General features: G+C 36.8%; 1 protein-coding gene across 2 annotated transcripts; it reads right to left on the bottom strand.

The window, feature by feature from the left end:
- Nucleotides 1-18,372: 18,372 nt before the first annotated feature.
- LOC127805046 (beta-galactosidase 6) lies at nt 18,373-51,740 on the bottom strand. Of its 2 annotated transcripts, none has more exons than XM_052342220.1 (17): nt 51,516-51,740; nt 49,564-49,787; nt 49,402-49,468; nt 48,391-48,483; nt 47,664-47,807; nt 47,154-47,248; nt 46,268-46,373; nt 46,041-46,125; nt 45,851-45,969; nt 45,593-45,757; nt 41,624-41,805; nt 41,445-41,536; nt 26,036-26,151; nt 25,322-25,429; nt 25,101-25,208; nt 18,871-19,019; nt 18,373-18,778 (listed from the first exon to the last, which is right to left on the bottom strand). In XM_052342220.1, exons 1-17 carry the CDS (start codon nt 51,732-51,734, stop codon nt 18,565-18,567), a joined length of 2,286 nt encoding a protein of 761 aa, XP_052198180.1. In that variant the 5' UTR covers nt 51,735-51,740; the 3' UTR covers nt 18,373-18,564. The 2 variants fall into 2 exon arrangements, with proteins under 2 accessions (XP_052198180.1, XP_052198181.1); XM_052342221.1 differs by having other exon boundaries at nt 49,579-49,787.
- Between the last annotated feature and the right edge of the window lie 20,349 nt (nt 51,741-72,089).

The following is a 72,089-nucleotide window of genomic DNA, read 5'->3' as shown; positions in this document are numbered from 1 at the left end:
TTCTGAGTAGAAGTCTTATTACTCTACACTTCCCGGCTTATCACAGTGGAGATAGATCGCATCCTCCTTGCCCTTTCAGGTTTTTGTCTTCTGGACTCTTCCAGATTGCGCTATGGAAGAACTCTTCTTCCTTTTTGGCTTTCTTACTCTTGGGCTTACCCCTGTGCGCCTTGGGCCCTTCAACTAAGAGAACACTTCCCTTGGCCTATAATTAATTTTAGGCTTGGTCTCCCTAAGTATGGACAACCACTCTCCAAGAGTCTTTTCCATAGCCGTTAGGGAGGGATTGTAGCGCCAAATCTAGGGTAAGTTTCGGCATCCATATCCAAGTTCAGCTCTAGCAACCTATTGATAAAACGTATCATCTCCATGATATGCTTCTCAATAGATGATCCTTGAGCCTAGCCATGATCTCATAGGCATCATAACTCTTATGATGCGACCTATGTTTTGGGGTCATGACGGCCAAGATAATACATCAAGCGATGATCATATCACCCTTGTGCATCGTTCAGGCCTAATGTGCTACTATTTCCTTAACTGGTGGCTTTGTAAGAAGATAGCTCTCTATCGCATAAAGAATCTTATCATACATGAGGACTATCCTCAAGATGATCTCCCAGTCATAGAAATTAGTTCGTTGAAGGTATTATTGCCCTCGAGTATCGATCTTATCGACATGTTTCCAGACATTCTGGATCAACAACTGAATAGAGATATTATTATAATCATATTGAATTATGAAATTATAAATTGCAAGAAGTAACATTTTATGATTGCTCCCATTATTTTCTACGAGTTTACCACCCTCAAGACATAACTCGGGAAATCCCGTTGGAAGATTTCCTAGTAGGCTAGGATCCCATCTCCCCTCGCACAACCTTGAGTGACTCAACAAATTGTGCTAGGATTGATTAGGTAGGTACTTGCACCAATTGCATCTCCATGCAACTCCTAGATTCATTGGGTTGACAACTCCTTGTCAAGCACATCTTATGTGACTCCCAATCTTTGCCTCTATACTCAGTAAGGCCTTGAGTGACTCAACAAACCCCACCTTTCTAGTTAAGTCGGACTCATCATTCAGGGACATCTCATGGCCCATGAAGCATAGGAATCATAGGTGACACATGACCTTGAGTGACTCAACAAATCAAGTACCATCTAGAAACCTAATGCTTCATAATGATGGAAGGCAAGTTGGCTTAATATTAATGAGGGATTTATTATTTATTTATTTAGGTCTCATCACATGCAATTAATCAAATTAATAATGCATAATAAACGACTCAAACCGGTGTATGGTATGGATAACTACGGCTAGCCCCCTCGAGCCATAGAAGGGAAGCTAACGGGTCAAACCTAGGTGAAGAATCACATCTTGCTTCTCAAGCACATTCTCCAAGCCTTCGTTGGTCTTCGAATCTTGTCTTCAATTTAGCTCCATCTCTTGCTCTTCATACAAACTACAACTATAACTACTTTATTCTATTCTACATATATTACATAGAATCAGAAATCCCGAGTTACATTCGGGGAGAGTGAGATGAGAAGAGAATGTACATCAGAGTATAAGAGAGGTAGGACACGCAGGCCCTATTTCAAAAACCAAATTTACAAGCATTCATTCCCAACATAAAATAAATGGTTGACTCGATCCATACCATACACCCATGCAATCAGTCACATTGATTCATTTAGATTATGTTAATTAATTATCGCATCTATTTCAATCTTAATGAAACGCTTTCAATAAATTGAAAATTTATATAATTTTGGAAAAACAAACTTGTTTTAATTGTGTTGGGCTTGGGCTCCATCCATTAGTCTAACTAACAAGGCTCAACAAGTCTTGGATCAATCAATGCATGTCAAACATACACTAGTAGCTCAATAATAAATAACCTAATTAACAGCTCTGGCCCAATTTTAATCACGGCCCATAAGTGTCATACACTCATGGATCAGATGAAAATAATAAAAAATAGCCAAACAATTTAGCTGGGCCTCACCCAAGGGAATGGAGCGCACTGGGCCACCGAAGGGTCTGCCCAGGTGCTTCATGGGGACGGTCAAACCAAAGCCCAAGGGAGCGGGAGGGGCCGGGAGGCGGCTGGCAGCCCAAAAAGGCCAAGGGTGCGCAGTTGGGCCGCGCTTGGCGTTCATGGGGCGCGCGGCAGTGCCTCGTGCGGGCAGCAGGGGCCGCGCGGGTCGGCCACGCCCGCGTGCGGGTCGAACCCGCGGGCTACCCGCGAGTCACGGGTCTCGCCTGCGCCCGGCCGAGCAATGCGCGCGCGCGGCCGCGGTTGGGGCCGCCTGTGCGCTCGCGGCCGCGCCCTAGCGCGCAGGGCCGGGCCTGACCGGGCCCTACGCGTGCCCAGGCCTTGCCCAGCGCGCGCGGGCCCCGCTTGGCCGCGTCTTTCAACGCCCCGGTGCATCCGTATGCACCCTGAACTCTGTTTTGCCCTTTTTTCGTGTCATACACGATCTTTTGCCCTTCACCCAAAAATGTTTTGCAATCCAAAAATACAAACGCAACAATTAATTAATTATTTCACAAATAACAACATAACCGAATTCGCACGTAAGGAATTGAAATATTTCGACGATGGCTCTGATACCATTGAAAGTAAAGCAAGATCACTACGGGGTAAACAACGTAGTTCAAAATTTTGAACTTACCCCGATCCCGGCGATTGGATCAACGTCGAAATTAAATCATTCACAAACAAATAAATAAATCTAACCTTTAGATTATCGAGTCGTTCGCGGATTCGAGCTGTCCAAGCGTCCAGCCTCTAACTCGTGATACACGGCACACCTTCGTTGGCAAGGAGAGCGGAATAGGAGTGCTAGCACCTTCTCCTTTGCGCGGCTTGAGTATGGACGGTAAAAGAACGCCCACGTTTCAAATCGATACCAAAAAGAAACGGGAAGAGTGAACGGCAATACGTTTTTCTACTCTTGAAAAACGACACCAAAAATCAGTTCAATTTTGGGCAACCCATAAAGAGATATTTATAAGGAAATATCCTAGGGTTTCTAAAACCCTAATGGATTGGGCTCGCCCATTAATTCTAATTTAATTAGAATCTTAAGTGGGCTTATTCTAATCCAACTAGAAATATAATTAAATGGCCCAATCCTTTTATAGGTTAAATAAAATATTATGGCCCAAATCTAATTCAAGCCCAAATATATTTTATTTAATATTTGGCCCAAATCTAATTTGGTCCAAATATAATATTTAATATTTGGCCCAAATCTAATTTAGTCCAAATATAATATTTATTTTAATATTTCTAGTTGGACTAGAATAAGCCCACTTAATATTCTAATTAAATTAGAATTATTGGGTTAAGCCCAATCCATTACGGTTTTAGAAACCCTAGGATATTTCACTATAAGTATCCCTTTATGGGTTTTTGAAACGACCCGCTCCCACTTACGGGCGCCACCGGTAAATAATCGACCGGATTACTCACCCGACAACCACAACTAAAGGGTTGGACTGTGTTTCAACAGGAAACGCCCTAGGTGGGAACTAGGCTTCGTCCTTCCCTTCGCTCCACTCAGGAATCGGTCCCAACTCAAATAAGAAAAATCCAGCGGACTAAGATCCGAAACCCGAGTGAGCTTCACCTCTCTTCAGCTCACCCCATAGCAAGCCAGAGGTGACCCAGGCATAAAGCTAGCATATAAACACTTCGCTGAGTATTGGGAATTTATGAGATCATACCTTGCTGATCTTGACTCGGGCCGAAACTTGGCTTCACCGACTATGCCACATTCAACAAGCAATCTCACAATCATCTATCACACTATGATGATTACACAATTAAATACATTTAAGCTCAATAACACAGACATTTGCTCACAAGGGTATACATACACTGCGCCCCTTGGCTACATACAAGCAATATTAAAAAAACATAACTCGGGCAACTCAGCTAGTTGCCACAACGGCCTCCCGGCGCCATCCCTGCTTGCATCCAGACTTGCATCATCTACACATGAGGTAAAACCTCATGAGTCATAAAGACTCAGTAAGGTTGCAATGCATGTAAATATGAATATAATCATGTTTATGTATGCCAATGCATGCAAATGAGGCTAGGCTCACACATCCTCACAACCCTCCGAGGTTTGAGGCATCAACCTATCAGCCCCCACCACTAGTCCTCCTTATGGCCATAGGTCCACTAGTTCTTGCATCACACAAGATATAACCACTACATGCCAGTGCAACATAAAAACATTATCAAACATATTTACCGACTTGCAAAGCCACCTCCACATAGGGCTATCCCCTTACCTAGCTCGACGCCTCATCTCTGCCTCGGCCCGAATTCCAGCCCGAACCTCAAGTTCCTCTAGGATCACCGCCTCCCCAGTCAAACCTAGATGCAAAACACACAAAACCTCAACTCCATTAACATCCGGCATTCAATTAATGCCCTCAACTACTCTGAACATCCCCAAAATCATCCATTAACAAAATTTCAAATACCCCAACACAGGGTTTAATCCAACCAATACTACACAATTCATTAACTCATTTAATGAAAATAACTAGGGAAGAATTAACTCAATATACCTCAATTAATTCTTGAGAAGGCATAGGGAAAACGCTCACCCGACGTTGCTTCTTTGGCTGCAAATCTTGCGCCCAAATCTCATTCTCGGCCTCCAACACGCTTCTCGGGCCCCAAATTAATTTCCAGAACTTTCCCCAATCTTTCTGGAATTTTTCGGGATTTTTCCCTATTTTCCAGAATTTCCTTTATTTTTCTTTTTCTTTTTCTTTTATTTTTTTTCCTCCCCTGCTCATCTTCTTCCCCACGCCTTCTTCTCCTTCGTGCATGGCAACCTGCCATCGATGCCCAGCCTACCTGCCGCCGCCGCTGCTCGCGGCCACAGGCTAGCCACCACCTCCGCCGAAATCTGCAGCCCCCCCCGGAACCAGCTTCCTCGCGCCTCAGATGCTGCCACCGTGAGCAGCCATGGCGGCCTCCCACACGAGTTGCAGCTCCTGCGATAGCCATGGTCGATCGGCCTTCTTCCAAAGCCTCGCGTTCCACCGCCTCTGCCACTGACGTCTGCCTTGCATCCACCGCCATCAGCCGCCATCGCCGCTGCCAGCATCTACGCGCGCCACCACCTGTTCGCGGCCAGCCATTGCTGCAACCAGCGGCCATTAACGGCCCTTGAAGCTTCCGCCGACACCGACCCCCGCCTCTGCTGGTGCTCACACGGCCACCACTGGTCATTTTTGCCTCAGCCTCCATCGAAGCCCAGCTCGCTACGGCTGCCTTGCCGCTGCTGGTCATCTTCCTCGACCATGGTGGCTGTTGCCATGGCCGATCAGCTTTGCTGCGCTTAGCCCACATCTCCCTCTATCTCTCGATCTCTCTCGGCTTGGCTCCCTCTTTGTCGCGAGCTCTCTCTCCATGTTTTCTCTGATCTCACTCTCCTCGCCATTTCAAATGGCAGAGAACTCACGAAGCTTCAAGGAAGCCTCCTCGCCTATATATATATATATAAACTAATTACATATATAATCCTCTAATTTTCCCATAATTTCACTTAGGAAATTTGGATAATTGCATTTGAGGATTTCTATAATAACACTTGGGCCCTCTCAAGGCTTAAATTAATTATAATTAAGCCACTCCCAACTCAATTTCTTTGAAAATTAATATTCAAGTTTTACTCAGAAATACCGACTTCGTCCTTGTGCCTGCACTGGACTTTTATTCGACCCGAAAACACCTAAGGGTTACCTTACTCAGAAACCGAACCACCCCTAGGGTCCCCTCAGCTTCCAGGAGGTCCCCTCCGACTATTCGGTATTGGCACCCACTCGGGTTTCTACAGAATTAATTCCGAAAATTATTCTCGGTCGGACCGCTGCTAGCGTCACTATCCTCATCTCAAGACGCTCAACAATCCCTTGCCATCTTCCCTGGACATCCAAGTCCCGAGGCACTTCCAGCCGTCAATTCGGTAATTTTATTAATAAATTACTCGAAATTGACTTTTGGCCTTCCCGGACCACCCGAGGCCCTGCCGAAATAGTCAAAACTCATTTATTTACAATACTATGTAATACCGGGTATTACAGTTTTCCAAAATCGTAGTGTTTTTGGTGTCGTTTTTCAAGAGTTGAAAAACGTATTACCGTTCACTCTTCCCGTTTCTTTTGGCATCGATTTGAAACGTGGGTGTTCTTTTACCGTCCATACACAAGTCGCGAAAAGGAGAAGGAGCTAGCACTCCTATTTCGCTCTCCTTGCCAACAGACACGTGCCGCGTATCATGAGTTAGAGGCCGGATGCTTGGACGGCTCGAATCCGCGAACGGCTCAATAATCTAAAGGTTAGATTTATTTATTTGTTTGTGAATGATTTAATTTCGACGTTGATCCAATCGTTGAGATCGGGGTAAGTTCAAAATTTTGAACTACGTTGTTTACCCCGTCGTGATCTTGCTTTACTTTCAGGGACCATGCCCACATCCTTTTTTATAGAGTTATTGGAGGCGATGAGAAAGGTGATGAAACTTTGAGTTGGGAAGCGAGCCAATAATGGAGCTCATTAATCTTATTTATTTTTTACAAAACTCATTTTTACAAGAAAGCAGAAAAGCTTAGAGGACTACTCCTTCTGCTGCCCGAGCTCCTCACCCTCATAGCTCAAGGAGTTGGGGGGACAAGTGATGGGGGGATATTTTACTAAGGCAAAAATTACTATACTACCCTCGGAGACTACCAGCTTGGTGCCGCCAAGTGCCGGTCTCAAGAAGCGCCACGTGTCATTTGGATTTTCATCCCATATTTGATTTTGAACGAGATTGACTCAGTCAACCGAGATTCTCTCCAACGTCCCGTTCAGAGGCTATCCTATCTCTTCAGAGTATGCTTTATGCCATCTTTAAATAGAGGTCAACTTCTACAGGTATGGATCATCTGACTACTGTGTGACTTTCCATTTCGGGTATTCTTCTTCTACTGACTTGAGCGTCGAAGTTCTCCCAGGGGATTAAAGGCCTCGCCCTTGCTGGTACTTACTTCGAGGTAGACCTCAGTGATCGGTCCAGTATCATCAACACCCGTCGACAAAAAGCTTAAAAATGTCACCAAAAAATTCAAAAACTATAATATTCTGTAAAAGTTCATATGATTAATGTATATAGCATTCGAAATGATGCCGTTTTTTACAATCCACCCGGGTTAGGTATTTTATCAAACATATGGTGTGCTTGTGAAACTAAAACATAAGGGCAAAATCGAAAGGAGGAAATCTAGACGTAGAGATGATTATAAAGAGGAAAGCGGTAAGCACAAACCGATTGATGTACGTTGAGTTGGATGAGGAGGATTTCGAACTAACCAGAGGAAATTGATGGGCTTCCCAACCTTAATATCCGTTGAGCCAGAGATTGTGATATGAAAGGAGGAAGCATTCCAGCATGAAGCAGGCGGTAACCCTTTGTCCAAAGAGACCCGACAAGTTATTTCGTTCTTTGATCAATTTTTTGGAGTGTTTCGCTGTTGACTTCTCACGAAAGTTCGATTCTCGGAGGGGCCATCGTCGTAGTTTGGATTTCGAACCGCAGGCAAGAAGTTGAAAGGTTTCTGTCCGTTATTGTCGATTGCTTCGATCTTCCACCACTGTCACTACTTGTTGCGGCCACTATTCGGGCTTCTGTAGTTGTCACTTGGATTCCTCCGTCGTCGCCGTCATTCAGGCTTCCGCTGCTACCGCATCGTTCTCACTATTACCACTACGATCGGTCAGACAATCTTGCGCAATTGTCGCCCGTCACTCATTCTATTCCATTAATTGTCATCGTCGTTGTCGGTTTTACCATCGTTGCCACTTTGACAGTCTTGGTTGTCGGCGACCGTCGTCTCTCGTGACAGGTGTTGGGGGTTCTGGATTTTTCCTCTTTTTCCATTGAAGCTTCCTCCAGAAACTTCTAACTTTAGCATAAAGCGTTTTAATCCATCAAGCTTCCGTTAGAAATTCTTGTTACCATAGATCTATCTATATATATATATATATATATATGAATATAATATAACACAATGCCTCTGCTTTCTTTTTCAATTATTGTTTTTACATAAAATAATAATTGTAAAACAATGACAAGTGCAGAAATATTAAACTACTAAGCGTACCGTCAATAATATTATCACATATGTGTAATGTAATTTCCTCTCTCAATTAATTTAATTAAATTTCTTGTGGCTTGAGATTTTATGAGTGCAGTTGAGATTTTGGTAGTAAAAAATTAAATTTGGTGACAAAAAATTTAACTCTTTTTAAATTGACAAAAATTAAATTGAAAATTTAACTTTTTAGATAAAATCAAAATAGCAAAGGCAAAATAAAATTTTTTATGGAAAGAGATGATGGAGGGAATTTTTTTAATGGAAATTATAAATGATCAAAAATTAAATATTATTTTATTAATTTTCACGATATCTAATTAATATTGGCTCTAAAAACCAATATTTTATGACAAAATATTGTAACAAAAGTGAAATTTCTTATGTTTTTTATTTTTAAATAAGAAACTTAATATTTTGTGTTAAATCAAAATAGTAAAGGTGGAATAAATTTTTTAATAAAAGGGAAAGGTGTAATAAAATTCTTCAATTAAATTACTTAAACCTACAATTCTATGATAAATAAATCATTTTAGATATTGAATTAAATTATTATTATTTTTTTCCAAAATATTAGATCGTTACAATAGTAACAATGGAAAAAACAAAAAACTTGTTGAGATTAAGAGTTAATCAAAGATGAAAAAGAAAAAAAAACGACAACTACTCCATGTTTCTAATTTTAGGAAAATAGAAGCAAAAAAATAGATAAATCAAAATGAAGTTTGGAGAAGTTACGAGAAATCAAAATGAACGGAAGCAAAATGAAATTTAGTGCTGACTTTTTAATTGTCACGAAAATTACTTTTGGTGACAACTACTTTTCTTTACCAAAAATAATAATATCATCACTAAAAATACACGTGCCATGTGGCGGGAAAAATTTCAAGGCCCAAAATTAAAGTGCTAATTTTGGGTGATGACCTTATATTGTCCTCACCAAAAGTTTACTTTTGGCGACGACCCAAAAATCTCATCACCAAAAGTGATCTTTGGTGAGGAAATTTTCCTCATCACAAAAAATTCTGTCATGAAATATCATTTTTCTTGTAGTGATTATATAAATTATATATATATGTGTGTGTGTGTGAGTGTGTGCGTGGTGGGCAATAATTCTACAATAAATATAATATATATATATATATATATATAAGAGTGGTTGCCAAGGTGCTTCACGGCCAAGTGACAGCTATAATATATAATATACATATATATGCATGGAGCTCAAGAATGGATAAGTATAAATGGGTAAGGGGGACGCAATGAGGAGAAGTGAGGGAAGAGAAGAGAAGAATGAGGATGAGGAGAGAGAAGGAGAGGGAGAAAAAGAAAAGGAAGGGAAAAAAGAGAAAAATAATAGAAAGTTTTTGAAAAATTCTATAAATTTATTTGAAGCTCGAGGAACGTGTTGGGGCTCAGGGTTGAGCACGAGAGTCAAAGTTGAGCACGAATTTTGAGGCATTCTGAATCGCGTTCAAGGTGAGTGTTATTACTTAAAAACTTGGTTTATTGTGAGTAGTTCTACTAAAAAACTGTTTTGTTGCATGTGAAAATTTCTACTTTAAACTTGGTTTATTGTGAGCGGTTCTACTGAAAAATTGATTTTGTTGCATATAAATGCTTTAACCTGTGAATGATTGTTTTCATGTGGATGGTTCATCCAAAGTGGTTATTTACATGTGCATTTAATTTTATACTTTAAATTATATGCATGAAAATGTTGGTTTTAAATGATGCATCAAATCATGTTTCATGGTATTGGCATGTTTATGTGTTAATGTCCATGTGGGAAGTCAACCTATGTTGTTGCACTCAAGTGATAGCACTAGGGAAGCGTGCCAAGGAATAAGGCCTACTTGTGGCGGGGGTCGAGAGTGGACACCATCGCAGATTCCTTTGAGCGATAGCATTATTTCCGAGGTGGACATGGATTCCTGGAGTTAATGTTGATCCTTTTGTGGCCAGGGTTAGTGTTGACATTGTTTGGAATGCTTTTGAGTGGTAGCGTAATGCCTGGCATGATAGTAGGGTGATACCCGGTTTCATGCGTTGAGGTTGTCCCTCTTAAGTAGGATTGTGTTATGTTAATGTGTCAATGTGGTTATGTTGCCTTCAGAGAGATTGCTTTTTTCCTGGGGTACGGGTTAAGCGCTATGTGAGATTTTGTTAGACAGGGATAGGTTGGGATATGTCAGTTTGTTTCATGGTCTTGCATATATTGATGAAAATATTTTTGTACTCTCACTTAGATCATTCAACATTTAAGTTGAACTATGTCCCTGGAATATTCAAACGTTCTAGGTGAAAGTAGTAGCGCTAAGGGAAATGAGGTTATCGAGATGTAGTTGTTGATTACATTGGAGACATTTAACATATATTTTGGATTATGTTTGAGGTGTTTAGTTGTGTTACTGAGGAATTAATCTCTATGTTTTTTGTTTTGAAGATGTCATGTCAAATAATGGTACGGTTTCTATATTATGAATAAAGGAATTACGGTTATGTATAATTTGAGATTTCGATATTTCTTCCACTGATGTGATGATACTACCTGCCTTAGTTTATTGATTATTAAGTTTGATATGTTGAGAAGGTTTAACGAGATAGTCGGGGAATGATTTATGTTGAGTGTATGTTGAAAAAAAATATATTCTCGAAATCCCGAGTTAACACATGCTTGAGAGAAAACGAGGTGTTACAATCATTGTCTCGAATGGCCGCATCTCTACGCACCAAAAACAACAAATCATTAGTATGATCATTAAAATATCTAAGTAGCAAGCAAAAAGAAAAGGAGCAAGGTGAGCACCCTTAGGGTTTAACTCCCCTACGCACTCTTTCTCCTCCTCCTACCGCATTCTCGTTCCTCACCATATCCATCTTTTCATCATTTTCTTCTTGTTCTTCTTCTTCTTCTTCTTCTTCTTCTTCTTCTTCTTCTTTGTGTTCGGACGAAAAGGATAACGAGAACGGAACCTTCTATGACTCATTTGATCCTGTGGATCGGCTTCATTATCCCCTCAAACAACCATCCACCCAGCTAGAATAAAGCGTCCGCTGACTGTTAAGTTAGCCAAGGCCATTAGACCCCATTGGACTAGTTTATTAATCTCTTCCTGGTGTTCCTTCACCAGTGAATTCACGTTTGGCCACTTATGCCTTGCGCTCCTTATTTCCTCAGTATGCCAAAATCGTGATGACCTCCAATAGCCTTGGTGTGACCAAACTACAAACCACCTGGTCTCAAAATTATCCAACTTCTAAGGTCAGCCCCTAAATAGCCTAACCTTGATGGGCATTTTATGGAGCGTCACAAACTCCTTCTCTCCCCTCGTGGTCAGGACATGGTAAAAGCAGTGCAATAGGGAGGTAGCAGGTTTTACCCTACACTCCTTGCACAGGATAAAAAATCCCGCCATAATAGCCCCGCCATTTGGGTGTAGCTAGGCCTAGTTGGGCTAACACCAACATCTTCTCCTCTAAAAATTGCATCCCAAAAGGGCGCAGTGGAAGCTTGAGCCTCGCTCTTAAGCTATCCAAATGAATTGCTATCCCGCCTTCCTCAACAGTGGCCATAAGTTCAATCGCCTTAGGACTTCTCAATTTCCAGGATCATGGAATGCAGAAAGGCCACGCAAAACCATCAACTATCTTGCCTTTTAGGACAGAGGGTTGCATTCGTGGAGAAATTGTAATTTCAGTAGGAGGTTAGGAATAAGCCATTGGGGTTTTTACCTTAAAGTGTTTGATTTTCGAAAGAAAGTAGTCTTCGAGAAAGAAAGTCTTCCTAAGACTAAGAGGCTTCAGGGCCAGAAACAGCATATGTCTCTGGGAGAATCGGAAGACTCTTCAAGTGCTCCGGATGACTTGCTCTTTGGGAGAAAGGAGTAAGGTTGCTGAGAGTCCCCCAAAGACTTTCCCCTAGTGACTCATATGCTGCATCCATTTGGGTCATCCCATATCCTAATCTTTGAGTATTGGGTACCAACATTTTACTCTTCCATTTACCTTGCAACCAAAGGTAAGAGTAGAGAGCTATTGTCATGGGATGCCCTAAGAAAATCCAAAAATCTCAAAATTGCAGAAGTATTTTGCATAAACCCTGATTACCCCTGAGAGTCTCTCGGACAAGATTCCCCTGGAGCCTCCGGAGAGTCTCCGGGGCAGTCAAGCCTCATCATGTTTAGCCTAAAAACTCACATAGAGTCTTTCGAGCCCAACTCACGGTGGCTTCGAAGAGTCTCTAGACCCATCCAGAGGATACTCATCATGGCACTTTTACCCCCGAAAATACCTCTAGGACCTCCGGTGTAATACCCAGTATTTAATATTAAGAGTGTTTTCAAAATTACGGGGTTAAAATGAAAATTACTATAGTTTTGGGCCAATGTGCAACATCCAAAACATGAACGAAAGGTGAGAGTCTATGTCAGAGCAAGTCAAAGGAAGGTAAAATTGCCCAAATAAGTAGTATTTGACAAAACCAAGAGATTCGCGAAGGTTTGAGGTTGAAAACACGCGATTAGAGGCATTTGGGCAAAAGTCCAGATTGTGTAAACTGCCCGAGAGAGGTCAAATCGATGAGTTTTCCTGAAATTCTTAAAGGAAATGAATAGCTTGAAACTTTTGGGCAGTAGTGGAATGGTAAGAAAGTCTAAGGGTATCAAGGATAGGGTGGAAATGTAATTGAAAAATACTTGGGGGCTAAAGTGCAAGAAATGAAAAATTGGTGGTGTGAAACCGACTGCCGCATGTGGCCGCCGGCCAACCGCTCTGTGGCGTCGGGAAGCTCGCCTGGAGGCTCGGGGATAGCCTTTAGGTGATGATGGAGCAAGTGGGGGTCTCATTGGCTAGAAATGGCTGCGAAGTGACTGGTTTTAATGGCGGAGGTGACCAGCATTTTGACTAGATTCTTTAAGGTGATTTTCTCCTAATTTAGGGCTAGTTAATTGTTTTGGAAGCTAGATTTAGGGCTTAAGGGATAAGATCAACTGAGATTTAGTGGGAAATTGGGTCGAAAATGGGTATAAAAGGGGGTTGATGGTTTCAAAAACAAATTGGCTAAAATTGCTATCATTTTTTTCTTGAATCGAGCCTTGGGGGTAAGGGGCTTTTGTTTTTTGAGTTGTGGGAAGCATTTCTGAAAAGTTTGGAGGAGTTTCGTGTGCGTTTCACAAGGTTTTAGCTAGTTGGCCGAAAAATCGAAGGCCGTTGGATTGCGACATGCAACTGCCATTTAAGGCATTTTTCAGTGATTGTTTCGGCCATTTGAAGGTACCATCAAAGTCACCTCATCTAGAGCTTTAAGTCCCTGCCATCATTTTGGCCATCGAAACCAACCGTCGTAGGAGAAGACAGTCAGAGAAGACAAGCGTTGGTGTGATTCCGGTCTTACCCTTATTTGCAAGTGCGTTGGTGTGTGTGTAATGGGTTCAGGTGAGCAATTTTACCCTCCCGAGCTTAGATTACATGTGATTGAACCAGTTCTAGTGAACGGTTATACCCTCCAGAACTCGGGATGTTATGCATAGGCGTTTTACTTATGTATTTGTGGCATTGTATGCATTTTGAACGTGTGGTATATTGCATCAACTGTTTTTCTTGTAAAAGAGTTGGTGCATAGCGTGTGATTTTTCATATCATCGGGGTATTGATTTTTGTGTCGTTGTTATGTCCGTGGGGGATAGGATGTGGTCTTCTTGAGAATGGGGCAAGGTTAATCCCAATGATCAGGTGACACGGTAAGGCATTCAGAGATTAAGTATGTCGCGGTAAGCTCAACCCCAAAGATGTGTGGAATGGATTTTTCATGGGAGGTTGAGTATGTCAGGGAGATTTCTCAAGTTAGACATGTTTCATGTCGTCGTTGTCTGTATATGCTATGCTCGTGTGTGTTTCATGCATTCAATAAACTGTATCATGCTATCACTTAGGTGTTTTATCATCTAATCTAGTTTATGCCCCTGGAACATTCAACGTTCCAGCCAGGGATTGCTACGAAGGCGAGGATGTAACTAATTGAGGGTTAATGGTGTTCTGTATGATTTTGAGGTGATAGTATTTGTTATGATATATGTATGAACGGATGTATGATAATATTATTATCATTTGGTAGCTTTTTACTACGTATTTTGTTGTGGGAATACTATGTAAGAACCTCGTGGTAGGCCATGGTATTTTGATGTAATGTATTCGTTGCGTTATACTATGTCTCATTTAGTTTAAGATTATTGATCTTGTTAGTTAAACGGGCAATACTAGATTTTTGGGATCTTATGTGCATGTGAAGATTGTTTTTGAAATCATTGAAGGTGCCAACCATCGTATGTGTTGGGCATGTTAAAGCATATGATGATTGTTCTTGAAGCACCAAGCGTGACAAACTTGGAAAAAAAAAAAGATTCCCGGGGATTCCCTTATAGTGACGCGTTCGTGTAAGTCGGGGTGTTACATCCAGCCTCACTTGGTGCATCTTTCCCAGAAAGTAGGGAGACTCTTTTCTGTTAATCCCACCAAGTGTCTATAAATAGTCACATATTTCATGGAAAACATATCTTTATGGTTGTATCTCTTTGATCGAACCTCCTTGAGACCATAGTCTGAAAGACTTAAGATTCTGGATCCCATACAACACATCGGTAGCCTACTCCCTCGAAGACCCATATTAGACATACCACATACATTCGCATTTGTATACATCTACATCCCATTCTCAGACATCAGAGTCTGACTTAGGTATCAGAGGGCTTGCGTGGGGAAGATCCCCACGTGCCTTCTAATTTGTCTCTGTTTTATAGATATCATCGAAACTAGTTCCTTAAAGACCCTCAAGCCTTTTCCACGAAGACCCTCTGGGGGCAATATCCCCCAAAGAATTCGAAGACCTTCCGGGGACCCCAAAGCCTTAGTCCTCCCAGGCCACAGATTAGGCCTCAGTCTCTATTGACCCTTAAACGGCATCTCGGACCTCACGATTTTCCCTAGGGACTTTGCTTTGACTATTCTTAAGATAAATAAATTTAATTGTTATAGTTTGGCGACAACATTGTTGTTTTGCCATCGATAATGAAAAAATTTATGTATTTGAAATTTAAAAATTAAATATATTTCATATCTTTGAAAGTTGAAAAGTAAAAATTCCATTAAGGCCAAAAGATAATGTTATTCTCAATGTCAATTCATACAAAATCCTTTGTGGCATAATTCTTCATCTTGGAAAACAATGTTATTTCATTAAAGAAAAGTTATTTTGAAATTAAACAAATTTTAATGAAGTGTGTCAAAATTCTTTTAAAATCTTACACACTCTTTTAAAATATAAGGCATAACTATCAACCATGTTAAAATAACTATCGACCATTTCATGCCTTAGAAAATGGGTTGTGAATCAAGTAAAAAAAAAAAACTCTTGACAATTTTGCAAAAAGTGTCAACCATTTTTAAGCTTAAACCAAAAACTTCATGATTACTAATTGGTGAAATTCTTTAATAATAAAGATAAACTAAGATTTGTGTGGTGTTGATTTTGAAAACAAGTAACATATGGCCCTTGAGAAAGGGAAGTCCATAACATGCACTTCATATTGCATATGTTATTTGTAAAACATAGTTAGCTTAAGAGGGGTGAATTGAGCTTTCACCCTTTTAAAAGAAAATTAACTTAAAATTGAAAGTAAAAATAAATTGTAAGATAACAACACACTAGGATTTGTAATGGTTTAGTTATACCTACTTTACTACCTTATCTCTTCACCGAGGATTTAGTCAACTAACTTTACTTTAGGTAGCTTTTAAAATAGATTCAGATACAAATCTTTACAACTAATAGCTTTTAAACAAAATCAGCCACAACCAATGTCTTTTACAAGGATCAGACTTAATCTTTACAATCTCACAAGAGAATTTGAATGAAAAATACAAGAGAAGGTATAAAATAATACAAGATTATACACTTTTCTTGATTTACAAAGAGATAGACGAATAGAAAAAGATGAGCTTAATCTCTTTTCTCTTTTGATGGATGTAAAGCAGTGAAGCACTCTTGAAGGCTTAGGATTCTCAAGATGTTCTTTTTGTTTTCAAATTCTTAGCTTCTTGTTCTTCTTTAAACTTTTAGCTCCTTATATAGTGTTATGGTCTTTAATGCTTCTGCTGAAGATGTCTTGAACAAATGAATGTTCTTTGTGTCTTAACTGCTATTTTTTTTGTCTCTAGAACATCTCACAAAACAGTTAGGACATCAAATTTCATATACAAAATTTTCTAAAAAATATCTATCAGCATTTAATGTTCTGAAAAGTATAGACTGGTTGCATTTAATGCTCTATAACAGTTATAAATTTTAAAATTTGTCAAACATTACTTGATTACAAAATTTCGTTTAATCAACTAAGTTGTATACTTAATCGAGTATAGAAGTTTTGTACTTGACTATTTTTTTGACTTACTCTATTACAAATTGTTTTCAATCGATTGAAAAGCTTTATTTACTCCAATATAACTAAGCTTTTACTCGATTACAATTTCAAGTACTTGATTACATCAAGGTACCTGATGTTCGACATATTTCTGAAAGTTATGTACTCGATTACAAAAGAGGTTTACTTGTGTACACTTCGATAATTACTTAATTACAATTTTTAGGTACTCGATTAATTTTACTTTGCGATAAACTTGTATTATCTACTTGAGTATAAAAGCATATTTAGTTGAGTATCACTAAACTTTTACTTGAATATACTATAGCTTGTAATTGATTATTTTTTTAAATAGTTTTAGCTTACTCGATTACAAATAAGTTTCACTCGATTAAAATGATATGCTTTATTTGATTTATAAGGCTTCTTTAAAGTGATCATTAATCGAGTATATAATATTTTTACTTAAATAAAAGATTTAATTTAGAAAGTTGCTTGATTACATAAAACTTTAAACTAAATTACAAGAACAAATTTTCTAACTTAATATGATTAATCGATACATTACTCAAGTAACATGGATTTGTACTCAATTAAAAAACCTGATTTACTCAATTGATTTATAGTTGTTGTTGATTTATGTTTTCTCTAGTACATTATTTTGATCATCATCATTAACAAATATTATCCTATTTTCTCATCAATTCAAAACTTAGCAAATTACTCAACACTATTTTCAACCATGTATAGTAAGGTAAGTGATGGATTATGTCTTCACTATATGAGTTCTACTCATACCAATACCTTTCTATGACCTTTGACTATGTCATGAATCCATGATTTGATTCTTCCTACTTTAACATGTTGCTAAAAGGTCATGATTGATGCGATCATATAAGACATGACTAGAAAAGTAGTTGATTTGTTATGCAATGACATTAGGGCAAAGGGAAGACATTTTGACATCACATTATAATAACGACACCCATTATAGGCAGTCTCACATCATTCCCTATGGTCTTGATATGACTGTGGGTTCAGTATTGATTATGTTAATGGCTAAAGACTTAGAGCACAGTTTCAAGTTACACACTCACAAGGGACGTGATTGGATGTGTTTGGGGTGCATGAGACATTATTCGTTGATGCCTTCACATTGATAGTGTGAAGCTCTTATCTATGAATATGCTTTACAGTCGCATAGTATATTTCACCAGTGTGATGAACATCTATTGGTGTATGGATTGAGACCATTTATGTCCATGCGTGCAAGTGGGAGATATTAGAGATATATGGTTACACCCACATGACTTAATTATTTATTGATGGTAATTATCTTGTATTTGTACAAGATAAATAGATAACAAATAAATCACTTAATCATCTCTTTTATCTGAGATAATTGAGAGATGTGATTCATCCTTTTCAATTGAAGATATGATTTATCTCCTCACTTATCTAAGATAAATTATAGATATGATTTATCTCCTCCTATCAAAGATATGATTTATCTACCCACTTAAATAAGATAAGTGAGAGTCATTTATCTATATCACTAGTTACCTATAAATAGGCACATCCTACCACAGGTTTGTATACAATTCAATATACAAGTCCCTTTCTCCTTATACGATCCAAGAACCAGCCTATGTGAGGTTTACACCATGAGTGCTAGTGGTTGTTCTGCTAATAACTACCCACCATGGGCGTCAAAAATTGGTTATTTGAAATGCCCAGAAGCTCATAGTAGAAGCCTGATCCTGAAGTAACAATGTATGTAAATAGTATATCTTTCCGTTGCATATAACTAATATTATTTTAAAGATTCATTAATGTATAGTATGACAGCGTAGCATACATAATTGATAGGGCTCTAAATCAGACACATTTGAAGAGTATAATTGTTTATTTAATTTGCTGGAATTAGAGGAGTAAGTGTGCATGTGTGTGTGTTTGTTATATATGCTCTCAAAGTCAAAGTTCCATTAGTAGCATCAGGTTTTGGCGATGATGGTCCATTTCTTCTTGTACAGGAACAGGAACAGGAACAGAAACAGGACCAGCAATAGGAGGATCCACAGAGATAGTGTTCAAGGAAATGCCAAGAGGGTCCCCTCCAATTTCTTCAAACAAAACCAATAGGTTTCCACCTCCAGATGGTTTCAAGAAAGATCTAGGAACATGGTACCTAATATGTATAAACAGAGTATAAGATATAAAACAATATGCAGGCAAACAAAAGTTAAATATATAAATTAATGAAACAATTAAACAACATACAGTGTCTGTGAAGGGGCTCCCTTGGAGGTATGAAATGAGACCCAATAACGACCAATGCTCTGCCCATTCACCCAAGCTTCACCTTTGCCCATGCTGCTTAGGTTCAAAGCCAATGGTAGCTCATCTCCTACTACTACATCAAATATAGCCTGAGATAGCCAACAAACAAAAATTAAACAAATGGTGGGAGATGATATTGTGGTAAGATTTGAACATCAAATTCTTTCAAGAAAAATATTATTAGTTTAAATATATCAGACCAATTGCTCAAAAGGAATAGGATATTATTGAGGATGTTTCTCACAAAATCAAGGCATGATGAGTAGAGTGAAAATGCACTCAAAAAGTTCAGATAGAATGGTTAAAATGGAGAAGTACTTCCCATGTTTTATTTTATGTGACTCTAGAATTCCTTATAAACTTAAAAAGGGAACTTTATAATATAATTATAAGACTTACCTTTATTGTATCACACAATATTTTTTTCTCTTTTGATAAATAAACAATTTTATTAAGCCAAAACATACAACTTGTAGGTTGCAAGAAGGGCCATCATCTAGACCTAAAACATTCCAAAATGGCTATGCAAGCATGAAATGGAACCACCAAAAACTACACAAGCATGCACCCTCACCAAAACAAAAGCCCTTTCAAACAAGATGCCAAAGCTCATAAATAACAAAATTGTTTTGTAAAATATAACACATAATGTTAGATCGTTAAAAACTAATTAACACATGAAATTATAAGTTTAAGTAAGATGAGTATGCCATAATAGATATATGCTTATAACTTCACAAAATAATGTATCAATACTAGGTCATTTCTTAGGCTTCTAGATGTTGACATAAGTTAATGATCCTACTTTGTCAGTTTGGTATCCTTGGGAATCTAAATCTTAGCCCAAACATAATCCTCCCAAGATGCTCCAAGTCTTCGATATCTAACTATCTCCAACATTAAATTTCGTTGCTCTAGTTATTGGTTTCCTAACCTTATCATGAACCATCCCATTAGTCATTTGCTATTTGGTCCTCAGTATTAGACCTGCTACTGTGAGCATCATACCCCTAGTATTATCTGTAAGAAATAAAGATCGAAAACAAATTACAGTCAAACCATCAACCACACAAATAAACACAAAATTTTAACGTAGAAAACCCAACTTAAGAAAAATCACGGGTAGAAAGAACAAAATATCATTGTAATGATATTGCTGATACAATAATGATATAGCTGCAATAATTCGAAGGTATTGAGTACCTATTTATAGGTGTATCACTCATCTATAGATGTATACAAAAAAAGATTTAAACAAATCCATATTATAATCAGAACATAAGCCACGAAGAAGATAAGTTTTGATGAGTCTCGAAGAAGATAAATCTTCAATTGTAGATGTATTCCAATCACAATCAAATTTGAATTCTGGTCACAATTATCACATTATCCTACACTAGGTCCCTCATTTTGTCTTTGTTAGCTACAATGGTTACACCACTATCACTTACGTAGTTCCTCTTTTAGTTATTCCTTTAACCTTAACTTTACTTATAGACACCTCGAGTCACAAGATCCCTTAATTCTTCCATTACAGAGTTTATCAATCATTTTACTATTGACTACATTCTTTTAGTTCATCATTATTGCTTAAGAGATCAAGGGTTTGTTTTTTCAAACTATCTCCAAGTTATAACCATAAAAATCAAAGTTAAACATGCATTTCAATCACATGTGACAATTTTAAAACCTTGAATCCTAACAACCTCTTAGAGTTGTTAAAACTTCAAACACAAGGGACTTTCATGTTTACCATGTGTTGTTACCATTCATAGTTTCCACATAATCTTAGTTAACATGATTAGTTTCTAGGAATCAACGTCATCCTTACATGCTTAATAAACCTCTTGAGTTCTCCATTGAAGCCTTCCCACAACTTTGGTTTAGTAGGCTTGGGTGTTTCCTATTGTTTGTTCAAACCTTCCTCCTAATTCTTCTTATTCTTCCAGTCTAACTCAACTCAATCACTACTCAACATTCAACAAACTTCTTTTTCTTAGGCTCCTTGGCTAATGGGTTTTGTTAGCAAACGTAAAATCCCTCATAATCTTCTAAGGATATTGAGTTTGCTTGTATCTTATACGACACAAACCTCTATGGTTTCTCTTTTTTTCCAACTATGTAAACCTCTAATAAGTTTTCTTTGATATCAACTGCAACACCTCACTCTTCTGCCGCCTTATTTTTTTACAAATTCAAGATTTTTTTAAAAAGAATTAAATTCACAAACAAATTTCCATGAATCCTTAACAATAGTTAAGGAGACTAATCAAAGTTTTGGACAGAATGTAGTCTAGATCAAACCTAATTGAGATGTAAATAAAAAATCAAAGCATCAAATAAAATCAAGTCATTACATCTCTTGTATAGAGTTCAGACAAATAAGAAAACTAACATTATAGTGGAAACTATTGTAAATAAGGAAATGTAAAAAAAAAAAATTGTCCTCTAATCCGTCATCTTCCCTTTCTTCTTTGAAATGCTTGGATTAGTTGGAAGATATGAATATATCAAAATAAAGTGATGAGCCACTTAGTGACACTCCCAAAATAGTTTTCATGCATATGATAGAGTACATGTATGCATAACTTCTTATACCCATTTTGACAAATAAGATTATAATCAACGTTTATTATTTATCAATTAAATCTGTCTCATTTGGTTCAAAGTGAAAAACCAATAACCTATTGATAACAATGTACCCCCTTGTTTATCCACTAATTCATAAGACGATGATATGGTCATATATGTATGAATTATATTAAAAGCAAGTTTTAATGAAATAATCATAAACTTTACTTCAAAATGCATAAACTTTGAAGGATATAGTGTAATTTATGCAAAATTGACAGTCATATATATGACAAATATTAGGGCATTGGTGTAATTTGAACAAATTCGAAGGTATATGCATTATGAAAGAACATATAGGGTCTATGTATTGTTACCTAGAATTTTAGGAATAGGAGTGACACTTGGAATGTTTAAAAGTTTTAAGAATTGCACTTAGCTCCCCCATCCATCTCCTTATTCTTTGCTAACACAATCCAATGGCTGAAATTTGTATAAAAAATGCCGAGTTACTCCCTTACATTCCATCTGTACGACCCATCAAATGATTCAACTAGGCTGATTGATCAAAATATGAGTCCAAATTGGCTTGGTTGAATTGTTCATTGTGATATGAACAATTTTTTCCAATTCTTCTCATCTCAATTACTTTTAATCCTAATAACCAATAATGCAATCTGAAAGTATCATCATGTTCTTTGTCATGCCTTCTTCAGGGACCATTTTTTGATTCATTTTATTCGAACCCATTCATATTTTATTTGCATTCAAAATAAGCTACCTTATCAACCCATTATGTGTTTCACCAACTTCAAGGTTAAATAACTTTTAATCCACTCGATGATTTCCCCCAAAATTAGGTCCTATGGTTTCATTTTAATCCTGTCTATGAACCCTAATAGTGGGCTCAACCCAATTTAATCCAGTTTGGTTGAATTGTGCACTCAAAGTTATCTCCCTAACTTAATGAAATTAGCCTAACTTCACAAATTACACTTAGGCACACGTTCTTGGTAAATTCATGTTTTAAGTCTTTTGGATTCTCTTCGAGACCCAATAATTCTCCAAATTATTGTTGTGCCACATTGACTTATTTTTAATTTCATTAATTTAGTATCTATAACTTCTTAAAAAAAATCTCAAATATTACATTTTGTCACTATCACTCGATAATAAAACTAGGAGTCTTTATCGTGGACCCCATTGGTGCCATTAAAGAAGTCTCTTGCTACTACCCAAACTTTTCTTGTCTCCTTGCATCATTGTTGGGTTGTCGCTCCTCTTACTACCTTGACTAGATTTGACCACCCTTACTTGATTGTAGCCAATGACTAAATAGTGTTGGATTAGTCATCTGGTAATGTGTAAAATTTTAAAAATTTTATATCAAAGTAGCACAACGGATTTCTACACAAATCATATGCAATTTGGGTATTTAAGCAACGCAGTATTACATCATATGCAATACAATGAAAGTGAACCTAAAAGCTTGATGTTAGGTGGGTGTAGAAATTGTTTCTACACTGAGACCGTATCCTCTTCAAGCTATGGAAGGCCTAGTTCGTCCACACTTGGCAAGCCTTCTGGAATCAACTCGCGATCCTCGTCCCATGCTAGCCATAAGACGCTGCATCACTCGTACCCATCAGACTCTCCTAGGCTATATAAAATCTTCCAGCTCAACGATTAAGCTACTAGCAATAACACAACAAACAAGGAGCGTAAGCAAAGAAGAAGAATAGCACGGCCAAGAGGAAGAAGCCTAAGATATGTAATCACAATTCTTCATCCTCAAACTCCTAATTTTTGCCTTAAATTGGGTCTACCAGCTGCCTCTACGTGTCTCCCCAAAATCAGCCATAATGATGAGATGTGTTAGCCATTAAACCAAGCAAAGGCGACAAAAACGGTCGACTGTTTCAGTCGAGTTGTTGATTATTTTCAAACTCTTTGAAAAAATGGTCAATCGTCTCCTTAAATTGTTGACCGTTTCTCCCAACATAGGGAGTACCGGTCAATCGTTTATAGAAGCAGTCGACAGTTTCGACCTACATCCTACATGGTCCCAAATATAGCTACAACCAGTCTATTAACATTTAACGAACCTCGTCGCTAACTGTTAATGACAACATTTAGACCCATCATTAACCATTAATGATGTTAAGAATACAACAGGTGCATAGTTCTGATATCAGACGCCATGCTTTATAATGTGTGACTTTCTAGGTTCACTGCTTAATAGCGATCAGATAACGTCAAACCCCTTTGATGCCGGTCGAACACTTCGACTCGTCTCAAGAATCTCTCCATTTTTTCAAGACGTTCTGATGGTTTTGGGTAGTGCTTAGCAACGACCTAGAACAATATGAGGCAATGAAGTCCAACTTCAAATGAGCCTACTACAGTTGACAATTATCGCGTAATACAATTCTTTTATCACCTAACGTCCTGACCGAGAGAGAATCATGGTATAATAAACTCACAAACTCAGTAACTATTGTTGCAAAAAATACAACAATTGAGATTTGTGATGCAGGAACATTGGAATGGCAGAGTGAGGGGAACAGCTAGCAGGTGTCTGCTTGTGGAAATGTACGTTGGGTGCATATTCAGTAGGGAATCAGTTTGTTTGGGGATATTTTCTCGTGTATTCGGGGCATAACTGTGCTCATAAGAACAAGTTAGAAGGCACGCGGGGATTCCTCACCCCGCATATGCCCTCCAATGCTTAAATCAGTATGTGAAGGAAAATAGTTATCCAGGGGAACTTGTGGAGGTTCTGTCAGGTGTGAAATAAATGAAGTATGCCATTAATGAATATAAAAGATGTATCTTTCTCGACGAGAGAGGGGCTATTTATAGTGCTCTTTACCAAATATCGGGGATGAACATGCACGCGGTGAGCATGAGGACAGTGGTCTTTAGTCTAATTCGGATGGACTTAAGAGGAACCACCCCGAAAGACTAAGTGGCCTAGAAAGTCCTTTGGGAGAAGGTGAGCCTTACGGCGAGTTGCTAGAGCAGGTTCTTAGCCTTTAGGTGGCTGGCCTGAAAAGAATTCCGGGCTGTCGGAGGATGCCTCCAGGTATTGCTTATTATTCTGAATTTAACATGCAGCTTCCGAGAGGGATTATTCCTCATTAGAGATTGTAATACACTGCATAGTGCATGGGGTTTCCATATGCAGTCTAATTTAAAAGAGGAGAACTTGGGGCAAGCACACGGCTTAGCCGAGAGGGCCCACATGGGATGGCATGCACGTGGGATGTGATATGAGAGTGGGGAGGTGATTAATAGCTTTTTGGAAGTTCCGTGGTCTAAGTGTAACCTTTGAAGTATAGTTCATTTGGCGATTTCATGAGACCAAAAATTAAAATCAACCTTGGCTATATTTTAGTTTTCTATGAGCTTTTCAAGCCATCATAGAAATATAACCTTTGATATTTGAAAGAACATATTTCAAAACTCATCAATTTCCACTAAATTAATTAAATTGATGTTGTTTCTATTGGTTTTTAATTGATTAACTCCACACATTTCCTTAATAATGAGACTATTATTACTATAAATAGGGAGTGAAAGCATGACCACTTTTGTACCTTATACCAAGTGAGTGGCTGATTGGTAGAGATTGTGGCTTTAATCCAATCCACATTACTCAGGTTTTGTTCATTGTATATCTGCAGCTTCTCTCCCAACATCCCAACCTGTAACAATACATAATTAATTTGTGGGTAGTTGTGACTTCTCCTATATGATATATGTAGTAAATACATATATATATATATATATGGTTTAATAGACAACAATTCTTGATTACTTGATATCCACTGTCATGGTTGGTAAGATTGTAAGAAAACCCATCAGAGCATCGAATCTCCACATTTGTCAATCCAGCAAATCTACTCTCCAGATAAGCTCCTGAGTCCTGATTCATATAATTTTAAAACAAAAGGTTTTAATACATAATATATATTAAAAAAAGATAGTCAAATCCATATTTTTGTCCCAATACTTGCATGTTTTTCTCGTATGGTCACTCAGACTTTTATTGTTTCAATTACACTTTTGTACTTATATTTTTTAGTCAATTTAACGTCTATACTTTAACTCTTTTTTTTGTATGGAAATTCAAACTTTTTATTGTTTTGATTACATTTCTATACCTGCATTCTTGAGTCAATTTAACTTTGTACTTTAACGTGAAAAAAAAAAGAAGGTTAAATTGACTCATGTCACTTTAATTTTTTTTTTACACATCAATATATAGGGGTTAAATTGACTAAAAAATACAAGTATATGAATATAATTAAAATAATGAAAAGTTCGAGTTGTCACACAAAAAAAAAAAAATCAAAGTACAAGAGTTAAATTGACTCGAAAATGCAACTCCATTGGTATAGTTGAAACAATTTCGAGTGACCACATGAAAAAAATATGAAAATATAAGGGGTAAAAATATGGGATTGGCCAAAAAAGATTAGTACTTTATAAAACCAGTAAACAATAATCTGTATGCAAGGAGGTTAATTACCGGCAATCCAACCATTACACTGAGCACTGATATATTGTTATTTATGTCGTTATTCAGTAATATTGAGGAGTTCTCAAAAGTGAATCCCTTAACATCATGGCTTCCATGTGCGGATCCTGAAAATAGCAAGACATATATAGCATCGCTCAGTTATCAAGAACTGAAGTGACATGAGAACTGCTAGCAGTGAGAACATTATAGGAATTAAAAGGAAAGAGAAATTAATCTATGAATGAAGCATCACCTCCACATCTTGAGAGGCTAGCTAATTCTAGTAGTATTGGGACATAGATTTGATACAGGAAAGTAAGAGGCTCCATTTCTCTCTTTGAGTGAAGTTGCACCAACAGGCATGTGAATTGGGGTGAAGTATCAAAAGAGTGGTTTTGTTTAAGAAGGCTGTAAAAGCCTCGTGTATACATCTCAACATCATGAAATCCATTTCTGTTTAAGCTAAATGTCTTAAATAATCAAATATAGTGAAAGATCACTTGAAGAGATACAAAAATAAGGGGAGTGGAAGAGCTGGATCAAAGACAAAACAACAGGACTGCAAACTAGTTTTGATCATTAGGTTGTTTCTTTTCTGATTTTGTCTTAATAATATCTTGTAGTTGATTAGGTCTTATACTCTTCCTTAAACAGCACTGTTCCATGAAATAGAAAAGGCTATAAGCTAACCCCTAGCACCATGGTTAGCAAAGTCAAGCTCCCTCACATTAAGCATCATTATTCTATTATTTCCATATTTCACCATAATACACATTATCATCGTTTCTTATGACACAAAGGGAGTCTACCACCAATCACACATGCAACACACTAGCATATCCATATAATGATGATAACATATTCTGCACACATAAAAATGCACATGAAGATCATGTTAACATGATGTCAAAAAAATTCCATTCTTTTTCCCTTCCTACAGTGATAACCTCTCTATGGCTTCGAAAGCTTCTCTTACTATTTTTGTTTGTGCTAAAATAATGAGGTGAACCTTATTTATTGTTTCCAAAGCAAGTAAAGTTGCTGCTAGGTGGGTTGCTCTTTACCTGCCATATGTTATGATTGTGGTGGCAATTTCTTTGTAGACTTCTCAGTACTTGCTTCTGCTATGAATTGGAAATCTTATTTGTATATAGAACCTTCTACACAATGCTAGAGGATCCCATTATTTGTTATAGAATATTTTAATCTCTATTTAATTACTCTTATTCACTTCATCCATTAATCCCACTTTCATGAACCTTAACCAAAATTAATAAAATTTATATTTTTAGTGTAACACCCCACCCCATCCTAGGGTATCATAGGGAACATTAGTTCATCTACTTGGGGAGAACATCAGATTTGAAGTTGTAAAATAGGGGTAAGCAGGTATGACTCCATGATGTGGTTTTCTTACCCATCAGGCCAAGGAAAAACTTTAGTGGAAACATAAGAATCCTCCTAGCGAGTACTCCCTTCTCATGCACCTTTGAGGCGAAAGTGAATTTCCCATGCTTTACACCTTTAAATGATTTTAAGATTTCACCCTAAGCATGCACATCATAATATTTAGACCTGCTTATTAACCAAATCATTTACATCAAACTTAGTTTGCATCTGTATGTAGCTTGTGGTTTTAGCATTGCACACCCAAAAAGTAATTGCATAACCTAGAATTTCTTGCACAAATAAAAACTATCACCCCATTCATTGAAACTTGATAATGCTTATGATTTAACCTACCAGGTTAGTTAGAGACCACTTCATTGCCTTTTGAGGTTCCTGCATCATATTTTTACGAAAAATGGGCAAAAACTAGATATGAATACACTTGGCTTAGTAAGACATACCAAAGGTGCAAAGGTGTAGAGGATGTGCGATATGAACACACTGGTGACAAGAAAAATACATTTTCTCTCATAATTGCAAGACCAAGGTAACTTGGTCGATGCCTTACCTGAAATTAGCTGTTAGACTTTCCACCTTTCCTCAAACAGACATTCTAAACTACATTGAATTGAGGCTAGTTACCTTCGTTTAGTTGAGGACTTTTAGAGAAGCACATTCTTAGAGTTCCTATAACTAAGGTAAGCATATAGGCCAAGAAAACTAGATTGTCGTCTCATATGCCCATGGACCCATTTCAAACTGAATCTTTTTGCAAACAACATAATTGATGCATGTCAAAAACAATTTAATGCACATGCAATGCACCGCACCATTTAGTGTCCACCTTGGGTAATCCTTACCTATCTCCTCAATCTCTTGTAAACTCATGTTCCTTTGTTATCTTGGCGGTCTTGTGAAATAAAATATGACAAAGGCATAAATACTAAGGAACTAGATCTTAGGCTTCATTGTTTATCTCACCTACATAAATCTAGATCTTCATCAAAATATCCTAGGTCCCAAAATCATGTAGTATCAACATCAAAACCCATAATATATCTAATTAGCTCTCATACCTCCATCTCTCATAATTTTATTCAAAAACCTTAAATGATTCAAAATATTACAAGATTCTCAATCTTTTAACAATTCACCCTTTGACTTATCATACCTGAATTTGTCAAGAATTCACAACTTTCACATGCAATTACACCAAAAGCCCCAGGGTTTCCAGATAAACCATTTAAACCCATTTTTTTAACAAAATTACATCAAGTCTGTACAAAGAACCAAAAGTCTTTCTTTATTTCAGTTCCAACACCCAAGCTTTGGATTTATTACAATCAAACCCTTACATTTTGAATTAATTCATAAAAACCCAAAGCCAAATACAACAACTTGTCAAAGTTCTAAATTTCTCCCAATTTCATGCAAATTAACCACAAACAAACACATAATCATGACCTGGAGGCATCATTGAAGTTAGACTCAACTTCAAACAAGGAAAAAACCAAATAAAAACTAGAATTTAAACTTACCCAAGTTAGTCTCCTATTTTGCATGACCACTTTGGTTGATTATTAAACTTGCTCCAAAATTGGTTTCTTGTTTAATTTTCCTCTGTTGGAGAGATAAAAGAGAAACAATTCAAGCTTTACACGAGAAGATAAAGAAGAGAAGATGGTGGAGATAAAGATGTAAAGAGATAAAAAAGAATTCAAGATAAAAGGATAAGGATGTTCCTTAAAATCAAATAAGGAAATCCTAAAATTAACCTAATACTAATATGAAAATATGTTGTTGTAATCTAATCCTAAATTGTAGGAGTTTTATGTATATATTTACATCCCACTAATTAATGAAATCATGGAAGTTCATTCCTATCATTAGAACTTCCAACAAAGTTTAGTTTTTCATGGTATCAGAGCCATGTTCCGTGGCAAGATCTCCTATCGATTCTCCTCTTTCTACAGTTTGTAGACTCCTTTAAGCTCATGATATGGCTGAAACTCAAGCAACAAGTGAAGCTTAGACCAATTTACCTCCTCCAGCAAGGAATACTCAAGTTCCACCATCTCCAATCACCCTGGATAGCTATTCCCTCAAGATCACTTAGCATAAGTTGAATGGAAACAACATTAGAGAATGGTTCCAATCAGTTTTGTTGGTAATCCAGGGAAAAGGCAAGGTTGGTTACCTAACAGGGACAACCTCTAAGCCAAGCATAGATTCAACAAACTATGGTGTGTGGGAGGCTGAAAACTCTATTGTGATGACATGGCTGGTCAATTCTATGGAACCAAAGATTGAAAGGACTTATCTATTCTACAAGATAACTCAAGAGATTTAGGAAGCTATGCAAGAAATCTACTTTGACATGGAAAATATAGCTCAAAGTTTTCAGATTTGGTCTACAATTCAGACAACAAGACAAGGTAATAGTTCAGTTACTGAATATTACAATACTTTAACTAAGTTGTGGCAGGAGATGGATCTATTCCATGAGATTAAATGGAAAAGGAGAGTGTTTGATTTTTTGCATGGACTTAATACTGATCTTGATGAAGTAAAGAGGGTGGTTGCTTGGAACCAAACCCTTTCCATCAATAAGGGAAGTCTTTGTAGAAGTCAAGAGAGAAAAGAGCAAAAAAAGGGTGATGTTAAATCCTTCAGGGATGTCCAATTCTGATGCAAGTTCACAAACATCAATCTTGGTCTCCTCAAGCATAAAACTATCGAATCCACCCAAGGAAGAGCCCCAGAAAGACAAGCTATGGTGTGACCACTACAATAAGCCATATCACATAAAGGAAACTTGCTGGAAAATACATGGAAAACCAGCAAATTGAAAGTCTAAAAATTAGAAGAAAGGAAATCAAACAACCTACAGGGGAGAAGGGGAGACTAGAAAATCAACCAATATGATTTTATCTGCAAATCAATTGGAGATCTTACAGCAATTGTTAAGCCAAACCTAGGTGACCAAACCTAAGACAACAAAAGCCCCTAACCCAGTAATGTCTCTTGCTAAACAAGGTACACTTAGACATTCTCTAATCTTCTTTAAATTTCCTATAGATTCTTGGATAATCGACAAAGGTGCCTTATATCACATGACTAAATCCCTTGAGGTTCAGCCTATGAACCTTGTTCTCAAGGTCGAACCATCTCAATGGCTGATGGTACTATAGCCATGGCTCAAGGAAAAGGTACAGCTGTTGTGGCAGGTCTAAATCTGAAGTCAGTCCTATATGTTCCTAATTTAAAGTGCAATCTACTGTCTGTGAGTAAATTAACCAAAGAAGAGAAGTGTTTGGTGACATTTTTTCCTTCCTATTGTGAATTTCAGGACCTATTTTCGGGGAAGACAATTAGCAGTGTTGAGGAGAAAAGAGGCCTCTATTATATATCAAAGAGTGGACTACCCCTTGGATCTAGGTCACAAAGCCAATCCTCCTTGTCTACTATTTCAAATTTTGAACTTATGTTATGGCACCAGTGTTTAGGGCACCCTAGTTTTAGTTATCTCAAAGTTTTGTATCCCTATCTTTTTATTAATAAAAGAAGCCATTTGTTTCATTGTGAACAATGCATCCTTGCTAAACAAACCAAAAGTTCTTATCCATCTCATGAATACAAGCCTATAAAGCCATTTTATCTTATTCATAGTGACATTTGGGGACTAGCAAGGACTCCTAATTTGTCTAATACTCGATGGTTCATCACATTTATTGATGACCATACAAGGGTTAGTTGGGTGTTCCTAATGAAAGACAAATCTGAAGCCTATGCTGTGTTTAAATGGTTTTATCTAATGATAAACAATGTCTTTCAAACCTCAATCGATGTTTTTAGATTAGATAATGGCAGGGAATATTTTTCCAATGATTTCAGTCATTATCTAGCTAGACATGGCATTCTTCATCAAAGCTCATGCCTTCACAATCCCCGACAAAATAGGGTGGCAGAAAGAAAAAACTGTCACCTCCTTGAGACTACAAGGGCACTTATGTTCACAAGCTTGGTTCCTAATACATATTGGGGGGAAGCTGTTCTAACATTCTCCTACCTTATTAATCGCCTTCCCCTCAAAGTTCTTGGCTTCAGAACCCCTTTGAGTGTCCTCTTGATTTTTATCCCCATCATACAAGGGTGCTAAACTCTTTGTCACCTAAAGTGTTTGAATGCATTGTGTTTGTACATAAGTATCAACCTTCTCAATTTAAACTTGAACCTAAAGCTCTCAAATGAATATTTATTGGCTATTCTCCTATTTAACAAGGATACTGTTGTTGTCAAAAATACAACAATTGAGATTTGTGATACGGGAACACTGGAGTCGTGGCAAAGGTAGGTGAATAGCTGGCAGGTGTCTGCTTGTGGAAATGTATGCCGGGTGTATATTCAATAGGGAATCAGTTTGTCCGAGGGTATCTTCCCATGTGCTAGGGCATAATTGTGTTCACAGGAACAAGTTAGAAGGCACGCGGGGATTCCTTACCCCGCGTGTGCCCTCCGATATTTAAGTCAGTATGTGAAGGAAAATAATCATCCAGGGGAACTAGTGGATGTTCCATCGGGTGTGTAATAAATAAAGTATGCCATTAATGAATATAAAGATGTACCTTTCCCAATGAGAGAGGGGCCATTTATAGTGCTCTTTACCAAATATTGGGGATGAACATACACGTGGTGAGCGTGAGGATAGTGCTCTTTAGTCTAATTCGGATGGGCTTAAGACAAATCCCCTCGGAGGACTAAGTGGCCTAGAAAGTCCTTTGGGAGAAGGTGGGTCTTACGATGAGTTGCCGGAGCCAGCCTGAGAAGAATTCCGAGCTGTTGGAGGATGCCTCCAGGTGTTGTTTATTATTCTGAATTTAGCATGTCGCTTTTGAGAGGGATTATTCCTCATTAGAGATTGTAATACACTACATAGTGTATGGGGTTTTCACGTGTAACCTAATTTAAAAGAGAGCTTTAGGGCAAGCACGCAGCTTAGCTGAGAAGGCCCACCTAGGATGGCATGCATGCGGGATGTGATATGAGAGTGGGGAGGTGATTGATAGCTTTAGGGAAGTTTCGGAGTCTAAGTGTAATTCCAGAAACCCTGAGGCCATTTACTATAAAATTAACTTGTGCACATATATTAGTGAGGAGGCTTGCAAGTGGAGGGTCGCATGCTCGCGCGAGGGAGCTTAGGCAGCTGGAGGTGCAAGTTCGAGCTAGGCGGCAAGTAGCGCTGGGTTTAATTTTGCAGCGCTAACACATGGCCGCTTTTGGGGGCGCCACATGGACAAAGGGGGGGGTGGGGGGGGGGGGGGTGTGTGGCCATGCAGCATGCGCGGGAGGGAGTGCATGAGTCGCACGTGGGGCATGAGGGTGCAGAGAGAGCATGCAATTGTGGAGAGAACTTCCAGCGTGCCACATGTTGCCCGCGGGTGTGCTGTTGAGAGGAGACTACCGAGAGAAAATGTAGAAAGAGGCCAAGGCACTGCCATGTGTTGCTCGCGAGTTTGCTGCCAAGAGAAAATGCGGAAAGAGGCCAAGGAGCTACCACGTGTTGGTCGCGGGTTCGCTGCCAAGAAAAAGAGACTGTCAAGAGAAAATGCAGAGAAAGGCTAAGTGTTGCCATGTGTCGCTTGGGGGTTCATTGCTGAGAGAAAGAGACTGTCGAGAGAAATCAATAGTTGCTGAAAGGAATATGACTGTGTCGCAAGGATGTGAGTGCCAAGGCGCTGCCACGTGTCGCTTGCGGGTTCACTACCGAGAGAAATCAACAATTGCCAAAAGGAATATGAGTGTGACAAGAGAAATATTGCAACAAGATTGCCGAGAGAACCACTAGACTACTGAGAGGAACATTACGACAAGACTGTCGAGGGAACCATGCAATTGCCGAGAGGAATGTGCCTTGTTGCAAGGATGTGACTGCCGCAATAATGTGTTGTTGAGAGGCTTGTGCCTTGTAGCAAGGATGTGATTGCCGCAAGACATGCCTTGCCGAGAGACAATGTCGTCGAGAGATTGTGTGGGCCGAGAGAAAATCCTATTCTTTGGGAATCGTGCCAAAAGTCCACACTGTTCATTTTAGTGTGCTATTTATAGGAGAATATGCCACTTTTTCCCTTGGACAATTTTGCCCTCAAAACCATGATTATTCACATTATTAATTATTCTCTTGCTATTTATTCATGATTTATTCTTGGAAAAAAAAAATTCCCACTTGGATTCAATCATTAAAAATATGCCCACTTGCATTTATTTATTTAAAACATCCTTAGGTGGACGCTTGACAAATTTTATGGCACAATAGATACAAATGCTACCACCCTTCTACCCAAAAACTTACTGTATCTTGTGACGTATCCTTCCTTGAACATCAACCATTTTTTCACACCACCTCTCTGCAGGGCAAGTACCTAATGCAGAGGAACATTGGGATTCCACTTTGTCTCTACCTATGATCTCAACTTCAAAAACTCCACTTGTTACTGAATCAGTCCTTGAACCTCAACCTTTTACTCAAATTTCAATACCTACTTTGGTATATTCTAGAAGGCCAAGGCCCATGCCCCTCAGCCAAACCCATTGTCTAATCCAGAGATATGTCCAAAAACTAATGACAATAGCAATATGAAAAGGTTGGCAACTAACAACTCTGATGATCTTGATATTCTAATCAAACTAAAGAAAGGGGTGAGATCATCTACTAAACATCCTATTTCAAATTATGTGGGATATTCAAAGCTATCCCCACAATTCAAGGCCTTCACGACCAACATTGATGATATAGTAATCCTTAAAGGATATATATCATGCATTGCAAGATGAGAAATGGAAAGCAACAGTAATGGATGAGATGCATGCCCTAGAAGCTAATAAAATCTAGGATATTATCTATCTACCAGATGGGAAGAACATTATTGGCAGTAAATGGGTTTTCATAGTAAAGTACAACTCAAATGGAAACATTGATAGGTACAAGGCAAGATTAGTAGCCCAAGAGTTTACCCAAAGCCAAGGGCTTGATTATGAAGAAACTTTTGCTCCAGTGGCCAAGCTTAATTCTATCCGAATTTTACTCTCATTGGCTGTTAATCTGGATTGGAGGTTACATTAGTTGGACATCAAGAAGGCATTCCTAAATGGGGAGTTGGAAGAAGAAATATATATGAGGATACCCCCAGGTTTTTAGACAAAAAGTACAAGAGAAAAGGTATGCAAGTTAAAGAAGTCTTTATACGGCCTTAAGCAGTCCCCAAGGGCTTGGTTCAAGCAATTCAGTAACGCTCTTATTTAGCAAGGATACAAACAAGGGCATACAATCATATCATTTTTACAAAAATTGAAGCTGATGGCAGAAAGACAATCCTTATTGTCTACGTGGATGGCATTATCATCGTTGGGGATAGTGTTATGGAGATTGGAAACCTAAAAGGGCAACTAAGGGTTACATTTGAAATAAAAGATATAGGAGAATTAAAATACTTCTTGGGGATGGAAGTAGCAAGAAGCAAGGAAGGGATATTTATATCTCAAAGGAAGTATACACTTGATTTGCTAAAGAAACTGGTAAACTTGGTTGTAAACCTACTAGTACTCCCTTAGAGCCTAATTGGAAGAATAAAGAAGACAACAGAAGAGAGTACCAAGTAGATAAGGGAAGATATCAGCTGTTAGTGGGGAAGTTGATCTACCTATCACTCACATGACCTAACATTGCATATGTTGTAAGCATAGTGAGTCAGTTCATGCATTCTCCCACAAGAAGACATCTTGAGGTTGCTTATCATATTCTAGGGTACCTAAAAGGTACCCCGGAAAAAGGACTCTTGTTTAAAAAAAGTCAAGATAGAGGAATAAAAGCATTTGTAGATGCTGATTGGGCTGGTTCTGTTGAAGACAATAGATCTACATTCAGATTTTGTACAAAATTATGGGGGAATTTGGTAACTTGGACAAGTAAGAAGCAGTCAATGGTGGCAAGAAGCAGTGCAAAAGCAGAGTATAAGGCTATTGCACAAGGGCTATGTGAACTGATTTGGGTGGAAAAAATGATGGAAGACTTACACCTACCAGTATCCTCTCCAAAAATACGTACTTTATAGTGACATTAAGTTGGCAATTAGCATTGTAAATAATCCGGTTCAACATAATCGGATAAAAAACGTGAGAATTAACTGACACTTTGTCAAGCAAGAGATTGAGAGAGAAGGTATAAGTGTCACTTATATTCCTACTGAGTTTCAAGAAACATATATCCTTACTAAAGCTATGCAAAAGTAAGGATTTGAATCTATTAAAGGCAAGCTGGGAATGATGGATACCTATTCACCAGCTTGAGGGGGAATGTTGGAGAGATAAAAGAGAAACAATTCAAGCTTTACACGAGAAATAAACGAGAGAAGATGGTGGAGATAAAGATGTAAAGAGATAACAAAGAATTCAAGATAAAAAGATAATGATGTTCCTTAAAATCAGATAAGGAAATCCTGAAGTTAACCTAATCCCTAATCTAAAAATATGTTGTTGTAATATAATCCTAAATTGTAGGAGTTTTCTTAGGAGTTTTTGTGTATATTTTTACATCCCACTGATTAATGAAATCATGGAAGTTTATTCCTCTCATTAGAACTTCCAACAAAGTGTAGTTTTTCATCCTCAAATCAGCACATGCATGATCAATACTCGACCCTAGGAACCTTTTTCAACAAATCAAAGCTCATTGTGAAGTGGAGAAAGCCCTTGCCAAAGTTCTCTTCTATTCTGCATCAGAGCTTCATTCGATGAGACTTCTTCTTCCATCTTCTTCAGCATCCTTGCTCACAAGTGGTGAAGCCTTGGTGAAGATTTCTTTCTTCCTTTATGTTCTCGAATTTTCAAAAAGAATGATTGAGAAACAACCCCTCTGCGTATATATATATATATATAATTGTGGCTAAATCACACATTAGCCCTCCAATTTCCTTTATTCTCACTTTAATTTAAATGATCTCTCATGAACCCTAAGAATTCCACTTGAATCCCCTCTTGGTTTCCTTTATTTTACTTAAACCCAAAAGATTTCCAAAACTTTCTTAAATACCCTTATAGAATATTTCAAGATTTATTAATTTTCCATTTCAACCTTAAACTTTTAATCCTTATATTTCTTGGACCCTCAAGAATTCTTAGAATATTCTTAGGTCCACCTTTAGGGTCCACTCAAGCCCTTCAAAGTTTACCTTTTCCTCCTCAAACTAAAAAGGATCATGTAATACTCAAAATTTAACTTACCCTCAATCCTCCTTAAACTAAAAAAAAGCATATAATACGGGGTATTAGAATTAGAGTCCTTTAATCAAGACCTTATTATCTTTTTGTTTAACCCTTTGAAATTAAGTGCAACCTTAGCTACCTATCTGACTTTTTTCTCCTACTTGAACAATCAATCTAGAGAAAGCTTTCTCTCTAGCACAAGCCCTAGAAACCCTAGGTAATTTTGCTGTTAACTCTTCTCTAATCCCCTCTTGTTCGTCCTTATCGACCACCTCTGTTAGTGATAGGCCCTAACGCTAGATTTATATGACATATGTTGGTCAATATGATTTATTCTTGCAAATTAATAAAATGGTCATGTCTTCATTCATACATTTCCAGTTTTATATGAATAAGTTCTTAAATCTCTTGTTGAAGACCTCATTCTTAAGTTGTTAAGAATATTATAGCGATGTACTTTAATACAAGATTTATTAAAGTGTTCCTAGCCCTTAGATTTCTCAAATGGGGGCTTTGATTTATCAATTATGGATTAGCACATGGTTTATTACCTTTAATTACTATGAGATACGAATGATAAAGGATGGTAAGTCACATGCCATATTGCATGAGACACAAATAGTGAACATGTGGGTGGATGTTGGTTGAACATCTACTGAATGCGACGTGAATAACAAATTACATGGTTGAGAGGATTAATGATCTGTTATTAGCTGTGATTGTGTAATTGGTCCTTAGACTTGAGGTAACATAGTTGTCTTGTATGTTGGTGTTAGAGATTTACTGGTGTTATGGGGTGCCCTAGGAAAATCAAAGCCAAAAATCCTAAAATCCCTAAAAATATTCTGGGTAGGCCGAAGATGCGGATGACCCTAAAGAGTTTTCCGAGATAAGAGTCTCTCATAGCCTCCGGAGAGTCTCTAGGGAGGTCCAACCTTAGCATTTCCAAAGCCCAAGACTCATTCAGAGTCTCTTGGGCCCAAGCCATCCGATGGCTCCGAAGAGTCTTCGGACCCATCTGAAGGATACTCATTGGGGGACTTCAACCCTGAAGATACCTCCAAACCCTCTAGCCTCCTCTAATGTAGTTTCCTTGAAGAGTTGGGAGACTCATATCAGCATGCCACGTGTCATGTGGACCCCACCACCAAATATCTATAAATACTCGCCCATTCCACAATAGAAGGACCTTTTGGCTCGAACTCTTAGAGACTCTCTCTCAAATAGACTCAAGATCCGAAGGCTTAGACTCCAAACCACACAGAACCCTTCGGAAGACTCCCATCTGGAGCATACATACAACATCCATCATACATACATTCACACTCATTCTTCAAGACACCATTGTCTAACTTAGGCATCGGAGGACTCGCGTAGGGAAGATCCCCGTGTGCCTTCTAATTGTCTCTGTGTTGCAAACCCTTCCAGAGACCCTGCGGAAGAACAACCATCCGAAGACCCTCTGGGGAGCAAGGCCCTTGGAGACTCCCAGTAGTCACTCGAAGACTCCCAGTGTCCTCTTGGCTCTCCAGGACAACGGATTGAACCCGACACTTGTCCCTCTTGTGGTGCCCCTGGACCTTGTGACTCTGTCTGGACTCTTCCTAAGTTGTTCCCTAAGACAAAGAAATTTAATTGTTATAATTAGGCAACAATTGATGAGCAAAACCATCCAATTGCGAGGTGGGAATATTTACTGTGTGGTCTCTCTTCTACTAGTGTTGGAGTCAGGTGATTGCTAGATAGGATCCATTAACCTCTAGCGCGAAGTGAACATCCTATGCGATCTTTGTAGGTGGTTGATTGGTAAAAGCCTTGGCTAAGGTATGAATGATCAGAAAATAGTTTCTGATGTGTCATCTCAATCACACCAAATTAGATCTTGGCACAGTCATCAAGTTGGCTCTCTCTCAGTTGAGATGTTAGTTAATAGAAGGATTGTATTACATAGTAATCGTTAGCCAAAATAAGATCACATGAAGTTTAACTTCATTGTCTTATAGGATCGTTTTGATATAATGCTAGTTGTCACTCAAGACCTTTGGTGTTGTTTTGAGAAGATGGAAAGATTTTCAAAATAGGTCGAAGAGTTCAATCAACATCAAAGGGGTTTGACATTTCCTGATTGTTATTTGGCAGTAAATCTAGAAGGACACACACCTAAAAAGCAAAGCACTAAATTAGTGATACTTAGCTGGCATGTTCTTGATCATCATTAAGAGTTAATGATGTTGAATATTGTTAAGAGTTATTAGGTGGTCAAAGTATCATTAAGAGTTAACGGGGATATTGTTAAGGGTTAACGGGCATGCTGTTAAGGAGTTACCAGGGAGTTTAAGTTCCATTACGAGTTAATGGAAGAGTTAATAGTGGGCCTAAGTGCAATTAGATGAAATTTTTAATGGAAGACAAAAACTTGTCGACCAGTTATTCAAATCGGTTGCCTATTGGATAAGTTTGAGGAACTGTTAACCAGCCTTCAGAAACAATCGACAATTTTATTCAGTGGGATTTCGAAAACGAGGTCATTCTTCCATCTTATCTGTCAAAAAAGCATTAAATGAAGGGAAAGATGAATAAGACTAAATGGGAGGGAAATAGAGATTGTCTCCATAAGCAAGAAAGCTATCAGTTTTTAAATTGACATTCTCTCGATAGAAGTAGCATATTTTGTTTTTGCTGTCTTCTTTTCTTCTTGCTCCAGCCTTCTCCATATTTTTCCCTCATTCTTATTGTTATTCTTTCTCCTTCTTTAACCCTCGCTCATTAAATGAACTTCTTCTCTTAAGAATCATAACCATTTTCTCATCACCTTTAATCGGTCTCGTCTAGCACAATTAACTGGTAAAGGGTTCTAGTGGCTGCTTTTGGTGTTGACTAACTTGGGCTTTCACACTTGTGAAAGAGGCTTGGTCAGCTAAGGGAAAACATAAAAGGAGTTGTTCGTGAAGGAGGCACGAACGAGCTCTAGGAAGAGGACGGAAGAGTTCAAGACTAGGCACAAGGAACAACCAGCAATGTCTCTCCATAAGATAATAGTTACCATTATGGTTTTTCATTTTGAATGAAAATATATACACATGGCTGAAATAACTGAGTTAGCAAGAAATTTTATTCAATTTTCACTACATTTACATTTTTTTTTTAAATAGGTGAGGACTGATATGTTATTAATGTAACCAAAAGAGTAGTACAACAAACATTAGAAAAAAAACCAGCCCCACCCACCAACAAAAAAAAAAAAAGCCCCAAAAAAAACTACCCCCCCCCCCCCCAAACACCAGCATTAGGAAAGACTAAGTGAACCCAATCAAACTTCACAACCAACCAACCTAGAAGAGTGAGAGGAACTTATCAGCCAAGAGACGAAGCAAACGTGATGACCTGGTCCATTGAAAAAGGGAAAGATGGCTCCACCGCCTTAACCCAAGCCACTAACCTGGCCAGCACCAAGTTAAAGAGATCAACTACAACAGCTCCCTGATCTTTGAAGACTACCCTGTTCCGCTCTCGCCACACTGTCCATAGCACTGCATACAAAAGAGACTTCCAAATCTCCCTTTGTACTTTACCCCAAGCAAAAAAATCCCATTGATCAAATAGCCCCCCAACCAAGCTCGAACAAACCCACGCATAACCCCACCACCTAAAAATCTGCTGCCACAAACACAAGGCTATCTCACAGTAAATGAAGAGGTGGTCAACAGACTCCGGAACAGAGCTACAAAACACACAAAGCAGATCATCCCCCTGCAGAATCCCTTTCCTACCTAGATTATCCTTGGTGTTAATTTTCTCCCAAATGACCAACCACACAAACAACTCCACCTTTGGAGGAGCCAAACTGCCCCAAACACGAGTAGCCACAAAATTGACTAAGGGAACATCGGATCCAAACAACAATGAATAAAACCTCTCATGAAAAGAGTGGCTTGAAAAAGAACTAGCCCCCTCAAATGACCAAAAACACCCGATCCCCCATTCCACTTACTAGATGAACTTGAGAAATAACCCTCAGCAACTCAACTTGGGCAGACTCTTCCCTTTCATGTAGCAGCCTCCTCTAGTTAACACACCAAAACCACCTATTATTCAACCAGAACCCCAACTTTGCCACCCACTTTCCTTTATCCAAAGATACCATATAGAGCCGTGAGAACTAAATGAAAACTAAATTTACATGTTTTTGAAAAATGTTTCACTACATTTACATGTTTTTGAAAACTAAATGAATCTCTTGCGATACTCGCTTAGTGTAAGAGCATCTTTCAACCTCCCCTCATCATTCCAACCTTTAATTACAATTTACTCTTTTTGCCTGTCGTCCCCTTCCTAGAAACCCTCACAGTCGACTCCCATCCCCACTATTTTTAGTTGGTCAAATCTTCCCTCCTGTGTTATTTTATTTCATTATACTTCAAATCTTTGTAAAAGAGGAAGGAAACCAAAGAAAGAATAGAGAAAAGAAATTAGGGAAGGTAGAAGAAGCAAAAGTTAACGACAAAGGGAGGCTAGACAAACCAAATTAGAAAGAAAACAATCTATTTTATGCAAACTCAATTATAAATTTGTTTATATCAATAATCCCTATTTTATAGACTAAAAACTTAAAATAACTAGGATTCTTTTCAAACTAATCCTATAGCAATATCTATGGAAATTCATAATACACAATTATAATCCTAGCCTCATAAACAAGATAAGTCAAAATATAAAGTACAAAACTAAAAAAAAAAAAGGAACTTAATTTTAATTGCATCATATAACTTACCAGAATACATATCATTTGCAAAAGTGTGTACAACATGTCCACGAGACTCAATATGAAGTAATGGCTCGGTGCAATTCGAGTTTTGAAGATACCTATATATGATAAACTGAGTGTATAATTCTATTTTCCTACATATTACTCTAGCCTCATTATTATAGGTAACAAAATAGATGACATACCTGAAAGTATACCAAAGATAGTCAGTTGTATCTTTGGTCATATTCATGTGTTCTAACAATGTATTTGATTTTATTGAGGTATCAAAAATGCTTGGAATGACATCTTTGAATTCTTCCCATCTCTCTGAAGAATTAAACATTTGACTTGGTGTTGTCCTCCTAAAGTTGTACTTTGTTTTCACCTGTACATTAACAAAAGACTAATAAACTTTGTGCACTTATAGTAAAATTCCATCATTATGCCTAAATGTTTGCATATGCTATAATGAGAATTGTGAAGTATTTGGTATAAACAAGAGATAGCTGACTAATTTCCAAAAGTGTTCTAGTATGACTGTTTTACTTGATTTGCAAGTGTTAAGGGAAGAGTGGTAATAAACAAGTAGAAGAAAAATCATTTAATGGGATTGTTTTTTTAGGGCATTAACCCTAGTAAAACATTATCCTTTGAATGGAATTTTAATATTGTTGATAAAATAATGATGCATAAATTTCTAGAAGAGTCTAGAGTTGAAGTTACAAACTAATCTAGAAGTTGTAGATGTAAGATATTTAAATATTATTATTCAGCACAGTTATATTATTCTAAAATACATAGAAAAGTTACAACTGCAAATGAGAGCCACATCTTGTGGTGATGAAGTGAAAGGTGGTACCCATTGCCAAATAAGAAGAGTACAAATAGATGTAGTGCTCTCAATGTAATGATAGAGAAAACCATTAAAGCCTAAACAATCCATTCCTCTATTCCCTACTGCCATACTCTTTCTCTAGCCATTACCTTTTTTCTCTTCTCTCAACATAATAAAACCACTCTATTTATATATTACCTTATCTTGCTACTTGTACTCCTCTTAATTAACCAACTTCCTTTTTAAAATAAATACTACTATAATATCTCCTTCCTTCTGAGTTCTAACAGTGGTACTAGAGCCTCATTCAATTGTAAATCGAGCATAGGTCCATTACCCTCATAGTCCTAGTCCAAGTCCATTTTTCCATTTTATCCCAAAGACTCTTCCATCGTGATAGACTCTGTTCAATCATCTTCTATCACTGTCCCAATTTTCTCTGTAGAAAATTATTATTTTTTGAGCGTCAACTTGGAAGTACATTGTAATTCCTTTCGAAGCTCAAAAAATAAAGTTAAAGAAATACTTGAAGGATTCAAAAGCTCTATACATGATACAACAAGTAGTGGTAGAGTCCCAAGAGTAATTGATGCTACTACTGCTAAAGAAACTTGGGATACACTACAAGAGGAGTTCCAAGGCAGTGAAAAGGTACATCTCGTGAAACTCCATACTTTGAGAAGAGAGTTTGAAAGATTGAGGATGAAGGAGTCTAAGACCATAAAAAACTACTATTTAAGGGTGAAAGAAATTATTAATCATGAGAACCCATAGGGAAACTCTTACTAATAAAAGAATTATTGAAAAAAATTCTTATTACTATTCCTTGGAAGTTTGATTCATTGTTACTTCAATTGAAGAAACAAAAGATCTGTCAACACTAATAGTGATAAAATTAAGGGGCTCTATAGAAGCTTATGAGCAAGGTTGAGTAGACAAGATGATGACATAATAGAAAAAGCCTTTCAAACTAAGCTCAAGATGAGGTCTCAAAATTCAAAAAATGGTGGAAGGGGAATAAACAATTTTGGAGGAGAATATTCTTGAAACAAGGGAAATTAAAGAAATACTCAAAGGGAGAAGGGTAAATTCGCTCCATGTAGCATTTGCAAAAGACTAGTCACCTAGAGAAAGATTGTTGGCATCTTGGAAAGACACAATACCAATATTGCAAAAAATTTAGGCATATTGAGAAGGAACGCCATAACAAAAATCACCAGGTCAATTATATTGAAGAAATGGAGAAAGAGAAACATTTATTCTATGCTAGTTAATCTACCAAGAAAAAAAGAAGGTCAAATAGTATCTAGATAGTGACTAACAATCATGATTGGAGACGAAACTATCTTCAACAAAATTGATAAATAATACAAGTTAAATGTTTGAATGGGCAATAGAGTTTCCATGGATGCAACAGGCAAAGGTAGCATCACTGTCGAGATAAAGAAAGGTACACATTTTATCAAAGAAATCTTTCTTGTACCTAGCCTAAAAGAAAATCTTCTAAAGATTGGCCAAATGATGCAAAATGGATATGCTATTGACTTTAAAGAAGACTCTTGCATTATATATGACTTGAAAAATGGAGGTCTTATGATAGCCCAAGTAAAGATGAATGGAAGTAGAAGCTTTCATATACTATGGAATTATGCCTCAAATGTTTCCATGAGGGCAAAAATTGAAGATTCATGGCTTTGGCATTGAAGATTTGGACACTTCAACCTCCATACACTGAAGCAATTATATTAGAAGAAAATATGACAAAGGACCTTCCATGTTTTGATGACAAAGAAAGGTATGTGAAGGTTATCTCCTTGGCAAGCAACATTGACTTCAATTTCCTTCTAGAATGACATACAGAGCCAAATAGCAATTGGAGATGATACATATGAATATTTGTGACCCAATGAGAATGCCATCTCACAACAATAGGTACTTCATTCTCTTCATTGATGACAATCCTAAAATAACCTAAGTATATTTTATCCATGAAAAATCAAAAGAATTTGGGATATTTAAAAAGTTCAGGAGCTGTGTTGAAAAAGGGAGTGGTTGAACATCAACTAACAGTCAACTACCCTCCATAACAAAATGGAGTGTCAAAAAGAAAGAATCAAATTATCACGAGGGAGAAAGGACTTCCCAACGCATTCTAGGTTGAAGTTGTCTACAACTGCAGTCTATTTATTAGCCAAGTGTCCAACAAAGGCCATTCAAGATAATTAGACTCCTATTTGAGCTTGAAGCGGTAAAAAAATCTTCAGCAAAAAATATCAATCTTTAGGTGTATATGCTACACTCATTTTTGGATGTAATTAAAGAGACACAAGTTGGAGCACAATACTGAAAGAGGTATCTTCTTGGGATACAACATACAGTCAGAGGCCTATCGCATCTACAACTTGAAGACAAAGAAGTTGATAATTAGTCAGGACATGGAGTTTGACAAAGTTAGCGCTTGGAATTGGGAAGAAGAAAAGGTTTATCATGACTCTTCAACAACCTTGAGCAAATGAACCACCTTTAGAAGACAAGACAACATGTACGCTAACTACTGCTTCCTTACAACAAAAGAAGACTCTTCTCCATAATCTAATCCTAAAAGGACAAGATCCCTAGCGAAGATATATGAGAGATAAAATCTCTCCATACCCGAGTCTAAAAGCTTTAAAGTTGTTGCAAAGCAAGAAGTATGGCAGAGAGCTATGGAAGAAAAGATCATGATGATTAAGAAAAACAATATAAGAGAACTAGTTACTCAACTAGAAAATAAAGAAATCACAAAAACATAAAGCAAGGCTCGTGGCTAAGGGCTACTCACAACAACTAGGGGTTTACATTGAGACATTTGCCCCAGTTGGTCACTTAGACTCTATAAGAGCTTTGATTGCTTTTATTGCTCAAAAAAGATGGAGCATCTATCAACTAGATGTCAAGTTAGCTTTCTTAAATGGAGTACTTGAAGAAGAAATATATGTTAAGCAACCACAAGGATTTGTGGTTCAAGGTGAGGAAGATAAAGTTAATTCTTCAACTAAAGAAAACTCCCTGTGGGTTAAAGTAAGCTCCTAGAGCACGGTATAGCAGGATTGATGGATACTTCACCAGTCATTTTAAAACTTCACCTAGAGCTGCATGTGCATGTGATTATATTGGAATGACCTAAAGTAATATGGGTTCAAACTCTCCCCATATATTTGCTCAAGTGTGTATGATGATGAATAAATAATAACCAATTTACCTAGTTTCAAATGAATTATTTAAACATGCGTGACAGTAAACAAAAAGAATGTCATATTACTTAGAAAAAAGTCACATATAAAAGAATAGAACTCACTGTTGCAGTATTAAAAATTATATCTCGGCAGTCTGCTAGGATGCTTATTGACTTTGGAACCAATTCAAATGATGCATTCTGAAACTGGACAGTTGCATTCTTCCTGGGATCATTGTTTACCAGGAAAGCTACACATCCTTCGGAACCGTCTTGGAAAACATGTGCCTATGATACATCAAACAACTCATCCTTTGCTACTATTGTAACTAGTAAAACTTAATCTATCAATTTAAAGTTAAGCTTTTAACATGTGGGTACCTCTTGAAGTTGACCAAGAGAGAAGTTAGTATGCACCCCATGCAGCAAAGTGACAGAGCAGGACTTTATTGCAGCATGAAGTTGCTTCAAATGCCCCCACTTTGGTTGTCTAATTAATCCTGTAATTGTTATTTTGTTTGAGTATTTAATGACTTTCATTTAATGAAATTGTGCAATGCAAACAACTCACCATATTCATCAAGAGGAGCTTGATCGTAATAACTTGTCATGACATAAGCAGCCCCACTTCTTCCAAAATTTGTTCCACCATGATACTGGATTAGAAGTCTGGTTTAGTTCATTGTATTAGGGAGAATATGAGTTGAAAAATTTCACTAGCTATGCAGGTTTCATGTGAAAACTTCTATATCAATGTAAAATCTATTTGACATCAGTTGTAGCATGTAGGAAGTGTACCATGTAATAGTTCACATAGCTTCCTTTCTTCGCAATGAAGAGTGCAACATGAAATGCAATGTCTTGAGCAGACCTAATGTATGGAGACCCACCAAATACTTGGTAGCTGCAGAAGGGGGAAAAACTATATTTGGATATGGAATAAAACAATCATTTCAACATGTTCTTAAATTTAAATTACTTAAAAAAAATGGTCAAACCCATAATTTAACCCCTGTACTTTTATATTTTTTTTTTGTGGCTACTCGAACTTTTTGTTTTTTCAATTAAACCCTTGAACAATACATTTTTTAGTAATTTAAATCCTGTACTTTGATATTTTTTTCATGTGACAACTCAAATTTTTCATTATTTCGATTACACTATTAAACCATGTATTTTCGAGTCAATTGCATACCTCACCAATGCGTGGTCTAATTGCATTTTTTATGTGTGAAATTGATTTGAAAATGTGTGGTCCAAGAGTGTAATCGAAACAATGAAAAAATCGGGTTACTACACAAAAAAAAAAAAAAAATTAAAGTACAAGGGTTAACTTACTCAAAGATGCATTATTTAAGGGTGTAATCGAAATAACAAAAAGTTCAAATAGCCCCACATCAAAAAAAAAAAAACATGAAAGTATAAAGGCAAAAGTATAGGTTTGGTAAAAAAAAATCATGTTTTTAAATATAAAAGAAGCAATTGTTTACTAGCCAGCTAGTGTATGTGTGGCACCATTATTCACCTACAAATGGAGATTCTTTTAAACAATATCATATATTTCATATTAGGAATGAAGCATAAGTAATACGTGGTAATTAAACGCAACAAAAATGATTGTTATATTTGTTAGCCTACTAAATACTACTTTTACTTTTATGAGCTTTAATTGGCGAAACCATACAATGAGGTCCAATTCTCTGTCCACATTGAAGGCTTATTTGGAGAGTTTGGTCCAGCAAATGTTTCCCCACATCTCATTCCATTGCATGTATTGATCTGCAAGTGTGAAGTTTACTATATATATATATATATATATCAGCTAGTAATAAAAGGCAAAATATATATTTTAGTTTATGTGCTTATACATTTTTTTTTATTTAAACACTCGAATTTTTTATTATTTCAATTACACCCCTGACTATGCAATTTCGAGTTAATTGCACATCTTGACAAATTTGTTAAAAATAATGAATTAAGCATAGTTTAAAAATATAATTAAAACAATAAAAAATTTAGGAGTGCAATTGAATCAATATTGCATAGTTCAAGAGTATAATTGAAACAACAAAAAGTGCGAGTATCTAAATGAAAAAAATATACAAATACAAGAACTAAAATATGTATTTGGCCAGTAATAAAAGGGTATGTTAAGTCTATTTCTAGTAGTTGTTAACTGGAACCATGGACTAACCACAGGATCAGGAGCATCACTTTGCTTGCACATGATCCATGGTACACCTGTTTGAAGTCCAACTGCCATTCTTGCAGCCCAACGAACATACGAAGGTCCTTTTTCATGAAAAGCTGCTTCAATATTTTGATATTCATTCTCAATCTGTATTAGCAAATTTATAGTCAGTAGAGAAAAAGAAGTACAACGCGGACAATATATCTTATTGGTCAAATCTATATTTTTGCCTCTGTACTTTCACATTTTTTTTCTGTATGACCACTTGAACTTTTCGTTGTTTCGATTGCATTCCTGTATCTGCATTTTCGAGTCAATTTAACTCTTGTATTTTGATTTTTTTTTTGGATGCCAATCCAAACTTTTCGTTGTTTCGATTACACTCATGTACCTGCATTTTTGAGTCAATTTAACCTCTTACACTTTACCTTTTTTTTACACCCATGATCATCTCACTTTACATTTTTATTTTACACGTCAAAGTACAGAGGTTAAATTGATTCGAAAATACAAATATAGGGGTGTAATCGAAATAACGAAAAGTTCGGATTGCAACATGAAAAAAGGTCAAAGTACAGGAGTTAAATTGACTCAAAAATGCAAGTCCAATAATGTAATTAAAACAACGAAAAATTTAGGTGGCCACACAAAAAAAAAATGAAAATACGAGAGCAAAAATATGGGTTTGGCCATATGTTATCAGGAGAAAACCCTGTCTCATTAACGTTACCTGTGACAGTATTATTGGACCTCCTTGTGAAGCATATAGACCTTCTGACTTCATCATGTTCACTATCTTTGTGGTGAAATTTTGCATGAAAAACTGCCCCCAATAAATAAATAAGATGATGAATTAATAAAGTCACCTTAATATATAAACCAAGCATCCATTTCAGCATCCTAATGAAAAACAAGGCAAAATGCTAAAAGAGTATTAAGGTTCCCTAAGCTATGTGTGCTATTGCTACCATATCTCATCAATATGTGAACTGTTTTGGCACCACAAAGAAAAAAAAATAATTTCTTATAGTAAATCCTTAAAGGTTTTCATCATGTCCTGAGGCTATGATTAGAATGTAATTAGTTGGCATATGGAATAATCTAGGCTAAATAGTATAAACGATCACTGAATTTTGCACTAAGGCATAAAAAGATCACTAAACTTCAATTTGTATCCAAAAAGTCATTGAATTTCAATTTAGTATACAATTTCATAACTATCGCCAATTATCGTTAAAATAGGCTAATGGAATGTTGACAGGGCTAACAACGTGGATGGTTAAATAGCACAAATGATCATTGAACTTTGCACAAAAGTAAAAAAAAATGACTGAACTTTGCATTAAAGTATAAAAACGTCAACATTTCGTTAGTTTCTTTTAATGGCAATTGATGGTAGTTATGGAATTGTATATTAAATTGAAATTCAATGATATTTTACCTACAAATTGAAGTTCAGTGACCTTTTCATACCTTAGTATAAAGTTGAGTGACTATTTATTTTATTTAGCTACATAATCTAGGAGTTTTAATGATGGAGACCACCAACAAAAGGATGCAAATAAAAGCGCGTGTTGTTTCCATAGAATTATTTTAGATAGTCACTGGCATTTAATCAAACATATGGTATGCAATATCAATATTCATTCAATAATTATTGATACTAGATATCCCTCAATAACTCTGATTGCCGACGTGATGTATACAACTTGTTGAGAAACAAATAGTAGCTAGGTAGTACCTTGAAGGGCTCATTATCTGATCGATAGATGATGCCAGGGATATCATGCAGCCAAAATGGTAAGCCCCTGCCAAATCCCATCAGATATATCAGCTCCAGTTAAGCATAAGCCAATGTATATATATAGAGAGAGAGAGAGAGAGAGAGAGAGCAATTAGGTACAGGCAGGTAGGGTACCCATAAGTCCACTCGCTCTCAATGAAGGGTCCGATTCTGAGGCAAGCAAACAAGCCCTGTGCTTGGATTTCCTTGATGAACTTCACCAAATCATTTCTACCACTGAAATCGTACTGTCCCGGCTGGGGCTCATGGACGTTCCAAAACACATACGTTTGAATCACGTCCACCCCTCCTTCTTTGGCCTTCCCAATCAGATATGGCCACATCTGCATCCCACGTGAACCAATTTAAAACTAGCTGCCTACCTACTATGTACAAAAACGTTTCGCGGGAATCGTTTTTGCGTTGCTCAAAAGTTTTTATTTTAAAAATGTCTAAAAATATTAAAAAATATTTTTATAATTTTAAAAATATTTTTAGACCATTTCATAATATTAAAAAAATATTAAAAACGTGTTTTTATTTAAAAATTAAAAAAAATTATCTCTAATTGAAATTTTTTAATTTTTCCAGAATTTATTTTTGTAATTTATTTGAATGTATTTTGGAATTTATATTTATTTTTAGATTGAATAATTATTTTTAATAATTTTTTATATTAAAAATTATATTTACAAAAAATTCTTATATATTTTTGTTATTGTACTTTCACATTTTTTTTTGGTAACTATTCGAACTTTTCGTTATTTTAATTATACTAATTAATTTGTAATTTCGAGTCAATTTAACCCTTATATTTTGATATTTTTTTTTGTAATAATTTAAATTTTTCATTATTTCGATTACACTTATGAATATGCATTTTCAACTCAATTTAACTCCTATTACTTCGACATTTATAGAGTGTAATGTGTATTTTGTCATTTTACTTTTCTTTTTTTTCATATAAAAATATAAAATTTAAATTAACTTAAAAATACAAATTCATTAGTATAATCAAAACAACGAAAAATTTAAATTGTCACATGAAAAAAAGACCAAAGTATAAGAATTAAATTAACTAAAAAATTAAGTTTAGAAGTGTAATTGAAGTAACAAAAAGATTAAACTATTAAAAAAAATAAAAGATACAAGAGAAAAAATATAGATTTGCCCTAATAAAATAGATAATAATTAACATTCACATCAGTATATAATTTATATTTTATTATTCTACATAATATATATATATTTTAGATAAATAAGAAAATTAATCATGGGAGGGGCCAAATATTTTTATAAGATTTTCCAGGAATCTTAGTTACTTAGATAAAAATTAAAAAAAATAAATTATAGGGGATTGGGCCTAATAGCATGGTGATGCTAATGGGGCCGGACCGGGCACCTTCAGGCCTTTTGGCCCATGTAATGTAAGTCGACCGAATTTAGTGGGTGGCAGGCATGCATATCATATGAATGAATGAATTAGTGAGGGCCAAACCCTGTACTTTCAATTCCATTACACCTCTACACTTGAATTTTGAATCAATATAATTTATAAATTTTGATTTTTTTATAATTATTTAAATTTTTTATTATTTTAATTATATTTCTAAATTTACATCTTAGAATCAATTTAATTTCTATATTTTTATGTATAAAAAAAGAATAAAATGAGATAATAAATTACGTATTATATTATGTTTATATCAAAATATAAGAGTTAAATTGATTAAAAAATATAGGTTTGAAGGTTTAATCAAAATTATAAAAAGTTTGGATTGTTATATGAAAAAAGTCAAAGTAAAAGAATTAAATTAATTTAAAAATATAAATTTAAGAATATAACCGAAATAAATAAAAGTTTGGGAGACTTAAGAATACAAGAATAAAAATATAGTTAAAATAAAGAAAATTTTGAGTGACTGAGAATATAAAGATAAAAATATAATCGAAATAAAAAAAAATTGAGTGACTTCAGAATACAAGAATAAAAATATAGGTTCATAGTCTCTGGATGAGTGAGAGGGAAGAGAGAGAGAGAGAGAGCAATTATATGTGGGTAGGGAGGGTACCTGAGGAGTGCTGCGAGGATAGTGAATAGAACCAGAGAGGAGCAGTTCCCTTTGGCCATCAATGATCAGAGATCTTCCGTCGTATGTCACATTACGACTACTACTGCTATCTCCTCCGGCTTCCAAAACCGCCGTCGCCACCACCACCCACCACCAATAATAATACCATGACCACGAGTTGCAGTAGAAGTACTGCATCATCTGCTTCATCATGAACATATATAAGTGATGATGATGATGATGATGATATATATATATATACACACACGTATAGAGGAAGCTCGTAGCAGTACTGTAGAATCCAGTTAGTGCACAAAACCCAAGAAATCACGGAACAACAGCTCGTGATGGTACGGGAGGGACCACCTCCTCCGCCAGCGGCAACAGCACTACTCTTCTGTTTGATGCAACAACAGCTCGTGATGGTACGGGAGGGACCGCCGCCGCCGCCCGCAACAACAGCACTACTCTTCTGTTTGATGCAACAACAGCTCGTGAACGCATCGGAGGGACCGCCGCCGCCGCCAGCGGCAGCAGCACTACTCTTCTGTTTGATGCATGACGTTTAATTAATGAATGAATTAGCTTGCAAGCGTGGCTATTGCAGTTACTGTGAGGTATATGGTATGGTGTGCCTTTGCTTTTGGCTTGGCTTCTACTGAAAGAACTACGTAACCTGACCAACCAACCAGCCAGCTGCGATGATGGTATGATCGATATTCGATATGGTCCCATAACTAGAGGCAACATGTGACATGCATGCCCTAACTACTCTGCAACAACCCCAACCTACAGCTAGGTAGCTAGCTAGTTAGTTAGTTGCCTTCTACATGCTCTCATCGCCCACCATTATTGGTGACCACTCCAACACAAAACTAACACCAATTAATTAGGATCGTTTGGATGCCGCAGCGTAAGCAACACATGAACCGAGGGGGATACATTGCGCACCACATAGACGAGGAGGCCATGCCGTCCACGGAGGGGCATATGTTACACACCACATAGACGAGAAAGCTATGCCTGCCATGCCAACATGAGCTACGTCTCCCAATGGGTCTCTCAGGCTCAACCTTGGAACGATTTCCTTAAATAAAAAGATGCTCAATGAGAGGATTTATGATACATACCGGGCATATGTAACAATGCATGCCAAGTGTAATCGAAGTAGTCATCCCAAGTTTCCCTAAAGGTAAGGCAATTCCATGGGAGTGATCAAGGGACGAAAACTGTAGGAAAAATGAATAGAACGGAGACCTGAACAGAATTAAAACACCTGAAGCGTGAGGACACTGTCCTTAAGGATATTTTCCTATGGTAGAATATTCCCCAGGATTCAACGAGTTCGTCCTCTTGGGAAGAGATACAGAAACAACAAAAAAATATTAAACCCAGCAAGGAGAAGATAAAAATAACAAGGAGAAGAGGCTTAGTTTGTTCTCTGCAGAATAGGGAATACAAGAAGGTATTTATAGGCAAATATCAGATCTTCCAACAGCTAGTTTTTGATTAAATGAGAGAATAATAAAGGCCTTTGTAACTGGTAGCTATTGGAGGAAAATAAATATAGGAGTTATTAGTGTTTAAAATAAAACTGATAGCTGTTAGGCCCTAATAAATATTCTAGCTGTTGGAGAAATTTAATTTCAAGAGTTAAAACCTTTTGAAATACTCTCATATATACAACAATCCCCCACATATTTCAAAAGATTGAGGTTAAGAAAGGTTTTTCCTTTTGGACTATGAACTAGATTTTAGAAAGTATGAGATTTAATTTACAAGACCAATGGTGAAGTTTTATAACTTCTATGAACCAAGGATTCTTATTGTAAATTAGGTATCTCACCAATCACATTACACCCCCACAATTTCTTGCTGTTTACGCAGTTTTACGCTAATAGGCCATGCGCGCGCCTGGTTATTCATGAGTGCTCTAGAGATCTTGCCAATTATCTCATAGGAGCGGCCCCATTCCATACTCATATAGGTGATTCCATCAAATGTTCACTGCAATCTGAACACTATCCATAAGGAATATGAAATTCACTAAGAGCTTTTAATTCATCCTCTCTATTATTATAGATTAGCACTATTCTCACATCATAGGAAAGGACTTATCTTGTAGTGCTACAGAATCACAAATGACTTCGTTATTACCCATATGAACCTAATTCATGGGATCGCGAATCACATAGGTTGGGTTACCATCATTTTGATTTCTCAACTGGCATTAGTCCCATTCCCCTCGATGTTTCAGATACCATCATTCTACCAAGTGGTTTAGTTAGAGGATCTGTCAAATTCATCTCTGACTTCACATAATCAATTGATATGATTCCATCCTTTAGAAGCTACTTTATCACATCATGTCTTAATCTAATGTGTCGATTTTTGCCATTGAAAGATTTGTTCTTTGCAATGGCTATTGCCGCTTGACAATCACAATGCATGGGTATTGAGGGTGTTGGTTTAATACCCAAAGGAATTTCTGTTAAAAAATTCCTCAGCCAATTAGCCTCATTTCTTGTTGATTCCAAAGCTATAAATTCTGACTCCATGGTGGATCTAGCTATTATATTTTGCTTGGCTAATTTCCAAGACACCACACCACCACCAAGAGCGAAGATATAGCCACTAGTGGATCTAGTCTCGTCTGAATCTAAAATCCAGTTGGCATCACTGTATCCTTCCAATACAGCAGGATATCCACTATACATAATACCATAATTCATGGTACCTCTCAAATATTTCATTACTCGAACTATTATCACCCAATGCTCATGATTGGGATTGTGAGTATATCTACTCAACCTACACACAGCATATGTTATGTCAGGTCGAGAGAAGTTCATCAAATGTATCAGACTCCCAATAATCTGAGCATACTCAAGCTAAGCAACAATTTCACCTCAATTTTTCTTTAATTGAGTGTTTGCATCATAAGGAGTACTCACTGGTATTACATCAAAATGACCAAACTTCTTAAGAAGTTTCTCAACATAATGTTCTTGAGTTAACATTATACCATTGTCTCTCCTTATGATTTTAACACCTAATATCACACTAGCTTCACCCATGTCTTTCATATCAAATTTAGAAGCTAAGAGATGTTTAGTACTATGCACCACATCCATGCTAGTACCAAAAACAAGCATATCATCCACATATAAACTAATGATCACATACTCATTGTCAAAAAATTTAGTATAAACACATTTATTAACACTAATTGAAGAGAAACCATTACTTAAAATAACTTGATCAAATTTCTCATGCCACTGTTTAGGTGCTTGCTTTAGACCATATAAGAACTTTTTCAGTTTACATACTTTATTTTTTTGTCCAGGAGCTATACAGCCTTCAGGTTGCACCATGTATATCTCCTCTTCTAGATCACCATTTAGAAAAACGGTTTTAACATCCATTTGATATATAAAAAGTTTATGTATAAAAGCCAAATCGATTAAAACACGAATTGAAGAAATTCTAGCTACAGGTGCAAAATAATCAACATTTTGTTTTTAAGTAAATCCTTTTGCAACCAATCTTGATTTATATTTATCTATAGAACCATCAGAGAAATATTTTCTTTTAAAAATCCATTTGCAACCAATAGGTTTTGCTCCCGGAGGCAAATCAACAACCTCCCAGGTTTGATTTTGTAAAAGTGAACCAATTTCATTTTTAATGGCTTCTTTCCAAAGTAAAGAATCAGAAGAAGAGATAGCTTCGGAGTAAGTCATACGATCCTTATCTACAAGATAAGTATAGAAATCATCTCCAAAGGAAGATTCTTTCCTTTGTCTTTTACTCCTTCTCAATTCCTCAACATGAGTTTTTTCCACTCTATTATCATTAGTTGTATCATTATCAACTGTAGACATGGCCACGGTTCATGAACCGCCGGTTCCGGTTCAAGAAATCTTTGAACCTGAACCGAACCGCCCAAGGGCGGTTTGGGACGGTTCGGTTCCGGTTCCGGTTCGTGCTGGTTCGGTCAACGGTTTGGACCGGTTCGGTCAACGGTTCCGGTTCCGGTTCAAACCGAATTTTTTTAATTTTTTTTAAATATTGTTGTATTCAATTTTGGTCTTTGTTCCGTTGTTCGGTTCGGTTTGGTTTCGATTTTTAATTGTTAAATGTAATTGTAAATATAAATATTTTCAATCATATTTTTAATAAAAAAACACTACTAAAAATTGAAGAAATATAAGTAATAATTTCATTAAAAATAATTAAAACAACTAAACAAGTATGTAATACAAGTAATTAATTTTTACAAATGTGAAAAATAAAAAATAAAAAATAGAATTAGACTTAATTTCATTAAAAAATAATTACAACAAAAATGTAATACAAGTAATTAATTTTTACAAATGTGAAAAAAAATAAAATATGGACTTGGATCCTACGCATCTTCATTGGAGTCGGAAGTCGCCGTTGTTGAACCATCATTAACCCATTCGTCAGATGATGATGAATGGATAAGTTCTTCTTGACGTCGCATGTTAGCTCTTTCCCAATCATCGAGGCAAACTTGAGCTTCCAATGAATATTAAAAATATCAGAAGTAGAAATTTTTTCACCTCCCTTTTGTTGAGTTTCACTCTCTTGTGTTTGAAAATTTTGAGTTTCAAACTCAACATTTTCAAAATTTCTACATTCACTTGCCATTTTTTTGAAAAAAGTATGATAATAAAAAAATATAATAATGATAAAATAATATAGTAACAAGTAATAAATAATTAACAATATAATTGAATAAATTGATAAATAACAAAATGAGAAGATTGAAGAAATTGAAATTGAAATATTAAATGAGAGACAAAATTGAGAGAATAATAGCTTGAGACTTGAGAGAGAGAGAGAGAGAAAAAGTGTGAAAAATAAGTGGGGGAGGGAGGGGTATATATAGATAGGAATTATAAAATTTAAAAAAAAATTTAATAAAATTGGCTGGGGGTGGCAGCCAACGGTCCAATTTTGGACCTTGGGGGGGGGGATGGGGGGGCCAACGGTCCGGTTCCGCGGAACCGGAATCGCGGAACCGGCGGTTCCGGTTCCCCGGAACCTTGAACCGGAACCGGACCGAATTTCGCCGGTTCAGTCCGGTTCCGGTTCGGCCGGTTCCGGGTCCGGTTCCGGTTCGAACCGCCAGTCCGGTTCAATTTTGGCCATGTCTAATCAACTGGGGCACAACTAATCTTTTCAGATAATGGATAAATGTGTTCAAAGAATTCTGGATTCTTAGTCTCAATAATAGTGTTGCAATCAAGCACATCACTCTTTAGAACAAGAAATCTATATGCAACACTTTTTTCAGCATAGCCAATGAACATGCAATCAGAAGTTTTTGAACCTATTTTTCTCTTTTTAGGTTCCGGTAGCATAACCTTTGCAAGACACCCCCACACTTTTAGATACCTCAAATTAGGAGCATAACCTTTCCATAATTCATAAGGTGTCTTACCGATTTTTTTATATGGAATTCTATTTTGTAGATGACATGCAGATAAAATAGCTCCCCCCCACAAATTATTAGGAGCAGAAGAACTTATTAACATAGCATTAATCATTTCTTTTAATGTTCTATTTTTTCTTTCTGCTACCCCATCAGACTCGGGTGAGTAAGGAGGAGTAACTTCATGAATTATTCCTTCCTTTTCACAATAATCATTCATCAAAGTATATTCACCACCTCTATCAGATCTAACTCTTTTAATTTTCTTATTCAATTGATTTTCTACTTCAGCTTTATATAACAAAAGCATATTAAAAGCTTCATCTTTATTTCTAAGCAAATAAACTCTAGTATACCTTGAAAAATCATCAATAAAAGTCACATAATATTTTTTTCCACCTCTAGTCATTGTTTGTTTTAAATCTCCTAAATCTATGTGAATTAAACTAAGTAACTCTGTTTCTCTATTAACAGATGCACGTGTTTTCTTCATTATTTTAGCTTCAGCACATATTTCACATTTGTTCATGTATAAGGAATTAAAACCAGAGATTAAACCAAATGAATGCATTTTCTCGAGATAAGACAAATTAACATGTCCTAATCTAGCATGCTATAGAACAACATAGTCAAGCAAGTAAGCAGAAGAAGATGCCTTCATAATTTCAGAAACATTGAGTACAAAGAGTCTTTGGTTACAATATCCTTTGCCCACAAATACATTATTTTTAGTCATTACAATCTTGTCAAATTCGAATGACACTTTAATCCCAAACTTTCCCAAAAAAGCCACAGAGACCAAATTTTCCCTTATGTTAGGGACATGTAGCACTTCACTCAAAGCCAGTATTTTACCCGAAGTCAACTTCAAACGGACTTCACCTTTACCAAGAACATTTGCAGTTCTTGAATCTCCAAGGTAGACCACTTCTTCTCCATCCTCAACAGGTTTATAGGTGGAGAAGAATTCTTTACTAGCACATACGTGCCTAGTAGCACCGAGTCTACAACCCATTCTTTGTTATTGGTCACCATATTGACTTGAGAAACAACCGTAACAATAACTTCTTCTTCTCCTTCAACCAAGTTTGCCTTGGGTTTAGGAGGATTGTCATTTCTCACTCTTTTCCGGCATTGAGGTGCATGATGGCTAGGTTTTCCACATACAAAACAATTTCCTTTTTTCTTAAAATTGTTGGGTTTGGGTTTGACTGCATTGGACTTGTAATCGTAGGACTTATTATTATTATTTGATTTATTGAAGTTGTTATCATACCTCTTTTGGTGTGGATTACCTTGCACCAAATTCGCTTTGGAAGGCATTTCCTTTGCCTTGACAACTTGCAATTCTTTCCTATTTGTATCTTCAATTATGATGTGAGTGATAAGGTCGGCCAAGGACAACTGCCTTTGCTTGTGCTTGAGTTGTTGCTTGTAGTCATTCCATGTGTTGGGCAGTTTTTCGATCAAAATTCTAGCGACGAATTCCTCTAGCAGATTGATTTTTTCTGCTTTCAAATCTTCCAATAGTTTGTGGTATTCATTGATTTGAGTTTTGATGTTTTTGTCATCCACCATCTCCCATTGATAATATTTACCAATCACAAACTTTTTCTTACCAACATCCTCGGCTGTATATTTTGTGACCATATTGGCCCATATCTCTTTTGCTTCCTTATAGCCACAATATACATCAAACAATTCATTAGAAAGAGTACTAGGTATAGAGTGACGACAAACCTTATTTCCATACATCCACGCTTCAGCATTTGCGTCAGTTTTGGGTTCGGACAGAACCCATGCAACTCCATGCATGTCAAGTATTATAAACATCCTTTCTTGCCATCTCTTAAAATTCTCACCACCAAAAACTTCAATTTTAGAGATGTCAGGAAAAGGCTTGGCATAAGGAATTGTAGGGACAACAACTGGTTGGACTGTAACAGCAGCAGAAGCGTTGGGAGCAGCAGGAATAATGGTTGTATCAACAGTATTGGCATTAGGAGCAGCAGCAACAGCGGAAGTTGAGTCACCGTCCATTGATAATATCCTTAAGATTGTAGGAAAAATGAATAGAACGGAGACCTGAACAGAATTAAAACACCTGAGGCATGAGGACACTGTCCTTAAGGATATTTCCCTATGGTAGGGTATCCCCCAGGATTCAATGGGTTCATCCTCTTGGGAAGGGATACAGAAACAGCAAAAAAATATTAAACCCAGCAAGGAGAAGATAGAAATAACAAGGAGAAGAAGCTTAGTTTGTTCTCTGCAGAATAGGGAATACAAGAAGGTATTTATAGGAAAATATCAAATCTTCCAACAGCTAGTTTTTGATTAAATGAGAGAATAATAAAGGCCTTTGTAATTGGTAGCTATTGGAGGAAAATAAATATAGGAGTTATTAGTGTTTAAAATAAAACTGATAGCTGTTAGGCCCTAATAAATATTCTAGCTGTTGGAGAAATTTAATTTCAAGAGTTAAAACCTTTTGAAATACTCTCATATATACAATAAAAACTCCAAGAAAACTTCATGCCTTGGGGATCTACAAGGCCGAGGTTAGGCATCGGGAACCATTTTCACCTCTTTGATCACCGAAGCTTACTATGCTAAGCTCAACCTCACGAACCACTTGACTAGCTATGTGTGGCAGTCAACTTCAAGATAGATAAACTTTTCCCTTAAGGAGCATAGGACAAGCTCACGCGCATCCCACTCTCCTCTAGGATTGGCGCTTGAATCTTTAGATGGTGGCGAGAATGCACTAATAATGGAAGCAAATTGTGGAAAGTGGCATAAAAATTAGTGATGTTGTTGGGAAAAGGTTATTGCCAAAATACAACAATTTATTTGTAATCATAGGAGAATAAAGGGTGCATGTTGAGAGTCTCATCACTAAGGTGTGCTGAGAGTCTTGTCACCAATATGCGCTAAGAGCCTCGTTACCAACGCACAGAAAGCCTTATCACCAATGTGAGCTGAGATCCCTGATGACCGAGTGCCCCTGTTGACCAAGTGCCCTTGGATGACCGAGTGCCCCTGCAAGATGAAAGCACCATTAGGGGTACGGGTGGGTGTCCCCGCGCCAATTGTTGTTGCCAAAATACAACAATTTATTTGTAATCGCGGGAGAATAAAGGGTACATGTTGAGACTCTCATCACTAATGTGCGTTGACAGTTTTGTCACCAACGTGCACTGAGAATCTCGTCACCAACACATTGAGAGCCTCGTCACCAACGTGCGCTGAGACCCTTGATGACTGAGTGCCCCTGGATGACCAAGTGCCTCAAGATGACCGAGTGCTCCTGCAAGACGAAAGCACTGTTAGGGGCGCGAGTGGGTGTCCTCGCGCGAACCCTCTGATGCCTAAGTCAATTCTTGAGAGAAAAAGTACGAAATCGTGTTGAGAGGACCCAAGAGTGCGTACCTTGTGTCAGAGGCATGGTCCTTATTTATAGCTGAGGGAGAGGGGAGACTCGTGGCAGCCACGGCTAGAGTTTCACGGACCATTTCGGAGATTCCGCGGCCCATCCGAAAGTTTCGGAGCCCATTCGCTTGGGCGCACGCGAGTGCCTCATGCCTTAGCTATCTTGCGAAATGACGAGAGGGACCCACTCGATCATGATCGTGGGTCATGAAATTAGAAAGACTTGCAAGGTAATAAAGGGGACCCACTCGATCATGACTGAGTGGGTCATGAAAATGGAAAGATCGGCTTAGACCCACTCGGTCATGACCAAGTGGGCCTTCTTGCACTTACCTTTGAAGCCTTCTTTTTATCCTTTTTCTTAGTTTGGCTTTATTTCTACTACCGCACTGGGGCCCACCTTCAACCAGGTATTAGTTCAATTTTTCGAGCATATCAATTGCTCCCTACTCTTTCGATTGAGGAAGTCGGGTGAGAGAGTATACGGCCCCAAAAAAATCTTACGCATTTCCTGCCATATTTCGTTTGTCTTCGAAAAACCGTTTGCGTGCAACTATTCTTTATTTTCTGTATGCGTTTGTAAGCTCCGGTGCCTTTTTGTCCCTTGAAACCCTATAAATAGGGCTCAAGACTTTCATTTGCTTCACATGCAATCTTGGTTGTGGGCATCTTCTGAACTCAAACTCTCTCAGGTCTCGGCGCGTTTCAAGTCCGATTAGTGAGATATCTACCCACTCGGTCATGACCGAGTGGGTTTGTTAGTGCGGCTGAGGGCCCACTTGGTCATGACCGAGTGGTTATGCTGGTGTGGCCGAGGACCCACTCGATCATGATTGAGTGGGCATCTTCACCTGTTCCCCACCACCTATTATTCGCTCTTTTCCATGGCTTTGTCTTCTCTTCGTTTTGTGCTGATGCTTTTGTATTGTTTTTTGTTGTAGGTGTTGTTTGCTGTACTCATCCATACATTTTCACTTCTTCAGCATTTGAGCAAGGTAATTTTCTTCAAGTCTCTTCAATATGTCAAGGAGAAGACCGACATCACCCCCTGGCCCCACGCACATTCTCGAGGATTCAAGCTCTCGGCTTCGTTTCGGGGATTCGATAGGGTTTATAATGCCACCCTCTCGGGATATATGGTGAGATATCCTCGCCTTGATGAGCTGGACCTCTTGCAAGTGGATGAAGGCTCTCTTGGCATTCATTAGGCTTCGTTTGAGGTGGGTCTTCATTTTTTCCTCCTGCCTTTTTCCAGAGAGTGGTTGCGCCACTATGGGATCATTCTAGCTTAGCTTCACCCTAACGGTTGGGCTCAACTGGTGGGCTTTTCCATCATTTGTCATCAGCGGGATGTGGTTCCTTCCTTAATGTTTTTCAACAACTTCTACCGGTTGTAGAAGGCTAGTAAAGACCATCATCTCTACACGCTTTAGAAGATATCTGGCTTTGAGCTGTTTGACACTCTTTATAACAAGATCAATCGATTTGAGGGTCGATGGTTGGTGATAGAGTATGTGCTCGATTGGGATGCTCCTATGTCTTGGAACCATCATGATGGTAGCCAAGGGTTCCCTCCCTCATCTGGTGGGGATGCTACCATCAGTTCCTCTTTGGTGGGAAGAAGCCACTGACGTTCCTTCTCCTGCTCCCAGCTCTCGAGGAGGACGAAGTTCATCTTCCTGATTTGCTGGAGACACGACCCCAGTGGATGAAGAATGTCGTTGCCCCGTGATCCCCAGCAAGAAGGATCGTTGAAGCCTTGACAGTGAGAAGTTGATGGGGTCGCCTCCTATCCTTCTTGTTCCAGGCGAGGTGAAGCATACCATGATTCTTGGGGACAGAATGAAGGTTTATGGACGGGATTTTCAAGTTTATCTCGGGGTATTAGAAATGGATTCTATTTCTAAACTTGGCATCGATGCCTGTCTCATCTACTCCACCATTCTCCCTCGCAACAAGCAACGATTCATTGGCAGTAACCATGCCCAAGCCAGGGCTAAAGCTAAGCAATATCTAGTGCAAGGGATTCAGGTGATCATTGCCTCTAATGAAAGGGATAGGGCATATTGTGAGCAATTGGATTCCCAAATGTCAGAGTGGAGGAACCGCCAATCTGCCTGGAATGAAAAACATCAAGAGCTAAAGTGTCGTGCTCGTCGGCAGTGGTTGGGAAGCGAAATGTAAAAGAGGAGCTATAGGGGATGCGTGCCTATCTATCCGAGGTTGTCATTGGTACCTTAGGTCTTCAAGGAGAAATCCAGGATTTGCGCTCCAAGCTGGAGGTCGAAGAGCAAAAGAATGTTGGGTTGATGACAATGCATGAGGAACTTCTACAAGAACACTCCTTGCGCTTGGTCGAGCTAAAGATAAGCCATAGGGATGCCCACGCCATTCGTGCCGAAGTGGTGAAAAAGCATCACCTTTCGACCGATTGCCAAGATAGGAAGGGGAGCTATGCTGCAGGCTTTTTGAAGTATGGCTTTTATATAGTTCGCACCCACCTAGAATCCCAGCGCCCTGGGGAGACTTTTCCTAAACTTCTGCTTACTCCTTAGGTTGAGGAGTCTACCCACGTGGACTGGCGCCAGTTTGAACCAAACGCTCCAATGAGTCCTTCTTCTTATTTGGATTCTTTCATGGTGGATGACTTGGAAAATTTGACAAGCCCGTGGCATTCGTACCCTTTCAACCATGAGGGGGAGGATGTAGTAGACACTCTTCAGGACCTTGAAGAAATTATGGAGGATCCTAGCGCAGCTGTTGAAGGTGTGCCGGATATCGTTGAGGCTGAAGAAGGAGAACTTCCAGCGACGCCTATTGAGATTCCCACCGCGTCCTTAGGTCTACTAGGTGCTCATCTCGAAAGTCCCACTCCCACGAGTAGATCTTCTATTTTTTTTTTTTTAATCTTGTACTCTATATCGTCCTTTCAGTAATAAAAGTTATCGCTTTATTCCTAGTATTTGTCTTCCTTGGTTTGCTTAATATGATTTACACCTTAGGTTTATCTTCAATGTCCGGCTATGAGCAGGACAAAAGGTCTAGACTTATTCTTCAATGTCAGCCCTTATCTTGGACAATAGGTTAGGGTTTTTCCCTCGTTGTCGGGCCGTGAGCGGGGCAACGGGTTTGAATGTATTTTTACCTCGTTGCTGGGCCGTGAGTAGGGCAACGAGTTTGAACATATTTTTACCTCATTGACGGACCATGAGTGGGGCAATGGGTTTGAAGGTATTTTTACCTCATTGCCGGGTGGCTGCACTCTCACCTTACAATTAAAATACAATAAAAAAAACACAATTAAACTTTTATATTTTTTTTTTATTTTGGTGAGAGGTTTATACTCATCAGTGTACGAGTGTAGTTGTAATCCAAATTTAAATTTATATTTTCTAGATGAGTCAAGGTCATCCACTGAGAGATTTATTTATGGTAAAAGAAAAAGAATGTCACACACACGCACACGCATTTGGATGAATTGGTAACAAGATTTTTTTTTATGGTTTTTTAGATAACAGATACTAGGAAATAAAGCAAGACAGAAGTTGAAATAAATGCTTAATGTGAGGATATGAAATTGGATAGTACTTGAGTTAAGACAATTTCAACACCAACCCATTGATTTCCAAATTTTAGCAGAAAAGATTGGCAATATTAATTTAATTTCAGATATGAGGGTTTGTTATTAAATGCAATTGGAGATGATGATAGTTCTAGTTTAAGCAATCCTCATACATGATATACGGGATTTTAATTTAAGTAACTACCATAAATCCAATTACAATTAAAACAACTAAATTAATCATTCGGGTTTGGGTATGATAGTGTTTCTAGTTCTAGTAACTCCTATGCATGGCATGAAAGCTCTAAGTTAGGCTTACACTCCAATCCAACCATAGTGATTTCTCAATAATTAATATACACTCATACTGAAATTTAAATTAATGTCACTCATTTAAAGTGCAGCTTTCTTTGGGAATCATTGGCGTTGGACACTATCTTTGGCTTAACCCAAGATTGGATTTAGCTACTCATCTCCATTTGAAAGTTAATTGATAAGAATTTAAATGACATAATTTAAATAACAGAATTTAAATGACAAGCATTAAAATAGCAGAAACTAACCGGCCATTTAGGAGGTGAATAATAAAAAGACAAGAATTAAAATTGTAGAAATTTAAAGGCATAAACTAACCGGCCATTTAGGCGGTGGATAATAAAGTAATAATAAATGACATAAGAATTTAAAAGAAGAAAGAAATGAAGTACGATCACAAGAGAAAACAATAGAGAAAATAAGAGAGAACAAAAGCAATTCTCAAAGAGAGAATTTTAAAAAAAACAACTAAGGTTTGATTCAAGAATAATAATCACCCTTACAAATGCAATCAAGTGAGCTATTTATAGCCCACAAGATGTAATACAAACCACACAATTTCAATTATTCAACTAGACATAATTATATCTAATGGGCACTCGCACACTTAAAGTTAAATGGATTTTAGCTATAATACACACCTAAAGTTAAATGGATCTTAGCTAAAATACATACCTAATAAAGCACTCATAAAGTTAAATGGATTTTAGCTAAAATACACACCTAAACTTAAATGAATTTTAGCTAAAAAAAACACACCTAATAAAACACTCAAAAAACAAATATTTAAAAAAAAATAAATTTCTACAATTGGGTTTTTGATCTTCATTAGAATTAAAAAAAATGCTTGGGCCTTCTCCAAATGATGTCTTCCATGGGCTTGCTCAAGTTGGGCCTTAAACATGTGTTGGGCCTTTAATTTAATGGGCATGCGTTAGGCTTTAATTCTTCATGGGTTGGGTTTGAATTCTTCATTCTTCAATCCAATTTGAATCTCCAAGCCCACCTTCTTCATGCCTACAAGCAAGCAATTGAGTGTTATTAATAGATTATATATTATATATATGTATTACACATGGCACATATATGTATTAGATTATATTATATATATATATATTACATGCACGCATGTATTGATGTATATGTATTATATATATTTATATATGTATTATTATTATTATTTATTTTATTTTTTTTAAATTTTACTTTAGAACTTCATTTTATTCATTTTTCAATTTAAACTTGCATATAACCATAAAATATATATTAATATCTAATTTAAGCCAATTTTAAGATCAAAAGAATGGTGTAATTATAACAAAATTTTTACAAAATTAACCACTAATCACCGGGTCGTGAGCGGGACAATGGGTTTGAACGTATTTTTTCCTCGTTGCTGAGCCACGAGTGGGGCAACGGGCTTGACTAGATTTTCCCTCGCTACCGGGTAGTAAGCGGGGCAACGGGCTTAATTGGATTTCTTGAGTTTTCTTTCTACAAGTAAATCACACAAATAAATGCCAAACGAAATAAAAGTAATGAACACACAAACATTTTTACGTGGTTCGGCCAAAGGTGCATACGTCCATGACCCCAATTAAAGATTATATTATTACTGATACTTTTTAGGTATAGCGTTCGTATACAACTTGAGATAATTAAATTCCACATCTTCTCATGGGTTTCTCCTGAAAGGGTTTGTAAAATACATGTGTTAGGACTAATCAATTTCTGTATGCGGCAGAGCCAACCCAACAGAGTTGGGGGCCTTAGGCTAAAAGGTTTGTTGAGGCCTTTTAGTATTAATTTTTTTATATAAATATTTTATTATTTTATTAAATAAAAAAAATTAAAATTCAATTAACTACAAAATATAATAATCTTTTAACTATAATAAATTTTGAACTAAAATATAATGTCTCATAGATAAGAAAAAAAAAAAAAAGCCAAACAACTTACAACAATAAACAAAGAAAAACAAAACTAATTTTTCTTAACAGTCTAAGAAGATCAGTGCGAGCAAAAAATTATAAATTCATGATTCTCTTATAGAGAGAAACAAAACATAACATTAAATTGATAGTATTAAAAAGATAAAAATTCACCAATAATGAGCAACTTTTCATTCTACAAATATGTGTTTGACTATGTTCACCTTTATGTAAAATCAATTTTTCTTACCTTTTGAGATGCAAAATTGTTGATTAAATCTCCATAATCAAGTTTATCTAATAAATGATGTTCAATAGATAATATAGTTAATCCATTCAATCTTTTATGCGACGTAGTTGATCTCAAATATGATTTTATCAATTTTAATTTTGAAAAACTTCGTTCTGTAGAAGCTATTGAAACTGGAATTGTCAATAATATTCTATAAGCAATATATGCATTCGGAAATGAATCGACTCTTTTGATGTAATAAAGAATTTCCATTGGACTATTTTTTTCCTCTTGAAAAGTTTCTCTTAACACTCTTAATTCTAAAAATAAATCTAAACCATCTATATCAGAAAGTTCATTAAATTTAAAAATGTTTTCAAGATTCAAACAATACTCGTTTAAAATATCTTCATCCATTGATTTTAATTTCTTAAAATTGCATAGAAATCCAATTTTTTTTTCATATATTCTAAATTGCTCAAACCTATTTCGAAGTGAAGAAATGACTTGATCAATCATGTATATAAAATAATCAACTCTAAAAGATTCTTTAGCAGATTATGTTTTATCATTATTAACATTTTCATCAAATTATTTTTTCCTACGAATCACACGTTTTTCACGAAATATGGATTCTATTTCCATTTCATTTGCAAGTTTTTTGGCAGAAACCATAGCAGATTCAAATCCATTTTCCCTATAAGTTTCAAAAAAAGAAAGAAGACCTTTTAACTGATCTATAGCAACATCAATATGCATATCTTCACTTTGAAAGCTCTTACTAATTGAATTAACTGCATACAAAATATCATACCAAATAATCATGCCTAACAAAAATTCAAAATTCATACATTGCAAGACATTTAGCTTCACTCTTTATTTTAGGATCATCACTACTTTCTGCTAATTCAAACAAAGCATCTCGTATTTTTGGAGCTTGAAATCTAATTGCCTTGACACTTTCAATTCGACTTTCCCAGCTAGTTTGTGACAATGATTTGACAGTTAAATTAGATATGTTATCCTTTAATATTTTCCATCTTTTGGGTGAAGAAGAGAATAATGAATATATGCGTTGTAAGACTCCAAAAAATGAAACAGCTCTAACACAAGAGGTGGCAACATCAGAAATTACTAAATTAAGATTATGACAACCACAGGGTGTATATAATGCTCTAGAATTTATCTCCAATAGTCTTTTCTGTACACCTTGATGCTTTCCCTTCATATTAGACCTATTATTATATCCTTGCCCTCTTATATCATTGATATCGAGATTCAAAATTTCAATTTCTCTTATAAGTTCACTAAAGAGGCCTTTTCCAGAAGTGTCATCCACTTTTAAAAATCCTACAAAGTATTCTTCAATTATTATTGGATCAATTGAAATATCCACACACCTTAATATAAGAGACATTTGTTCTTGATGACTTAAATCTGGAGTACAATCAAGTAAAATGGAAAAATATTTTTCCTAATTAATTTTCTTCAAAATCATACTCTTGACTTCATGTGCTAACATATGTATCAATTCATTTTGTATTTTATGTCCCAAGTAATGATTATGAATTTTACCATTTTGAATACGTCGGACATGTTCTTGTAATATTGGATCAAATTCAGCTATCATCTCAATAAAACTTAAAATTTCCATTATTCACATGATAGATCTTTTCATTAGTTCCATTAAATGCCAAATTATTTTTAGCTAGAGTTTTTACCACAGTAATTATTCTTTTTAAAATATTTCTCCAATGTTCTTTTTCTTTATTAATTCTTACTTGCACATCCCTATCAATTTCTTTATTTTTAGAAAATCTCAATTCTAAATCAAACCAAGCATTCATGTTAAATAAGTGCTCCTTACTTGTTTCATGACTTTTCAACCTTGTACTAAGATTTCTCCAATCTTTAGTTCCTTCATTGCCAAATTGGCTCCCACTATATTTTGTACCAAACAATTTGCAACAAAAACAATAAACTTTGTCAAAATCCTTTGAATATACCAACCATCTTCTATCATAAGTTTCCCCATTTGATAGTTAGAAGTTTCATCCTTCGAAAAATCTATATCACTTTCTCTAATTGGACCTTTTTCAACTAACAAGTCTCTTAACTTAATATCAATATTTTCCCATCTTCCCGGATCATAAATATTAATAGAAACATTACTCGGGCTATTGTCAATATCCTTAGTTTCCATGTTAATTTCCTCTTCTTCTGTATTTTCTTGACATTCTCCACCATCCATATTATTATCACATTTTTCATCGTTATAATTCTCTATGGTTTGTTTTACCATCATCTCATTATCTCCTATTTCATTTAAAGTTGTGTATTCAATTGTTTCATTATTTTGACTATTTAGATTTCTCTTATTACTTGTGATAAATTTTTCAAGAGCACATTTTTGAGATTGAATCAAACTATCTATTCTTCTCTTTTTCTTAAGTTTCTCATACCCCGATATATATTTTCTATTTGACATATTAACTTGACAATAAAAATTAAGCAATTGAGTAAAACGAAAGGTATCACCTGGAAAGTCTTATAAGCTCCAAGTATATAGCAATCCCGAATATTTCTTGTTGACACACATTTTTGTAACACCCCGTATCGAGCAATAGAAAGGTCCGGGACAATTTACCTTGATGGGCCTACGCGAACTTCCCAGGGGGGTCATGCATCCCTGAATTATCCTAGGTCAAGCATGCTTAACTTGAGAGTTCTTTGCTTACATTCAGCCCAAAAGGTATCTTATTGGTGTTGTTTCCTTCCTTACTTATTCTCGATATATACTACCCTTCTCTGGGCTCTTGAGGTGTTACACACATCGTGTCATCATTGTAGGGCCCACAACTGCGGGTTAGCTCTCAACTATCGCCATTCGACGACCAGGAGGCCCACCGCATTTATGAGCCCCTCAGTGGTTGCCCTATGGGCAACCGATATGGGACATACCCAGTGCATCCACACCATCCCCCTTGGCAGGTGTGGTGGGGCTCTATCGGCCCCTTTCTTATTTGGGGTTGTAGGGACCATTATGGGGTTTCCCACAGATAGCGCCAAATGTTGACACACATTTTTGTAACACCCCGCATCGAGCAATAGGAAGGTCCGAGACAACTTACCCTGATGGGCCTACGCGAACTTCCCAAGGGGGTCACCCATCCCTGGATTGCCCCAGCTTAAGCACACTTAACTTGGGAGTTCTTTTCTTACATTCAGTCCAAAAGGTATCTAACTGTGTTATTTCCTTCCTTATTTATTCTCGTTATATACTACCCTTCTCTGGGCTCTTGGGGTGTTACACACATCGTATCATCATCGTAAGGCCCATAGCTACGGGTTAGCTCTCAGCTATCGCCATTCGACGACAAGGAGGTCCACCGCACTTATGAGCCCCTCAATAGTTGCCCTTTGGGCAACCGATGTGGGACATACCCGGTGCATCCACACCATCCCCCCTGGCAGGTGTGGTGGGGCTTGTGATAAATTTTTTAAGAGCACCTTCTTGAGATTGAATCAAACTATCTATTCTTCTCTTTTTCTTAAGTTTCTCATACCCCGATATATATTTTCTATTTGACATATTAACTTGACAATAAAAATTAAGCAATTGAGTAAAAAGAAAGGTATCACCTGGAAAGTCTTATAAGCTCCAAGTATATAGCAATCCCGAATATTTCCAAAATCCAAATTAGATTCTTCAAGTGATTTTCCTCAATGATGATCAAATCAATTGAATCCTAACATGAACCAAAATAAATTTTTGAGTGTTAGTTGAATGAAATCAATTGAATCATATATTTAATTTTTATAGAAGAATATAAATATAAATTGGAATTCAAAAAAAAAAAATTGACAATAGACAAAAGAGGGTTGATGACACTAATACACTTTTATAAAATTCTTAGATTTAAACCACAATAGTATAAAAGTCATTTTTTAACAAATATCAAATCCTAGATTTAAAACACAATAGATAAAGTCTTTATAAAATTAAACTTAAATCATAGATTATTTGAATGGAATTTATTTAAAATTTGAGTCTAATTCCTACATGCCCATTATTTAAATTTCATAAACATACTCTTCAATAAAAAAAAATGCACACAGATTAATGAATCCAACCACCAAGTATGATTAGGATGTAAAAGTGAAATTAACAACAATCACCAATTTAATAACTTGTTTAATATACAAAAGACCCATAAATTCAAAGACCCAAAACTTATAAACACCAATCACTTATTTAAACATCAATTTAATATAAACACCAATAAAACGAGTATCACACCAATTGACAACAAACACTAACAAAGCATAGGCACCAATTGAATCACCAACAATACTTGAAGTAAGATTAACAACAAACACCAATGACCAATAAAAGTGAGATGCATAAAACTAACAATAAAAGTGAGATTAACATTTAACACCAATTTAATATAAACACCAACTTCCAACAACAATCACTTATACAAAAGACTAACACCCAAAAGACCCATAAAAGACCAATAAACAAAAAACGCCAATCACTTAAAGTGAGATTAACAACACCAATCACTTATAAACACCAATAACTTAAATACCAACAATAAACACCCTGCAAAAGACCCAACAATCACTTATAAACACCAATCACTTAAATACCAACAATAAACACCCTCCAAAAGACCCATAAAATAAAATACCCAACAATCACTTAAATTGATAATACTATACAATACAAAGACCAAACAATAAACACTAACAAATAAACACCACCAATCACTTAAATACAAAAGACCCAACAATCATCACTAACAATAATCAAAAGCAGCAATCACTTATTAACAATGGCAATGCTCACCGACAGATACGCCTGTTGCTGTGAGCTTAGTGCTCACCAACAGGAGGTTGCTTCAGCAGCGATTGCGTGTGTCACTTTCCAGCCAGTCAGCCCAGTCACCAGTGACGCCTAGTAGTCTGTTATTAGCTTGTTACTGCTCGTCCACAGACCACGAATGGCGGTGTCGAAGCCGTCGACGAAGACGAAGTTGTGTTGTGTCTGTGAAGAGTGCAGTGCAGTGACTGTGAGAGAGAGACAGAGACAGAGAGAAAGAGAATGAGAGGGAAAAATGGGGAAGAGAAAGTGGGTTTTATGGGGAATACCACAGGCTACAGCAATGTTAAAAATTGGAAAATGTTTTCTATTTAATTTTTTAATAAAATATTAATTATTAAAAAATAAAAAATATATATAAATATTACAAATTTCTAAATTTTGGTGCCTTTTAATCTGGGGGGCCTAATGCCATGGCATAAACGGCTTAGAGGTTGGGTCATCCCTAGTATGCGGTATTGTCCCTCCAATTTACTCTTAATTTTCCATCATCCTTGAGCGTATTGGTCACGGCAGACCTTCTGAGCACCAAATCACCTTCCTCCATGGTCCTATGCCTTACTTGAGAGTTATAATAACTAGTGATTCTTCTGTGATAAGCAACCATCTTCATGGCAACGTGCTCCCGCTACTCTTCAATCAAATCCAGGTTCTCCCGCAATGCCTCAGAATTCCTCCAATCGTTCTCTTCCTCATATGCCACCAGCTTGGGAGATTTAGCTGAAATTTCAATGGGAATCAAGACTTCTATTC

This window comes from Diospyros lotus, chromosome 6 (genome assembly GCF_014633365.1).
Source record: "Diospyros lotus cultivar Yz01 chromosome 6, ASM1463336v1, whole genome shotgun sequence".
Lineage (NCBI taxonomy): Eukaryota > Viridiplantae > Streptophyta > Magnoliopsida > Ericales > Ebenaceae > Diospyros > Diospyros lotus.
The sequence above is the reverse complement of the archived record's forward strand: the minus strand, read 5'-3'. Positions and strand labels throughout refer to the sequence as shown.

Excerpts from the sequence above, each read along its gene's own strand:
- LOC127805046 (XM_052342220.1), bottom strand. The coding sequence starts at position 51,734 with ATGTTCATGATGAAGCAGATGATGCAGTACTTCTACTGCAACTCGTGG. Across the intron at positions 49,469-49,563 it reads TATGGGTACCCTACCTGCCT|GGGCTTACCATTTTGGCTGC; the intron begins GTACCTAATTGC and ends GGGATTTGGCAG. Across the intron at positions 47,808-48,390 it reads GTCCAATAATACTGTCACAG|ATTGAGAATGAATATCAAAA; the intron begins GTAACGTTAATG and ends TTGCTAATACAG.